Raw genomic sequence first — 72,089 nt, forward strand, 5'->3', positions numbered from 1 at the left:
AGCGTGGGGTGACTCAGGTTGAGTGTGACTCCAGGATCATTGTCATGCTGCGTGGGACCCCAGACCCACTGTTGCACCGTGCGACTGAGACATTGTGGCGTGGGGTGGGGAGTGGCTCTGAGGGCCAGTGTGACCCCCCAGACCCATTGTCACACTGTGTGGGACCCCGACACTCCGTGACATGAGGTGTTGGCGAGGGTTGGGTCACACTGTGTGGGACTGCAGACTCCATAACACACACGGTGGCACCCCCCCATATCCAGCGTCACACAGTGAAGTTGAGACACTGTGGAAGAGCGGGGTGGGGTGACTCTAGGACCTCACAATGTACTGTGCGAAGCTGTGTGATCCCCAGGCCCTGTGTCACACTGACACAGACTCAGTGGACGGTGCTGTGACAGAGACACTGAGAGAGTGAGATGGAGAGAATATGGTGACGCTTTAGCTATGCAAGTATTGACCTTTCAAGGGGCGATCGTGAAACACCGCATGACCTAGTGAGCTGATGTTTAGTGTTAGGAGTCAGATGACAGTCTTTCACCATATGTGAGATTTACATGTCATTGGCACTGGATGGGCACGACGCTGTGGATATCATACTCTGCATGTGAGTGATGCTGAGTAACTGTACAGGCCGCTATATGAATAATGCTTCAGTTCATTAATTCATAGAACACATATTTTTGAGTGCCTACTAAGAACCAGGCAGTGTTCCAGGTAGTGGGGATAAAATGGTGAACAAGAGCCAACTCTGCCCTCAAGGAGTTCGGGTCTGTAGCACCATGACTGTGAATGAGAGGTGTCCACTGCCCTCTATGTCTTCAGTTCTTCCTTCTCCTTACACATGTAGAAGCTCTCTAAATACTAAATAAATGATAACTGAGATGTTATATGTGTGTCAACATATTTGATATCAAAAAAGCACCGTGAAAAAACATACTTGATGCAGAAGATACTAAGTATAGCACACAGCAGCGGATGCTCAGCTGATATTATTTTGATATACAATCAACAAACTCTAGTGCTACACACTGTGGCATAAAAGATTGTTAGACTTGGGATGCTGAGGCACCATAGTCACGGGACTTTGGCAGTGTCCAACTGAGAAAAATGAAAGATAAATGATTGTATATGATACCATCTGTATGAATATGTGCTGCGCCTTCTCTGCTTGGGACATCAAGAAGCCTACAACACTGACAGAGTGGTTTTGACCACGTCACTATTTGGATATATTAATATTGTACTTATATCACGTGACGACCTTCTCATTGAGCTAAGACGGCACAATGCACTGCTTTTAAAACTGCGTGAGTGTATGTGATAGTAATACTGATTCTGGGGTGACATGAGAGTAATACTGATTCTGGGGAGACATGGGGAAGAAGGTATATGGAATGGGGAGTGACTCTGAGGTCCAGTGTGACCCCCAAACCCATTGTCACCCTGTGCAAAACTTTGAGACCCCATGACTGTGAGAGAGAGCTATGTAGAAGAAAAGCATTTTGTGGGTGGAAAGTATTTGTGAGAGATCTGGTTAATAGTGACTGAATGAGCTAATTTGGTGCTTGTCCTTAAGTATGTGGCTTGCATATAAACAGCTTGAAATAGTGTGACAATGTACAATATAAGTATGTATTAATTTTAACAATAAATGAAGATCATTTCAATAATTATTGTCACTTTTTGGTATAGCATAGTTGTCTAGTATTCTATGGGTCCATGCTGACTGAGCCAAATGTTTTCTTTTTGCTCATAGCCCAGAGTCATTGGAGTCCAAGCTTATTGGTGGAAATAGGAAAGACTTTTTTCTGCTTGATTTCAGAGCCCAGCATGCTCCCTGCTACCCATGCTTGTTTTCATACCAGTAATCTCTTTCTTTGGGTAGCTCAGATGGAGACGGGAATGGGGGGTCAGAATCCCTGTGCTGGTCTTTCAGGTTACATTCTCAGAAGAGAGCACTCAAAGCATTTTGGCCAAAGCAGCTGGCCAACCCTACTCCGCCATGCTGGTCTCTTTCACTGTCTTTCCACCGTTATCATTGCCACAGCTTTGTCGCAGCAGGAGGTCTCATACAAACCGTATTTCATTTGATTCTCTCTCACACACAGTGCTTTGAAATAGATTTGTATTACACTGTTAACTGTTGAGAAATCAGTTAAAACCCAGGAAAACTAAAGTCTAATTGCTTATTCAAGATTGTATTAATAAATCTAACAGGTAGCAAATCCAGGACTAGGACACAGTTGTTTTGACTGTTTATCCAACTTTTTTCCTATTATGCTATGTTATCCCTACCACTTCTTTTATCTGTTATACCAAGACATAGACCAAGCCCCTAACTAACTGAGGTTTTGCTAGTGGCCACAGTACATGGTGGTTAATGGTAAATTCAGGAGTTTAACAGACCTCTATTTGAATCGTTGGCTCTGATCTGGGGACAAGTTACTTCACCTCTTTGAGCTTTAGTTTCCTAATCTTTAAAATGATGATAAAAATAGTACCTATCACCATAGGGTTGTTGAAGGATTAAGAGTACCATGTAAAAGTATTTATCATTGTGCCTGGCATGTAACAATTGCTGGACAAATGCTAAGCCTTTATGCTTATTATTTTATTTTATTTTAAGACCAACTAGTGAAACTAGGCCCCACTTTGGGCTCTAAGGATTAACTAGGATTGTGACAGCCTAGATAAAAAACAAATCAGAAAAGTTCCTGATTATTTTCTCAGGTGACTTATGAACATTTAATTTTGTAGTTTAGTTTGATATTTTGAAGACTGGCATTCTATCATTCTCTTCTCTAGTGACTGCTCTAAAACCCACTGAAATGTTTGCTTTTTAAGAGACAGGGTCTTGCTCTGTCACCCAGGCTAGAGTGCAGCAGCTCTATCATAGCTTGCTGTAGCCTCAAACCTGTGGCTCAAGTGATCCTCCTGCCTGAGCCTACCCAGTAACCAGGACTATGGGTGCGCACCACCATGTGCACCATGCCTGGCTAGGGTTTTTTTGTTTTTGTTTTTGTTTGGTTTGGTTTGGTTTGGTAGAGACGGGGTCTTACTTTCTTGCCCAGACTGGTCTTGAATTCCTGGCCTGAAGTGATTGATCCTCCCTCCTCGTACTCCCAAAGTGTTGGGATTGCAAGCATGAGCTACCGCGCCCAGCCTTTATGTTTGCTTTTTAAAACAAGGATTTTGGCAGTTCTTGCTAATTTTTCTATACTCCCAATCTGGTGATTTTATGTAACTTGAGAGGCTGTTTCCAAGGCTCGGTTGAGATAGAAAAATGCAATATTCTTGAGGTTGGAATTACTCCCTACTCCAAGTTAATGAATAAAAATTATACTTGTTATAGTATATACAGTTATATGCCAGTATGGTACATATACTAGTTATGTATATAAAGAGAGTTTACGCTAGCTTTTGTTGTTGCTGTTTTTGTAATTTAAAACACCACCAAGAGTGAAAGAGAAGTGTCAGCAGCAATTTTTTTCTGTGCTAAGGATTAAGCATTAAGAATGTCCCAGAAGAACTGAGGCAAAACCATTTCTGAATTCCAAAGGCAAAACATGTTGAAGTGAAATAGCCCATGTATTGTGGTTGGATAACCTGCCCAGGCTATATTTAATGCAGGGATTGGGTTGCAAATTTTATGTGCAGATTCTTGAAGGAAAGGATCTGATTTTCCATTCTCAGCAGTATTTGTCAAAGCAAAAAGACATTTGGGAAACCCTGAGGTTTGAATTCAGCATCCAGTAACTCAGTTTCCAGACTCTGGAAACCGCTGTGTGCTCAGAGGCTGGGCTAGGGCCAACTTTTGGATTCTAAGCCAACCCCAGTTATCAGTTGAGAGATTTTTTTCTTTGTGTGACAGAAAAGTGGCATATCTCAACACTGGACTGAATTGATGTGCTGCAATAGAGATCAAACCCTGACCTAAACAAATCAACCCCAAAATGCAAGGAGGGGTGCTAAGAAAACAAGGAAGTAGATAGCACATTTGATTTGATGCATGACTTGGGGCAAATATTCGCCTCTCTGCTTTACCATTTTACCTTTGTGCCTCAGTTTCCTCTGATTCCTGTTAAACATTAGTCCTCAAGCTAATGAGGAATCTGTTTATTCAGTTGTGGAAGGGGTGATCAGAAGAAATAACAGAATGTGCATGCTGAAAAGATCCATAGAAATCTTCTAGACTAGACCAGTTCTTTCATTTTATGGATGAGGAAACTGAGTGATAGTTGGAGGCTGGGTCAGAATAAGTCTCGGGTCTTCCCCCAGCTCCTTCCTATCCAGCTGTCTTATAAAATCACTGCCCTCTCAGCCTCAGTTGTTCCTGGACACCTACTCTTTAAGCTGGACTCAAGCCCAAGTCTCCGCTTGTTAAGTTTTTTCATCTAGCAGTGGAATATCTTTCCCTAAGTAGTTCCATGTGGAGCCAAAGCAGGAAACAATGGGTAGTAAAGATCCCACACCCTGGAGGCTGGTTTCATTTCAAAACCCTAGAGCTTCAGCTCAAAGACTGCCTTGTCTTTGGGATCAGAGACACCCTGGGACTTGACAGGCTTCCCATTTCCCACTGGAGACCCAGGTCCAGGTTCTTGTTCCTTAGTTTATGTTGAATTGAACATTCGGCTCCTTGGAAGCCTCAAGACTGTCGTCTTCTATTTCAGGCTTCATTTCATAGTTAAGGACCTCACTCTTTAGAAATCCTCAGATCGGACTCTGCTGCAAGGGGTTGAAATCCTACCACCCTGCCACCTCCTCTATTTTTCACTTTCATCTCTGTCTCCTCGCAGAAGTTCCCCACTCTTGCCAAAGGACTCATAGTCTCCTGTGCGCTTGCACACGTTCATTTTTTTTTCACTTTGCACAAACTCTTTTTTCTTCTACTTCCATTCTTGTTATACTGTTTTTGAAGTTAATAATTTTAAAATGAGGGGGAAAACTCTTGGAGAGCAGGAATAGTACCCTTAATGTGTCCTGTTATAGATAATAAATTTCAGTAATATGAATTCCATTGGTGTTTTAGAAATGGAATTAACCATAGTATACCAGCATCTTTTGCCTATGTGAACACTGTTGAAGGACACTGGAGAAGGGAAATTAACTAGAAAGATGATCACTTCAGGCCCTATCATTTCTGCCCTTTTCTGCAATTGTTGCCAAGCTAGAAAGGTTGAAAGTGTGCTGGACAATCCCACCTCTTATTCCGCTTTACAGTCATCACCACTTCCTAAACTCCTTCCTTGAACCCAGTCTATTCTCCGTCGCTGTCGTGGTTCAGACTCTCCTTGTCTTGTGCTTGCAGTTTTGAAGTGGCCTCCTCCCCACCCTCTCTCGCATTTATATATGTGAACAAGTCATAGTTTTAACAGTACCACTCTCACTTAAAGCCTTCTCTAACCTGCTCTGGCCGAATTAATCATCCCCTCTCTGTCTTCCCCACCAAGCCTTGTTCTTAAATCTGGTATTCCATCTGTAATGTAATTATTTGTGTATTCCTTACTCACTAAACTGTGGATCCTTGAGACCAAGATTATTTCCTTATTCAGAATTTTGTCCTTAGCTCCTAGGAGAGTATTCTTCATTCATTCTTTTATAGAAATATGTATTGAATTTAGGTATAGAGTGATGAGAAAAAAAGTTATTTTCTTATCCATGAAATCCTTGAGTATTGGACCCCATCTTGCCTTTGTATCCTTAGAATCTAGCATGGAGTCTGACATCTAGCAAATAACTAGTGTAGATTGACTTACTACAAATATATCTCAAGCCTCTGTGGCTTTGTACACTAATGGTTCCTGTTGGCTTGAAAAATACTCTTCTTCTCTTCTTTGTTCTAGCTCCTTAAGAAACCATATAGCATAATCAGCTGAGAACTCAGGTTTCGGAGTTAGTCAGACTTAGGTTCCATTCTGGCTTTGCCCTTTACTGACAGTGTGGCTTTGTTTCAGTTTCCTCTCCGTGGAATGGGTAAAATTAAATCTACACTAAGGGTAGGTCCGAAGGTGGGGGGCGATTAAATGAGACAACCTATTTACAGCGTTCAACAGGCCAATACATGGTAGGAGCTCAGTAAGTCATAGCTTTCAGTATTTTAACAAATCCTTTCAGATTCAGATCAAATGCCATCTCTTCTTGGAAGCCTTTCCTTCCCCCTTCTAACTCCCACCTGGGTGAGCTGCCCTGCCTGCACAGCTGCAGCATTATATGCTCACTTCTCTCATAGCAGAGATGTCCCCAACCCCTGGGCCAGGGACCGGTACCAGTCCATGGCCTGTTAGGAGGCAGACCCCCAGCAGGAGGTGAGTGGTGGGCAAGGGAGCATTACTGCTTGAGCTCCGCCTCCTGTCAGATCAGCGGCGGCATTAGATTCTGATAGGAGCGTGAACCTTATTGTGAACTGCACATGCAAGGGATCTAGGTTGCGTGCTCCTTATAAGAATCTAACTGATACCTGATGATCTGAGGTGGAACAGTTTCATCCCAAAACCATCCCCCAATGCCCCTGGTGTGTGGAAAAAATTGTTTTCCATGAAACTCATCCCTGGTGCCAAAAAGGTTGGGGACCACTATATAGCACACATCACAGTGGTTATAATTAATTCAATAGTGTTTTTGAGTTTCTACCAGATACTAAGTATTGCATATACAGTGATGACAGGAGCAAAAGACTTTGTGATCCCTTTGAGAGCTGGACCCTGTCTTGCCTTTATATCTCTAGCATGGTGCCTGATATACAGTAATTGATTAATATAGGCTGACTCATTCAATGAACAAAAGAGCAGACCTACTTTTGTTGTATCTATAGTTTTCCTATTCTTTGTGCTTGCATGGCTTTTTGGTTGGAATATTATGTGAATCTCAAGAGGTTCAGCATGTCAATGTTAGCTACTCTTAATGTACACACACCATGCCAGCCTTCCCCAGGTGTAGTGGTCATATCAGGAGGTGAGATCATTTTACTCCTTTCTTTCAGATTCTATGACAAGGTACTTTCTTTGCATGAGGATTCAACAACCCCTGTGGCTAACCCTCTGCTTGCATTTACTCTCATCAAACGCCTACAGTCTGACTGGAGGAATGTGGTACATAGTCTGGAGGCCAGTGAGAACATCCGAGGTAATGAGGAGGAGGGCTGGAGGGTAAGAGAGAAGATTCTATCTCCTGACTGGGTGGTAAGGAGAGAGATTCTGTTGGGATGTGATTTCAAAGGGTAATGGAGTAGGTGGGTATTACTTAATATCCTTAGCTCTAGCTAGCACAAAGAATTAGCCCCCCTTGCTAATTGGTTTATATGATTATACATTATACAATCCTGTGACGAAGTACAAGATAAATCCTTCCATTTATATATGTATAGAAAATAACCGTCTTCTAGTAGTTTCTGTTTCATTAAATTGTCACTACAGTGTCATCTATAGCAAGATCACTTTCCCAATTTATTCTGCTTTGTGCTTTAAGAAGTTTGTTGACGGCCAGGCACGGTAGCTCACACCTGTAATCCAGCACTTTGGGAGGCTGAGGTGGGCTGATCACTTGGGGGTCAGGAGTTCCAGACCGGCCTAACCAACATGGTGAAACCCCGTCTCTATTAAAAATACAAAAATTACCAGGATGTGGTGGGATTACATGCCTGTAATCCCAGCTACTCAGGAGCTGAGGCAGGAGAATTGCTTGAACCCGGGAGGCAGAGGTTGCAGTGAGCCAAGATCGCACCACTGCACTCCAGCCTGGGGCGACAGAGTGAGACTTTGTCTCAAAAAAAGAAAAAAAAGTGTTGACTTTTGGGCTGGGCGCAGTGGCTCATGCCTGTAATCCCAGCACTTTGGGAGGCTAAGATTGCTTGAGCTCATGAGTTCGAGACTAGTCTGGGCAATATAGCGAAACCTATTAAAAATGCAAAAATTAGCCAGGCATGGTGGCACATGCCTGTAGACTTGGGAAGCTGAGGCACAAGAATCGCTTGAACCCAGAAGGTGGAGGTTGCAGTGAGCTGAGATTGAGATTATACCACTGCACTCTAGCCTGGGTGACTGAGCAAGACCCTGTCTCAAAACAAAACAAAAAAAAAAAAAAAGAAGAAGTCTGTTGATTTTGGGAATGCTAACAGTGAGAAGAGGCTGGGTGCAGTTGCTCGTGCCAATAATCTCAACACTTTAGGAGCCTAAGTTGGAAAGATCACTTGAGGCCAGGAGTTTGAGACCAGCTTGGGCAACATAGCAAGACCCTGTCTCTACAAAAAAATGTATTTAAATTAGATGGATGTGATGGCGTGTGCCTGAAGTCCTGCCTACTCAGAAGGCTGAGGTGAGAGGCTCACTTGAACCCAGGAATTCAAGCATGAGCTATGATCATGCCACTGTGCTCCAGCCTAGGCAGCAGAACAAGATCCTATTTCTATTAAAAGAAAGAAAGAAAAGAGAAGAGAAGAGAAAAAAAAGAAAAGGAAAGAAAAAGAAAAAGAAGAGTTGTTTCCCTAAAGAGCAAGACTTCTGGAAACATACAGGATAGGACAATATAATGAAGCCATGTGCCTTCGTTTTTATTCCTCATTCACTCATTCTGAATGTTCCTCATTCAGAATTGCATTAAGCATCCACCCTGTGCCAGGAACTGTGCTTGCCTCTGGGAACACAAAGACACACAAAGACAAATCCAACTTGATCTCGTTAAATATTTGAACAGGTGGTCACGCCTTGCGTGTGTTAAATGCCCAACTCCTGTTTCTTGAATGGCAGGTTGATGTTTTTACTACTTTTACAGCTCTGAAGGATGGCTATGAGAAGGTGGAGCAAGACCTTCCAGCCTTTGAGGACCTTGAGGGAGCAGCAAGGGCTCTGATGCGGCTGCAGGATGTGTACATGCTCAATGTGAAAGGCCTGGCCCGAGGTGTCTTTCAGAGAGTCACTGGCTCTGCCATCACTGACCTGTACAGCCCCAAACGGCTCTTTTCTCTCACAGGGGATGACTGCTTCCAAGTCGGCAAGGTAACAATGTTCGAGAGAGGGCCAGTTGCTTGGCTCTGGTTTCTTATGGATGAAATAACTGTGTCCTGATTGCTTTTACTTCTTTTTAATATTTACAGTAAACTTGGAAATTTGATATTTCCATTTTCAGAGAAAGAAAACAAGATTCAGAGAGGGTAAATAACTTGCCCTAAGATTATGCAATTTTAAGTGCAGAACTAAAGCTTGAACCCAGTCTTGACTCCAAATCTCAGGCCCTTTCCATAGTAATAAAGGTGTTTATATGCTTAGGACACTCTTGAGATTGAAAGGGGTGTTATTAATTATGCTAGAACAACAGACATGAACTGGGAAAAATGGTCCTTTGGTCACCCTAACTATAGCACCCGGCCAGTGCATGAACCCTTGGGTAGAAAGGGAAATCAGAGGGTCAGGGACACAAGGCTGGGGAAAAGGATAAGAGATGGTGATAGAAAGGTAGGATCATGGAAACAGCCTTCTGAGACTTTCTGGAATCCAATGCAATATTTCCTAAGCATTTAGAAATACAAAATTAAATTAGTGTCCAAAATCTAAAGCCATTCGCTTTAACATTACTTAAGGAAATAGACTTCAGAAACACCACCCCCCATCTGAGGTCTTTAACCGATCTTTGATTATAAGTTGTAATCACACTTGAGATCATTTTGTAATATACTCTTTGCCAGCCTTTGCCATAAAAAGCAATGGAGCAAATCCATTTTAACTTTGAAAGTGTTTATTGCAATAAGGTGTATTTTTCCTGACACCTACAGTATTTGTCAACAGATCTGGGAGTGGGTCTCATGTGTCCTGATTCCAAATTTTGGGAGTCAGTCTTCCAAATTAAGGCAGAGTGGGCTGCTTGAGTCTCTCTACTTACCGTTTTCTCTTTTCTGGGATCCTGAGCGGAATCAGAGCTCAATCATCATGTTCATGGCTGATTTAAATTTAAGCCAGGTAAATAGTTTGATGTATGGTACTAACATATGCTTCATTAGTGAGGCCTTTCTGAAAGTAAAGCTGTATGTTGAAAATTTAGTAAGTCACTTCCTGCAAGTCTTACTGGCAATCTTTCTTTCTATATTTATTTACTTATTTTGAGAGAGAAAACTTTTCAAATATAAGAAAAGGACATAAAATAATATAGCAAGCAATTATATCTATTATTGTAATGAATATATGTTCAAATTTTGCTCTATTTGTTTCATTTTTTAAAATATATATTTAAAAAAAAAACATGTTACATACAGCTAAAACCCCACTCATCCTCCTTATCACTCACCCCACCCCTTCTGCTCCACCCTTGCCCAGGTAGCCGCGATCCTGAACTATATAGTATATGCCCTTCTGAGGCCAGCTTCTTTCACTCAGCACATTGTATCTGTGGAATTCATCCATATTGTATCATTTGTTAGTAGTTGATTTCTTTTTATTGCTGGGTAGTATTCCATTCTATGAATATGCCACAAATTGTTGATCCAGTCTCCTGTTGACAGATTCTTGGATTGCTTCCAGTTTGGGCTACTGTGAATAAAGCTACTGTTAACCTCCTTTTATGTCCTTCTATGGACATTTATTCTCATTTCTCTTGAATAAGCTTCAATAATTATCAACATGTGGCCAAATTTGTTTCATCTATACTTCCCCAATCCCTTCCTCTATGGATTATGAAGTTTCTAGTTTATGAAATTCTTTTTTTTTCTTAGGGTTTCGCTCTGCCATCCAAGTAAGTACAGTGACACAATCATGGCTCGCTGCAGCCTTGATCAAGTGATCCTCCCACTTAGGGGGGCTCAAGTGATCCTCCCACCTCAGCCTCCCAAGTAGCTAGGACTGCAGGTGTGCCCAACCATATCCAGCTACTTTTTAAATAAGAGTCTCACTGTGTTGCCCAGGTTGGTCTGGAACTCCTGACCTCAAGTGATCCTCCTGCCTCAGCCTCTCAAAGTGCTGGGATTACAGGCATAAATCACTGTACCCAGCCTATCTTCTGAAATTCTTAATTGTCTAATTCCATCATCATGCTATTGTGTCTGTTGACTCTTGCTCATGATGGATTATTTCCTGATATAGTTTGTCATGTTTGGGAGCTTATTTTCAGCAGGACATTTTCCCCCTAAGAGAATCCATGTGCCTAGAGTTGTGGGAATATCCCTCCAGAGAGTTTTGGGTGTTCTTCTTCCAGAAACTCTGGTGCTCTCACTGGCCTTAGATCCATTTTTATATTCATTTATTGACATAGGAGTTCCTTAACCATATGAATATTGCAGATTCAAACCCTATACTCACAAGAAGTAGAGGCTCAAAATTGAGAATATTCTTACACAGAGCTAGACAGAAACAAACAAACCTTGTCTCATTAAGGCAGCAGGCAAATTTTTTCTGGTCTACCTTTCTCCTAAGGTGTAGTTTTTTATAGAATCCAATTTCATGCGGGTGTCTTAGTTCCAGTTCCTGGGCTTGGGGCAGGTCTAAGAACAGCTCATCATCTATCCTCATATGGGGATTATAACCCAACGTTACTGAACACCAAGGTTACTATGATTAACACCCACCCCCATCCTAAGGAACGTCAGCATCTGCTCATAAGCTTATGGTTTGGGCTTTTAGTCCTTTTTTGTTTCTGGTACCTGATATTTTCTGTTTTTTTATTTCTTGAAAATATATAATACAACACTTTTTATAGTTTATTCAAAGTGTCTGAATTTGTGTTTGGAAGGATTCCAGTTATTTCAGTCTACCATATTGCTGGGACTTGAAGTTATTCATGGAAATCTTAAGTAAACAAGTTAACTTGTTGTGAAAAGCTCAGTCATTTTTAGCATTTTTTAGCTCAATCTTTTTACAAATAGGACTTGAGGTGCAGAAAAATGAAACAACAGGTTAATGGCAGACTTGAAGGAAAAATGATTTATTATTTAGGCTGCAGAACTGCAATATCTCTAGAATTTTTCTCTGTCAGGAAGTTACACCCTAATTAGATCATTTTGTAAGAGTTCTTCCTAGTCTGTAACTTTACAATTCCATGTTGTCTCCAGTATCAACTTCCAGGAAATTCCACTTGCAGCTCTGGTATTCTAGTTAACTGTAAACTATGAGGAGACAGGAACTATGTCTGGTACATGTTGCCATGTTGCTGGCATTCCAGCATTTAATACAGAACAGATCCATTGAGCTTCCATAGTATTCCATGTCTGCCTTCATTATGGTGTCTAATGCATTGTGTTACAATTATTGGCTTACTCACGGGCCCCCTCTTGATTTAAGCTCTTACAGGACAGGGCCACTAGGCACATAGATAATACTTAGTAAATATTGAATAAATGAATGAATGAATGAATGAATGTAATCCATTCTTCACATTGCTACCAGCAATATCTTCCTAAAAATATGATATTCAAGACTGTAATTTGCTTAGCCCATGCTGCTGTTTCAAGTTTACTTTTTGTTTCTCTTCACCCTAGCTACAGCCACGATGGACTACTTGAACACATTCTTGCTTTAGATTTCTGTTTCTGCCATTCCCTCATCTTAAAATGCTTTTCTTCCCAGTCTCTGCTCACTGAAATCCTTTTCCTTCTTCAAGGAAGGCCTGTCTCAGATGCTACCTCCTGCATGAAGCTTTCTGAGATTCCCAAGTCTCCTTCCTTCTCTGTGCCACCACAAGATAGTATGCATTTTCCTTGGAGCACTCATGACATTCTGTCCCAAATTAAAGTTAGTTGAGGTCATGTTCTCTTCTCCTTCAGATTACAAATTCCTCAAGCATAAGAACCGTTATGTCTCCTCTCCACCTAATACAATGCATTGTATATAGTAGATGCTTAATAAATTGAATTAAAATGAGTTTGAAATTAAAACCTGCCTTCTTGGATTCCAAAGGTCCTCTTATTCTTTGAATTGTCATTTTCTTTTTCTACCTGTGGAATAAGGCTTTAGCGATGGTACTTGTGTTCTGTGTAGGTGGCCTATGACATGGGGGATTATTACCATGCCATTCCATGGCTGGAGGAGGCTGTCAGTCTCTTCCGAGGATCTTATGGAGAGTGGAAGACAGAGGATGAGGCAAGTCTAGAAGATGCCTTGGATCACTTGGCCTTTGCCTATTTCCGGGTAAGGGAATAAGTGAAGCTCACTTGCTTTTATTTTACTACGTGAAATCCTTTATAGCTGCTTTACAATTTCTAAGCATTTTCACATCTTCATCTGTTTCATCTTCCCAATAGGACCAAATGTGAGTCAAGCAAGGAAGTTATTTTATCATTTCCATATATCACATGTGAGGAAACTGAGTCTCCAAAAGACTCTTAACTTGTCACAAAGCTTATAGACCTAGGATTAAACTGTTAGTCCAGTGCTCTTTCCAATGCATTGACTACTTTACAATCATTATTTCCCATGTAGGAGGCAGTTTGGCACCTGTAGCAGCAGCTGCTTTATTCCCAAATGGTTGGTGGGTTCACAGTAAATGTAGATCACTCTTTTGTGCTCTCAGCAACTCATAATTCATCACAGATATTACCCATGATATTGCCATGGACAAAGAAGTTTGATTATGAGCTTTTCCCATCTGCAGTTGAGTCCAGCTGTAATGTGACTCGTGTCTAGTTACAGAGCTGGAATCACTGTTCTGTAGTACCAGCCACAGTGCCTCCTCCAGGTGTTGTTTTTCCATGGCACTGTTGATCTACTTACTCCCTGGTGTGCCTTATGTAGAAGTTCATTTCCCTAAATAAAGCAGCTGCCAATAAACAAAACTAACCAATAACTGGGCAAGGTATAGCTTTTGTATAGCTAACCCCATTTCCCACCTGAGTTGTACAGTCTTCAAGGGTAGGCTGCAAAAATCTCCATGGAACCAGTTCCCTAGAGTTTCCAAAACTAGTAAACCATTTCTGCTCCCTACCTTTTTATTTCTTTCCCCCTTTTCTTGAGAAAAGGGAGAAGGATGCGGGTGGTCCAAACCCATGTGTTGCTGCCCAAACAGATTTACTTTCAGTGCAGCAAACAGTCCTGTTCCTTTCATGGAAGTTCCTGGTGAATGGATCTTTGTTGTAAAACTGTGTCTGTGTTGGCTGGGTGCGGTGGCTCACGCCTGTAATCCCACCACTTTGGGAGGTTGAGGCAGGCGGATCACCTGAGGTCAGGAGTTCGAGACCAGCCTGACCAACATGGAGAAACCCCGTCTCTATGAAAAAAGAAAAAAAAAAAAAATTAGCTGGGTGTGGTGGCACATGCCTGTAATCCCAGCTACTCAGGAGACTGAGGCAGGAGAATCGCTTGAGCTCGAGAGGCGGAGGTTGTGGTGAGCCGAGATTGTGCTATTGCACTCCAGCCTGGGAAGCAAGCGAAACTGCTTCTCAAAAAAAAAAAAAAAAAAAAGAAAGACAGAAAGAAACAAAGAAAAGAAAAAAAAACTGTGTATGTTCTCTTCGTAACTCTCCTGCTAAATTGCTGTGTGTTAAAGCCAAATAGAATAACTGTGATGTAACAAAGGGTGAGAAGTAATTGAGTTTTCCTAGAGGAAGGAAATGGAGAATCAACGTGGAAAGACTCAGAGAAGAGAAACTAAAGCAACTTACCCTGAAAGACAGGGTTTCAAGTGCTGTACCCAATTACTGATTAGTTTTGTTTTGTTTCCCTCTAACTCTGATGGCTTGGATTTCTCTTCTACTCTCTTTCTACATCCTCCTTTGTCTGGTGAAATTCTGTTTATCTTACAAGGCTCAGTTCGAATGTCACCTACTTTGTGAAGTCTTCCTGAGTTCTCACTCCCCAGGCTTTCCTCCTTGGTGCTCTTACAGCATGTTTTTATTCCCCAATAACAGAACACATAAGGCATTATCTTATAGATGGTTTATGTTCCTTCTCACTCCCTAGTAAACTGGAAGTAAATGTCCCCATGGACCTTTCATTATCATATAAAATTTAATGTATTTTATTTCATATATTTTAGTAAAAAAAATTTTAGTAACTGCTAATAATGAGAGACGGTAGAGTACGGTGGTTAAGCCCTGGGCTCTGCAATCAGACAGACCTGGGTTCAAATACTATGAAAACATGGGCAACTTAGTTAGCTTCCCTGGGCCTCAATTTTCTTATTTGTAGGAGAGGAATAATGATACTCACCTCAAATGGGTTGCTGTGAGGATTGAGTGAGCTAATACAGGCAAAGCCTTTAACAGAATGCATGCATGGCACATGCTACTTGCTGGATAAATGTCAGCTCTTATTACATGATACATACATGTATATGTTCTCTTTTCATTTAATGTTACTTAGTGTATCTATTTCCAAAGAAACTTAACTGAGACACCAAAAATAACTGTTTGTTCTTTGTAAAATATAATTTTACTTTATTACAAGGCTTTCAAGTTTTAAAGATATGTGAAATTGTATTTGGTTCTTTTCATCTCACGAAAAGTTTGAAGAGCTATGACCTTAACTTAATATTTGACATTATAAGATATTAATAGATTACTCAAGTATTCCTTGTTAAATGTAGAACAGAGTAATTCATTATATCACATAATTAGAAACAATATATTTGTCCAACAGTACTGGAATGGTTATGTTCTCTGTGGTGTATCTTCTGGATGGAATAAAATGCAGCCTTTAAAAATGCTGTCTGTGAAGACTATGTGATGATATCAAAATACTCCTGATAACAGTGTAGAGTGAAACAATCAGGATGTGAAATGTATAAAAATATGCTTATAACTATGTAAAAAATATATATTATCCAAAGTGCTTCAGTCCCTGGATTTTGGTGTAGTAATTTTTTTCCATTTCTCGTATGTTTCATAGTGTGCTGCTTATTGTTTTTATCATTAAAAGTGAATTGTTAATATGCTAAAGTAAAGTGATTGGAATGAAATACATTTCTATCAGTTAGTCATCATTTGGCAGCACCCAGAAGAGGACTGCTGGATACCCATCCAGGATTTTGTTCCCCAGATTTGTCTGGAAAGCCCTATTTCCTTTTGACTATGTTGAGCCCAAGGTTGAATGGCTGCAGGGAGAGTTAATTCCTGTGCACTGGGCAATGTTTCCATTTTAGTTCTTTCTTTGCCTTCCTCCACTAACTTTGTGGACTCTGGGAAGAACTGAATCTGGAGAACAAATTATATTTTTACTAGGGTTTTTATAGTTCCATATTAGGTTAAATATATTTAACTTTGGTTGTGTTATTAAATATAATATAACAAATAACAACACCCTGCAATTACGTGGTTTTGCACGCTTTAAGATTTGAGGGCACTTTAAGAAGGTTTATTTTCATTTACTTTCCTACCTTGCCTGCTAAGGGTGGTCATAAGTCATTAGTAAATGAGGAGACTGGTGAGACCTCATTTGCAGCGAGGCCATAGATCCTCTGCATTTCTGGTCTGCTGTTCCTTTCAGTGAGCCTTGTTATCTACTTATGGTAAGAATATTTTATAGTTTTTTTTTTTTAAATCCATTTAATGGTTTGTTCAGAGGAGATGTCCTCAATGAAGTTAATGCTTTCTTTTCCTTTTTTTTGAAACAGGCAGGAAATGTTTCATGTGCCCTCAGCCTCTCTCGGGAGTTTCTTCTCTACAGTACGTAATGGATAAAAGATAAGCCAGCCACAGGTCTGACTTATGGGGAACTCCCTTCTGCTCCTGGCTTTTAATTTCTGCAAGAGAAATACAGCTATCTGTCTTTATTATCTTTTTTTTTTTTTTTTTTTGAGATGGCATCTCACTCTGTCACCCAGGCTGGAGTGCAGTGGCGCGATCTCAGCTCACTGCCTCCTGGGTTCAAGCGATTCTCCTGCCTCAGCCTCCCGAGTAGCTGAGATTATAGGCGCCCACCACCACACCTGGCTAATTTTCGTATTTTTAGTAGAGATGGGGTTTCACCATGTTGGCGTGGCTGGTCTCAAACTCCTAACCTCAAGTGGTCCCCCCACCTCGGCCTCCCAAAGTTCTGGGATTACAGGTATGAACCACTGTGCCTGGCCCTATCTTTATTATCTTGATTTAATAATCCAGGTCACATTTCAAATTTTGGTGAAATCTTACCTACTGTTCAATGCATCGGGGGAAATTTTTAAGTTAGTTGGAAAATGCTGAGAAGATATCAACCTGTCCCTTCCTTCCTCCACCCAATCAATGATATATTAGTGTTGCTTCAATGGGAAAAAGCCCAGGAGTGGGAGCTAGTTTCTTCAGAGACATTTTAAAGACCCAGATTTTGGAAGCAGACCCAAGAATGAATGAAATCAGTGTGCACTATGTACACAAGAAGGAAAGTGACTCAGCAGGATTGCTCAGTTCAGCTGCTCACAGAGAGATGCCAGTTTTTCCCTTTAAGTCAGATCTTACTCTGTGATGCGTGCATCCTGCCCAGCCAGTGGGTCACATAATTCAGCATCATCCCCCCTTCAGGGAGTCCCCTGCTAACAACAAAATGAGTTAAACAGGAGGGAGATGCTTCCTAACTCAGCTATCTGCTTGGAAATGTTTGCTTCAAAGTTATATGTGTATATTTGCTTAACATTTTAGTGGTAGATGGCTTCCTAGGTTTCTCTTTAATACAGTATTTGTTTTGTTTTGCTTTTGCTTTTAGGGGTGTGGGTTTTTTTCTTTGTTGTTTGTTTTTTGGTTTTGTTTTTTGAGACAGAGTCTCTTTCTGTCACCCAGGCTGGAGTGCAATGGTGCGATCTTGGCTCACTGCAGTCTCTGCCTCCCAGGTTCAAGTGATTCTTGTGCCTCAGCCTCCCAAATAGCTGGGATTACAGCCATGTGCCACCATGCCCAGCTAATTTTTATATTTTTAGCAGAGAGGAGGTTCTGCCATGTTGGCCAGACTGGTCTCGAACTCCTGGCCTCAAGTGATCCACCTGCCTTGGCCTCCCAAAATGCTGGGATTACAGGCATGAGTATTTAGTATTTAGATACTAAAATGAGATACAAAAATCACTATTTTGTTTTAATATTTATAAAGTATTTCATATAGGACTTTACAATTGCATGTATACAGAACTTTTTAATGAATCAATTTAGTAACATTATTCCCTTCTGATAATTTAGCAAACAGTAGGATAAGGAAGTAGCTGTATATCTAAAAACACATGAGTAGTTAGTGGTACAAACAAAATTATAATCCAAACCTTCTTTATTTCTTTGCACTTGATCTATTAAATTTTTCGCTATCCACCCAAATTGTGTGCTTTTATAGGTGGATAATAGAACATGGCAAGTTGAGATTCCCAGTTTTATTTCTGGCTTTGCAATATTTTCACTGGGGTTTGGGCTTATAATTTCCATTCTCCAAAACTTCATTTCTTCTCTTATTAAAACAGAATGGTAATTTCTGCCCCTTCCTTTCCTCCTTTGCCAGGGTGATGCTTGTGGTTAGAAGCACACTGGGTTCCTGAGAGAAAGATGCTTTGGGAGCCTTAGAACAATTCAGCATCTCCTTCTGAGATGCATTGAGAGTCATGCAAAGAGACCAGCAGGCCATGGGTAGCTCTACCAATGCATGGGGCATCTTGCAGCCGAAGTGGGTACAGACAGGTGGGCATGAACAAGACACAAGATTTATTGGGTTTCCCAAGGGCCCTGTGGGAATCCAGTCTAGAGCCAAAGTCTAGAGTCCCTCTGCCCAATACTTCTTTGCTCTGGGTCTAGGCCAGTTAGGAGATTTGAAAGATCTAGTGGAGCCAGGAATGAATTAGCTTCCGGTTCTCTGGGGAAGAATAGATTGGGTCCTTTTGCAATAGGCTTTGGCTTTCTGGACTTCTCTTTCATTGCACTTATCATATTTTGTTGTAAGTGATAATTTAATGTCCTTTTTCTCCATTAGACTCTAAATTCTGGGAGGTCAGCCTGTAGCACAGTATCTGGTACATAGTAGATGTTCATTGAAGATTTACTGAATGGATGGGTGAAAGAATCAATGAATGAATGAATGAAGCTTCATCTTCCTTCATCTTCCCCATATATACCATCACACTATCCCAGAGCAGCCATCCTCATGATCCCTTGGCCTAAGAGTTTTAAGTTCCACTTTGCTTCCTAAAGCCCTTTGCACCTTTGCATCTTCAAAGGTGCAAAGGGCTTTGGGTACTTTAAAAAAACAAACAAACAAAAAACAAAAAAAAACAGGTACTTTAAAAAAAAAACCAGGTACTCTTCTGGGAGTCAGGGCCTTGTGTCCTCCTGTGCGTTGACATGAGGAGTTATTCAGGAGATCCTGTTGCCCATCTTGTGCGGCAGTGAAGCTGGAGGAAACCTTGGTGGCACTCCCTGCGGCCAGTGTTTGTTAATCCCTATTTTATATTCCCTGCTCTGATTTCTTCCAGGCCCAGATAATAAGAGGATGGCCAGGAATGTCTTGAAATATGAAAGGCTCTTGGCAGAGAGCCCCAACCAGGTGGTAGCTGAGGCTGTCATCCAGAGGCCCAATATACCCCACCTGCAGACCAGAGACACCTACGAGGGGCTATGTCAGACCCTGGGTTCCCAGGTAAGATTCCTCAGGGAAAGAGAAAGGGGGAGAAGCCTGGCTAGAGTGTGAGAAACTAGAATTGGGATAACATGAGGGGATAGAGCTGATGCATTAAAAACAATAAAGCTCACTTGGGCAGCATCAGAGTGACCACATTCTGTATCTCTTGCATTCCAATTTTTTTATGCCATAGTTCCCCTAAGTTGAGTTTTGCTCCTAGACCCTTCTTCTCTTGTGCTTATCCTATTCTTTCTTTCCAGCCCACTCTCTACCAAATCCCTAGCCTCTACTGTTCCTATGAGACCAATTCCAATGCCTACCTGCTGCTCCAGCCCATCCGGAAGGAGGTCATCCACCTGGAGCCCTACATTGCTCTCTACCATGACTTTGTCAGTGACTCAGAGGCTCAGAAAATTAGAGAGTTTGCAGAACCATGGGTGAGTGTCCTGAGAACCCACCAAGAATTTCTCTTTGTGTCTTCACATGCCTGGAGTTCAGGAGTGTTCAGAATAGGCAACCTGAACAACTAGACACCTCAAAGAGCTAAGGAGTTCCGAATGCCAACCATTCCATAAAACTAATCCATGGTGGAAAAAAATCACAATAGTGCTTGCCTCTGGATGGAAAGGATTAACTGGATGATGTGCAAGAGGATTCTCTGGGGTATTGAAAATGTGCTCTCAATATCTTGTTAGGGACATGGTACATGTGGCTGTATGCATTTGTCAAAACTCACCAAATGGTCTACTTGAGACCTGTGCATATCATTGTATGTAAGTTTAACCTAAGAAAATGCAAATAAAAAAGAACACTTCAAAAGTGTCAACCATTCCATATAATCGGTAGAGGTGGGGAAAAGGGTGAAATGACAGCGGCAAGGAGTAAAATCCTAGCACATATTTACAGAGTTAGAGTAGAAAGCTGAACTTCATTATTTGTTAAAAAGGAAACTGAGGCCCAGAGAGGGGAAGGGACTTGTTAAGGTCACACATGTAGCTAGAGCCACAGCTAGAACTTAGAGGTACAGTAGTCCCCCTTATTTGCAATTTTACTTTCTGTGGTTTCAGTTATTCTCAGTTCAGTACAATAAGATATTTTAAGAGAGAGAGGTCATTTTTCCATAACTTTAATACAGTATATTATTATTATTATTCTATTTTATTATTGTTAATCTCTGTGCCTCATTTATGAATTATAAATTATAACATATAATTATAAATTAAACTTTGTATTTCAATTATAATCATGATTATAATTTCGTTTTAAAAAGAACCAAAGGATGCCAGAGTGGTCAGGGCTAGCGGGCCCAACATAGGTGCAGGGCTTCAACTGAGTCTTCAAAGATGGGCAGGATGTGCTGAGAGAGAGAAGTGATGAGTGGGTGTGCTTTGGGAAAGGGACAGTGACTAGGAAGCAGAGATATTCAACACAAGCCACTGAGGCATCTGTCTTCAGTTCCCATGGGGGAGCCACTACCATGTCAGTCCAGGGCTGATTCCTGGGAGAGCCACAGACCAGACAGGCATCAGCAGCCCCAGAAAGACGCTTCTAGGGGAAGGAAGTGTGCCAAGGTCTGTGCATGCCAAATGGACGACATGGCCGTGAATGATTAAATAGACATCTCAGGGTGGGTCACTTCTCCTGTTTCCATGACAACAGGGCTGTTTTAAGGAAAAATTTAGTTATAATTTAGTTATAATGTAAGTATGATTATAATTAAATTACAATCATGATTAAATTAAATTTTGATTAAAGCCATCCCACACCGTCTTCACTCAGAGACCCAGCCAGACAGAGCAGCCTCTATATGGGACATTGCCAGTCTCATGGAAAAGGAAAAAGACAAATGGCAAACATGAGCTGGCTCATAAAGCTTCTGCGTGGAAGTGCCAGATGTTACTTCCACCCGTGTTTCGTTGGTCAGAGCAAAGCATGTGGCCACTACTGCAGTCAACAGCGAGGTTCTAATTCTTCGACAGGGAAAGCACTGCAAGTCACCAAGCCAAGCTGGATATCAATGGGAAGAGGACATTTAATCTTCCATTTGGAAGCATGCTAAATATTAAAAAATAATGCACCTTTATAAGCATGTTGCCTCTTTAAACATATTGTCTCAGAATTATTTCTGTCAAGCCAGACATTGTGCCGTTAACATGTGCAGTTCATCCAGGCAGCCGTTAGTCATTCATCAAGAGAGTAGAGCCCACTGTGTGCCAGACACTGGCCTGAGTGCTGGGCTTTTACAGTGAGATGAAGTATTGGTTCTTTCCTCTTGGGAACTTAGTGCACAATGGGGAAAAACAAATATTTACACTAAACTATGATACATGCTATCATAGAGGTGTGTGCAGGGAGTTGTACTACGCACATAAAAAAGGGAGGCTTCCTCTAAAGAAAAGGCAATTGGGTGGAGAACAGATGGGTAAGGGAGGAAGAATCAGGGAAGTCTTCACTGTAGAGGTGACATCTATCAGAGAAAGAAGGTGGCAAAGGGTATTCCAGAAAGACAAAACAGTATGTGCAAGGGCAACAGTATGTGATATGTGGTATGTTCAGAGACTGGGCAGAAACTTGGTGGCTGAAGTGTGCAAGGGATGGGGGCGAGAGGTAATAGGAGATGAGGCTAGATGTGAGACACCATTAGCAGATGCTATAAATGCCATGCCAGGGAGTTTGGATTTTATCCTTTAGGCAGCAGGAGAGCTGTTGGACAGTTTTAATGGGAGAGTTGCATGATCATGTCTGATTCTTAAGGAAGATTGTGACAGCAGACATGGATTGGAGGGAGAAGAGGAGCAATCATCATTTCATCTAAAAGCCCCTCCAGGACAGTCTAGAATCTTTGCACAGAAGTTTTTTGAGATAATTAAGCCCCACTGGTGAATTGGAGCAAGCAGGTTCAGCTTTGCAGTGAGCCAGCAGTAGTAGCTTTTGGCCAACAGCTACATTTTGCTTAGAACAGCCCTGTTACCATGGTAATGGGAGAAGTGACCCACCCAGAGACGTGGATTTAAATGTTCATGGCCGTGTCGTCCATTTGGCATGCACAGATCTTGGCACACTTCCTTCCCCTAGAAGAGTCTCTCTGGGGCTGCTGATGCCTGTCTGGTCTGTGGCTCTCCCAGGAATCAGCCCTGGACTGACATGGTAGTGGCTCCCGCATGGGAACTGAAGACAGATGCCTCAGTAGCTTGTGTTGAATATCTCTGCTTCCTAGTCACTGTCCCTTTCCCAAAGCACACCCACTCATTACTTCTGTCTCTCGGCACATCCTGCCCATCTTTGAAGACTCAGTTGAAACCCTGCACCTTTGTTGGGCCTGCTAGCCCTGACCACTCTGGCCTCCTTTGGTTCTTTTTTTAGAGCACCTTTTAGAGCCACATACAATTACCTATTCCTCCTCTGAACTCTAAGCTTTTCCTCACCGGTTGTTTGGTACTTAGTTTTTAAATGTATTCTGCCTTTTATGTGTTGTCTGACATCACCGACAGTTTCCTGGGTCAGCATCCTGTTTCCCCAGTCAGATTGTAAACTAGCAGGCATCTTCTTTCTGCAAATGCCTTGCCCATGTTCTTCCCATTGCTGCCAGAGTAATCTTTAAAAGCTCAGGTCTGACCATTCAAGCCCTTGCTGAAACTCTTTAATGGGTCACTTTTGCCCTTGAGTGCTTACAAGTCTCCATGGCCTGGCTGCTGCCAACCCCTTCCACCACATCTCCCCCAGCACTTGATGCTCCAGCTGCACACTCTTCCGTCTGCCTGGAATGAGCTGCCCTTGACTTCTCACCCGTATGATTCCACTGTGTCTCGTGGACATCCTGGAAAGACTTCCTGTCCCTCCTAAGAAGGGGCTATGTGCCCCTCTCTGTATTTCCATGGCATTCTATACTTACCTATTATGGCCCCATTAGATGTCTTAGGGGCAGGGACATTGTCTGGGTTAACATTGTTTTTCCAGGGCCTAGCACAGTGCTTAGCACAGAGAACAACCAATAAATATTTGTTCTAAAAAATGAGTGACTGGTACATGGACAATTAATGATTGTTACAGGAATTAAGTATAAGGTGGCTTCTTAATTTGAAGTGGAGAAAGGATTCCTTAGGTTTTTTTTTCTTCTTCTTTTTTTTTTTTTAACCATTGATTTGGCCCTAAAAGAACGGAAGGGAGCATCTCTCTTCTGTGAGTCTCTCCTCTACAAATGGCTCAGGACAGTACACCAGGGACAATGGATAGAGGCAACATCAATCCCCTTCTGATTTCCTGCTTCATAAGATTGTAGAGCCACATGATGAGAGGAACTCGCAAGCACATGTTGTTCCTGTGCTGCATTTTATAGATGGGGAAACAGGCTCAAGGAAAAGAAGTGGCTTTTCCAAGACTGTCTACCTGGTTTAGCAGGAGGGACAATGACATTATGGAAGCTTCAGAGAAGGGAAAGAGCTTCTGTCTGTGTAGCTCATTGCCCCAGGCTCTGCCTGCCTGTGAAGCACCAGAGCTGGGTCTGAGCCCTGTGAGCACCTTTAAGCACAGTGCCCTGTTTCATTCATTCATTTGTTTATTTAACCAGTACTAAGCACCTACTCCACCACCAGGCGTTGAATGGACCCTGGGGATACAGCACTGAAAAAAGGTCAAGTCCTTGCCCTCATGAGCTGACATTCTGATGACAGAGGCATTTACCCTCATATAAATAAATAATATTTCTCTTTCTGTCCCTGGATTTTGCAATTAGGAGACACTTTATTTAAAAATAATTTAGGCCTGCTATGTTGGCTCATTCCTATAATCCCAGCACTTTGGGAGGCCGAGGCAGGAGGATCCCTTGAGACCAGAAGTTCAAGACCAGCCTGGGCAACAAAACAAGACCCCATATCTACAAAAAACATTTTTTTAAAAAATTAGCCAGGTTTGGTGGCATGTGCTTATGGTCCCAGCTATTTGGGAGGCTGAGGTGGGAGGATTGCTTGAGTCTAGGAGTTGGAGGCTGTAGTGAGCTATGATTGTACTACTGCACTCCAGCCTGGGCAACATAGCAAGACCCTATCTCTAAAGATAATAATAATAATAATTTAAATGCTATATCTAGACATTCAGAACAAAAGAGAGGCATTTAATTAAACTAGTGTTATCAAAACTGTTGTTGTCTTTTCACAATCAAGGCAGTTGCAGCTATGAAAATCTCACAAGTACCCTCAACATTTATGACTATTATATATCAATTTTTTAAAAAAAGTAGTTGTAGCAAAAACAGATTCTGATTCTCCATAAGGAAAGGCTTTCATTAGAATATTCAAAAGGAGCAGGCTGCCTCTGAGTGTAGAGAGTTTCGTGTTGCTGGAGGTGTTCGTTTAATTCGACAAACACTTACGAAGTGCTTACCATAGGCCAGCCCCTGTGCCTGACCCTGGGAAACAAAGATGAATGAGAAATAGTCCCTGTTCTTACCTAACTCACAGTCTTGCAGATACAAAAGGGATTCAAATAACAGTTCAATTCAACTTAGCAAACTTTTATCGGGTGCTTACTGTTAACTAGACACAGTGTTAAAAGTTATTTTCTAAAGACCTATGACAATGCAAAAGACTTCCCATCCAAAATTAAAATTAAAATTAAGCCCTTGAATGCAAAAAAAAAAAAAAAGGGTTATTTTCAACTCTACGATCTTTAGTCCCTTATGGTCTTTTATTTTCAGGATTGATAGCTGTCACTAAATTAGTCCCACATGCAAAATGTCTTCTAATTAGGGAGGAACTGGTGTCTGTTATGTTTATGCTTAAGGGAGGAGCATGTCTGTCGAATGACAAGCCTTTCCTTTTGCATCCTAACCACTTGGACTTTGTCTTACATCCTTCCCACCAGCTACAGAGATCAGTGGTGGCATCAGGGGAGAAGCAGTTACAAGTGGAGTACCGCATCAGCAAAAGGTAAGAAGGGCCCTTCCTTGGTCATACCTGCTGCCCACCCTCAGGCCTGTAGCATAGCTGACTGCCAGTCAGCAACAGGGACCGCCAGAGGTGGAGAACTCCTAGTTCACATTTATAGCGATACATTCTTTTTAAGAGGGAGAAGTTTCCACTCCCGTTTCCCAGATTGTTAGATCATCTGAGGATTTAACTAGAAGGCCATTCGAGAGAGACTTGGAAGAACTCCTCTGGCCTAAACCAAAAAATAAGTCTGTAGTTGTTCTTCTAAACAGGATTGCTTTTCCAGAAGATATAGTCCTGTCTACATTTGTAATTTTAACTTTACAAGATTCTGTTCCCACCTCCTGACTCATATTCAAAGCATGACTTGCCAACAATGAGACCAGAAGGACAAATAGACTCTGTGGCCCTGATGGCTTCTGTAGAGGAGCAGATTCAGCTGTGAGAGCCCAGCTTTATCCCACCCCTCCAGCCCTGCCCACTCCCCACTGCAGCCCTTTACTTGCATCCGCCAAAGACATGTGAGACAGTGATGTCAGCATCCTTGGCAAGAGGCCAGACCTCAGAATGGGGATTTGTTTGTGCTGTCTGGGAAGGGAGGTGAGTGATCAAAGCTGTGATTCAGAATCATTTGGCTTAACTTACTTGGTCTAGTACATTAAGGGCCTTTCATATTAGTAGTTATTCTGTAAGCTATGGCAGGTCCCTATGACCTCAGCTTCATTGCTTTTTCTAACCTTTCTGATATTGTAGTGTCAGAGAGAAAATTCAGCCTTGGGTTAATTGCTTCCAGGGGAGCAGGTGGTATTTTCTTCCCTTTTCAGAACAAGGGACTACTTTCTTTCTCTACTTGCATCACTCTTCAGCTCTTTGACTTTTGATTCTGTCCTCACAACTTCACTGGAGCTGGTCTCCCAAAGGTCACCAGGGAACTTCTAATTACCAAATCGTTTTCCTGCTCGCACACCTTCACTGACTACCCATTATCCATAAAGTAATGTCCAGGTTCCATATCACAGTGTTTTCAGCTTTCTGTGTCATGCCCTGAGGCTGCTTCTCCAGCTGTATCTCCCGTTACTTCTTCCTATCTCCTTATGCATAATTTATTGCCACACGTCCATGTCTGTGCTTATGCTGTTTCTTCAGGCTGGAATACTCCTACATCTTTTCCATCTATTGAAATTTTATGTACCCTTCAAAATTTGGCCTAAATGTCACCATCTTACCTGAGTGCCCCACTGGAATGAACTTCTTCTTCCTCTGTGCTCCCCAGCACTTTAAAGTCTGTTTCTCAATTTTTCACCGTACCTTACTTTGTTCTTAGTTATATTTGTGTTTGTCCTTTCTCCCATAATCCATGAGCTCTTAGAAGGCAATAACCCTGTCTTGGGGATCTCTGTAAACCTAAGAGCATGTGGCATAGCACTCTCTTGCACTCTATTTAAAAGAATGAACACATTAGTTCATCAAAAGCAAAGAGCGAAGAAATGGTCTTCCATATCATGCCAAGGCTCTTCCCTCAGAACCTTATGGTCTCCCCAGGAGGCCCACTGGCTTTAGGGAGCACTTCCTCATTTTCCAGGGACATAAATTCTGATTCCAAAATTGCCACTTTGTCAGAACCTCAACAAGACATTCAGGAAAAGAGACTGAACTCTGCTGTTTGGTCTTTGCCCTATCCTGGCTTGTCTTGCAGTAGAGCAGAGATTTTCCTGTGTTTAAAAGTAACACTAACATATAGCTCACAAAGTGTCTTCATAAGCATTGCCTCTCACAATCTTTTTAAGTCTGTGAAGTAGATATTATTATCATCTCAATTTTATAGACAACACACTGACCCTTAGAGAGGTTAGTGGTTAAATACTTTACTTAGGATCACAGAGGATCGGGGACTCGTCACATTTCTCTAAATCTCAAGCTTTTCCCAGTGTATCCGGGTCCCTCTGTTCAGATGTCTCTACACCATAGTAGCTTTGAAGACCGGGGTTTTGTCTTATTCCTCTTTGTATCTCAATGCCATGAGATTGTTGAGGTAGAGAACAAAGTGAACTGGGCAGACATACCATGAGGAATGAGTAGGTAATTAGGCAGTTATGTCTGTCTTCCCTCCCTCTCTTCCTTCCTTCCTTCCATCCTTCCTTCTGGCAATTAACATAATTTATTTGTTTATTCACTCATTCAGAGACATCATTTAGTCATTTCAGGCATCAGATCATTGATGCTTCAATCTGTGGTGTGTTTTAGTGCCTGGCTGAAGGACACCGTTGACCCAATGCTGGTGACCCTTAACCACCGCATTGCTGCCCTCACAGGCCTTGATGTCCGGCCTCCGTATGCAGAGTATCTGCAGGTGGTGAACTATGGCATCGGAGGGCACTATGAGCCTCACTTTGACCACGCTACGGTAATGGTGGACTCAATGACCAATCCCCTGGGGTAGTAAGCCAGGCCATTATTTATTTCTCTGAGGCAGAGCTCTTGTAGGCTCTCAGGGAATACTAAGTGAAACCTTAGAACAAAGGTTCTTGTTCTAGAAACATCTGAAAGCATTAGTTTCAAGCATATTGTTGCTGACTCATTTTCTTGTCTGCCACCATCTCTCTTCTAAAATTTGCTGGTGAGGGAAGAATGTGGCTTGTCATGGAATCATCTGACTTCTTCACTCAGGGACTTCCTGGTGAGGATTGTCCTTCCTCCAGTAACTCTTCTATCCTCATGATCTCAACTGGCCATCTTTGCTGATAATAGCAAATATATATATTTTTAAATTTTAGATTCATGGGGTATATATGCTTGATTTTATTTACGTATTTATTTATGTATTTATTTTTTTCTTTATAGGCCGGGTCTTGCTCTGTTGCCAAGGCTGCAATGTAGTGGCACCATCATAGCTCACTGCAGCCTTGAACTCCTGGGCTAAGCAATCTTCCCATCTCAGCCTCCCAAGTAGCTCTAGGACTACACCTGGCTAATTAAAAAAATTTTTTTTTGTAGAGACAAGGTCCTGCTATGTTGCCCAGGCTGGTCTTGAACTCCTGGGCTCAAGCAATCCTCCCACCTCAGTCTCCCAAAGTGCTGACATTACAGGAGTGAGCCACTGCACCCAGCTGTGCTTGTTATATGGGCATTACATGTGTAATGGTGGGGACTACACTTCCAGTGTACCCGTCACCCAAATATTGAATGTTGTACCTGATACGTAATTTTTCAACTCTCACTCCCCTTTCACCCTCCCCCATTTTGGAGTTTCCAGTGTCTGTTACCTGCATCTTTATGTGCATGTGTACCCATTGTTTAGCTCCCACTTGTAAGTGAGAACATGCAATATCTTATCTTCTGCTTTTGAGTTAGTTCATTTAGGATAATGGCCTCCAGCTCCATCCACGTTGCTGCAGAGGAAATGATTTCATTCTTTTTATGGCTGGATAGTATTCCGTGTTGTATATATACCATACTTTCTTTATTAAATCAACCATTGGTGGACATTTAGGTTGGTTCCATTACTTTGCTGTTGTGAATAATGCTGCAATAAATATCTGGGTGCAGGTGTTTTTTTCTTTAATATAATACTTTATTTTCCTTTGGGTAGATACCCAGTAGTGATTTTTGAGGATTAAAATGACCTCCCCAAAATTGATCTATAAATTGAACCCCAGCTTTATAAAAATTCCAGGAGGGTTATTTTTATAGAAATTAACAAGCTGATCCTAAAATGTATATGGAAATGCAAAAAACCTAGAGCAGCCAAAACAATTTTGAAAAAGAAGAACACATTGGAGGACACACACTACCTGATCTCAAAACTTAGTATAGAGCTACAGGAATCAAGGCAGTGTGGTACCAGTGTAAGGAGAGACACATAGGTCAATGGAACAGAACAGAGTCCAGAAATAAACCAACACATTTATGATCAATTGATTTTGACAAAGGTGCCAAGGAAATTCAGTGAAGAAGATATAATCTTTTCAATAGATGGTATTGGAACAATTTAATATCTATCTGCAAAATAATAATGACTATACATCCTTATCTCACACCATATAGGAAAATTAACACAAAATGGATCATAGATGTAAATGTAAAACTATAAAACTTCTAGAAGAAAACATAAGAGAAAATTTTTGTGACCACAGGTTAGGCAAAGATTTCTTAGATAGGACACCAAAGTATGATCCATAAAAGAAGAAAAAAACTGATAAATTGGACCTTATCACATTATTCTTCGGTTTTCAAAAAACATCATTAGAAAAGGAAAAGATAAGTCACCAACTAGGAGAAAATATTTGCAAATCATATATTTGGTAAAGAACTTGTATCCAAAATATCTATAGAACCTTTATAACTCAGTAATAAGATAATTCAATTTTTTTAATGGACAAAAAATTATTTGAGTAGGCACCTCTCCAAAGAGGATAAATGAATGGCCAAGAAGCATATGGAAAGAAGCTCAACATCATTAGGGAAATGCAAATTAAAACCACAGTGAGATAGCACTGCACTCTCTTACGATGGCTACAATAAAATAAGATTATACCAAGTGTTGGTGAGGATGTGGAGGAACTGAAGCTCTCATACACTGCTAGTGGGAATACAAAATTATACAGACACTTTGGAAAAAAGTCTGACAGTTTCTTAAAACGTTAAAGGTTCACCTACTTATGATCCAGCCATTTCACGCCTATGTATTTTACCCAAAAGAAAAAGAAAATATGTCTCTACAAACACTTGTACACAAAAGTTTATAGTAGCTTTATTTGCAATAACCAAGAATTGGAAACAGCCCGGATGTCTGTCAACAGGTGAATGGATAAACAAATTTTGATATATCTGCACAATGGAATGCTATAGAGAGAAAGCAGATAAGTGGGTTGCCTGAGGTTGGAGGTGGGAGCAGGGATTGACTGCTAATTGGCATGAAGGAACTTTCCAGCAGATGGAAGTGTTCTGTGTTCTAAACCTCAATCGTGGGAATGATTGGATGACTGTTAAAATTTACTAAAACTTACTGAACAGTAGGCTTACAAGGGGTGAATTTTATGGAATGTAAATCATATCTCAAACTGTTCCATGACAAAAGGAAAAGAGTATGTCTCTTCAGCAAGTAACTGGGACTCTGGCCTTCTGATTTGGTATTCCTACAGAATAATTATCTGTAATATTTTATATATTAATTGCTGTATTTCACAGAAAACTCAGAGGTGCAATTAACCCCTCATGTAGTACTTTCATTACCGACAAGTAGTTCTCTTTGGTTAGTATACAATTTTTTTATATAAGTATCTAATAAATTAGTAAAAAAAAAAATTGTATTAAGTACCTGCCAGCAAAGACGGGCACATACTCCAGTAGGTGTAGCTCAGAACTATATCCCATCTTTGACACCCCCATTTTACTTCTATTTGTATTAATAGTGAAATCCTGTTTGTCCCACTGGTGCCATGTGCGTAAAATAATGATATGTTCTGTTTTTTTCTCAGTCACCAAGCAGCCCCCTCTACAGAATGAAGTCTGGAAACCGAGTTGCAACATTTATGATCTATGTGAGTCTTGCTCTGGGCTTCTTACTTCATGACTGACTATAGCTCCACTTTACTTTATTGTTTTCAAAGCAATTTCATATATTGATTTTATCTGGTACTCAGTGCAAAAATCTCCCAGAATTTTGCAAATTTCAGACAGCATTTTTGATAGGCACTGTAGGAGATGTAAAGAAATACAAGACAAGGTTTCTACCCTTAAAGAGCTGACGGTGTATAAATCTAAATATGACGTTGGTATGGGCAGTGGATTAGGATGGGAAGTGGAGCTCCACTGAAGGCAAGGAGATAGAGGGACTTGAACAACACAGGAGGAGGCTCTGAGAGTCTGTGTCCTTGAGGTCTCATGGACTAATCAGTGTTGAAAAACAACCCATAGATGAGGTTGTGGAGCTGTGGGGAGAGACACGGATGAGGAATGAGGCAGCAGATTTACAAGAGGGAAGAATAGAGACACTGAGAGAAATTCAGCGAGTGCTGCCTCTGATATTTAGTGAAAATTATCTTCCTTACCTCTCTCTATAAAATCTTCAGTAAAATCTCCATGACACCCCTTTCAAAATACAACAATAAATTATACTTCTCTCCTAATTCCTGGCCTGATCAGGAGTCGGCCCCAGTCTGTATCATCTCACCTATCCCCTTTCCTTCAGATCATGTGGGTTTACTTCCTTCTCTGTGGCAAGCCATAATTTCAATCACCTGTCACTGGAAGAGATTATTAGAATTAACCACTTATTAGAAGAGATATCTTACTGTTAACTGAAGGGGCTCTATATAACAACCAAGGATGAAGTCCTTGTTTCAGGCTCATTAGAATAGCAGACATCCTGCACCCCAGCTCTTCCTCTTCTATTAGGACTGTTTCTGGTCTCCACAGGACAGCCAAGAAAGGGCAGTTGGAGGCCAGCATTCTGTGTAGTCTTTAATGCCAGCAATGTCCATGTGTTTCTCTATGTGGCTCGGTTCTGTACTTCCTATGGAACTGGAAGGCTTCCACTTACAATGGTGTCTGGCCTCATTCTGATCATTCTGAGGTCAGGTGTCAGGCAGGGGACACATCTTGGAGCTGCAGCTGGTTGCATCTCTGGTTTAGCACTCCAGCTGTCATGGGAGGTCACAGACAGTGAAAGAATGAACTACTGCCAAAAAATAGGGCATCTAGGGCACAATGTATCTCTGTTCTTTATCCCCTCAATATCTCCTATGGCTGGTTCCCTGGTTACAGGGCCTCAGTTACTATAGCAAAGGTAGCATGGGTATAAAAACCCAGTAATTTTAAATGCCAAATGCATGTGTGTGTGTTTGTGTTTGTGCACGCACTCTCACACACTTTCACATGCATGTGCATTAATGTGCATTTGCGTTTTAAGTATTTGAGACACAGTGGAATGGAATGCACTTTGGGTTTGGAGTCAGTTGACCTAATCCTGATTCTGCCACTTACTATGTGACCTCAGCACAGATTACATCTATTATTTGAGCTCACTTTTTGCCCTGTGCTTCCTCATAGTGTTGTGAGGATCTGATGAGATAAAGTAAGAAGGGATGTCACTCTGGAAAGTTCCATACTGTATGTTTCTGTCATGGTATCCTACAGAGCAATTAAAGGAAAGGGTCTCGTAAAGGGGAATCAGTATCGTGGGACCTGGGAAGTGCTAGATTATGCCTAAGTCTTTTATCTGCAGGTTGGGATTTCTTGAGACAATTTCAAGACAAACATTTCTCAAGACAAATGTTAAGGTTTGTGGGAAACCTAAGACTGATATTGTAGGGAGAAAATAATCTTTAAGAAGTACAGAGGGTTGAGTTGAAATCCAGTTGGTGATTTTCTGCTCAGATTGGACATAGATCAGTCTCAAGCTGGGTGCAGTGTGTGCACCTGTAGTCCCAGCTACTTGGCAGGCTGAGGCAAGAAAATCGCTTGAGCCCAGCAGTTTGAGTCCAGCCTGGGTAACAGAGTGAGACCCTGTCTCTATTAAAAAAAAAAAAAATCAGCCCCAATACAAAACAGTAGAAGGTATACAGAGGGAAGATTTCCCTCCCTTCCCCACTGTTCTCATGGTCCATGCTGTGCTCATGAGCTTCATTGCATGCAGAATCTGATTTTCTTTTTAATGTGTTGGCTATGTCATTCCTTTCCACCATATTGTAAAACCACAGGTAAAAGAATGCAGGAAAGTCCAGGTTGCCCCTTACTGGCAAGGGCTGGAATAGAATAATCTAATTTGTTAGTTACCTAAACACAAGGAACCAATTGTTGTTCTTGTCGGCTTTCCCAGTGTGCTACAGGGGGAGCCAAGGAATGCTGATAGTCAGCACTGCCATTTCCAGGTTCCAAATCACCACGTCAGTTCACTTGCATCTGCCAAGGGCCAGCGTCCTACCTCCTATACCTCTTGCTCTGTAACACAAGTAAATGTGCTGGGATCTGACTGCCATAAGAGTAAAGAGCATGAACCTTCTGGTAGATAGTGCTAGGCAGCGTGAGGTAAAACTGGCACTCTTGTGTGATGCAACTGCTGCAAAAATAATTTAGCAAAATGTATAAGTATAAAATTTATGCATATCCTTTTGACCCCATAATACTAGTGCTAAGACTCTTTCCTAAGAAAACAATCCAAAATGCAAAGTGATTTTTTTTTTCATTAAGTTGTTCAGTGCAGTGTTGTTTATAATAATAAATGTTTGGATATGACCTAAATTTCCAAAGGTGTAGCATGATGGTTATGAGCAGGGACTTTGTAATCACACGGCACTGGCTCAGCTCAAATCCTGGCTCTGTCTTGGAAGAGTCATGTGACCTTTTATAAGGTACCTAAGCTCTCTGAGACTTGGTTTCTTCATCTGTAAAATGAGAAGAGTTAAAAGTAATAACAATTGTAATTCCTAGGATTGTTTTGAGGAATAAATGAGATAATATATTTGTAAGGACATAGTGTAACGTCTAGCATATAGTCAGTGCCCAATAAATGTCAACTATCACTAAGTCAACTGTAACTTTTTTCTGGATGGTACAATGATAAGTATTGGTATTTGAAAATATTCTCCTGTTTTAAAAAAGTTTATAATTATTATATATTTCTGTGACAACCAGAAAAAAAGCTTCACATTAAGAAAACATATGCATAATCCTAGAACAGACCAGTGATGGGTTAGCTTGGGTTTCCTGGAGAGGAGCAGAGTGATCTGGAGAATACACCAAAGGTGTAATGAGTAGTTCCTATGATGCCCAGCTTCCAAGAAGAATCATAGTCTAAACTGGTTTTCAAGCCACAAGTCATGATCCGTTATAGGTTGTGAGATTAGTTTAGTGATTCTAATGATGAGCATTTCAGAGAACTACGCTGGAATAGAATAAAATAAAATAGAGAAGATCAGAAGTTATCTCAGATAGTAAGAATGTTTTATGACAATTATATTTCAGGCTGTGTGTGTGTGTGTATATGTGTGTGTGTGTGTGTTTGTGTGTATGTGTGTGTGTTTGTATGTGTGTGTGTGTGTGTGTGTGCCTTGGGTCATTATTTAAAATGTATTTTTTCCTAAGGGTCTCAGTCAAAAAAGTTTGAATCTACTTATTGTAGCCCTCAATAAGGATGTTAACTGGAAGGGAAAAGAAAGAAGGAATACCAAAACATTATCCTCTTGTGGCCCTGTAGGCAACACCAATGCCATTGAGTAGGCTCCCGAAATTCCTCCTAAGTTGGATCACTGTCTTTCAAGTATTTCTCTCAGAGTTGAATAGAAGACCATGGGAAGGAATCTAGGAATCTATGCAGAAATGACGTCATATGACAGGGTAGGGAAGTCGGTGGCTGTTTTAACTCTGGCTTCTTCCTCTGGTCTTGTAGCTGAGCTCAGTGGAAGCCGGAGGAGCCACAGCCTTCATCTATGCCAACCTCAGTGTGCCTGTGGTTAAGGTGAGTGGGGCCCTGGTCCCAGAAGATGGAGTTGAGGGAGTGCAGCGCTCACCCCCTAACCTTCACGCTCTCTGTGCTTGCAAGCCCGTTCCTGGGAGGAGGGCCAAAAAGAGGTCTTCCCCAATTCTCAGAATCACAGATCATCCAATAGTCTTCTTTACTATCACAAACATGCTTGTCACTTGTGTCTCTATTTGTTATTTTATTTACACTTACCTTGCAGGTAGATGATTACACGTCTGTCTTCCCTGTCACAGTACAGCTCCTCAAGATAAGAGCTCTGTTTTATTTACTTTGGATCCTCTACAGCATCTAGTTCCTTCCATTATTAGTTCAGTCCACATTAAGAGCTAGAGAAACAGAGGGTGCAGAGGGAAATTCATAGCCCTTTGATCCAGGAGTTTACAGAGATGTCAGCAGGCATTATGATGGTACAATAGGAATTTGGAAAGGATAGGCGCTGAGGAGAACCGAGTGTAAGAGATTTGCTTCATGAATGAGTATTTCCTCCAAATTTCAGATCAGTCCAACTCCCTGGCAGCCCTTACCTAATTTAGGAATGAAATGTAGATAACTAAACGAGATCATTCCTGTAAAGCAGGTAGTACGGTCCCTGACGCATTCTAAGCATTTGATAAATCAATGCCAGGTGTCTCTGAATGCTCAGGAACTTGGTGCCTCTTGTAGGCTTGGGAACATAGAGACTGCCAATGCATCCTGGAAAGCTCTTCATGACCTGGGGTTTTGTCTACTTTGAGGGCCAAGGTTAAAGTAATTTGACTATAGGAAGTAGATAGGGCAAAGAAGCAGTGTGTAGGGGAAAAACATACAGGATTTAGCGTCAGAACACCTGGGCTTGTGTCCTCACTTTGCTCCTTCTTTTGTTGCATTATTTAAAGCCCTGGGCCTCCAGTTCTTTGCTAGGAAAATGGGGATTATGATAGTGCCTGCTCCCTGAGGGTGTTAGTCATAAGTGCCTATGGGAGGAAAAGGTTCTGAGTTGGTGATGTGCTTGGCTGTGTAAGGAATATTTTGTTCCACCTTGTGGTTTTGTTGGGTGTTTCTCCTCAGTGACCCGGTGACAAACATGCTCACCTTTCTCCCAGAACTCACCATGCTGTCTTGTTCAGGTCTGTTTTATGTCTATTTCTTGTGAGCTCCTGGAGAGCAGAATTGGACGTGATTTGTCTCTGCAGCCCCAGGACCTGGGGCGCAGTGGACTCCGTCAGTGACCCATGCATGAATGAGTAAATGGCAACTTATGCCATTTTGTGCCATTTTATGCATGCATTGCCCCCAGACTGCATGGAAAGGCTTCTTCAATGACATGTCTGCATTTGTCCTTAGTATGTGCTTCCCGAGGACTGAGGTTCTGGGCTGACCCTCCCTGGGGCTGGACCCTCTTGTTTCAGAATGCAGCACTGTTTTGGTGGAACCTGCATAGGAGTGGTGAAGGGGACAGTGACACACTTCATGCGGGCTGTCCTGTCCTGGTGGGAGATAAGTGGGGTAAGTCCGGCCTTTCTGAGCATGAGAAGGGGGTACGGGGTGCAGAGTAGAGTGAAACAGGGGATGGGTGGGACCTAGCACAGCCATCCCATTCTAAACGCTTCATTACAGTGCCACATTATATTGAGAAGATCAGATTATGAATGAGGTCCCCCCTGGCCGGGCGCGGTGGCTCAAGCCTGTAATCCCAGCACTTTGGGAGGCCGAGACGGGCAGATCACGAGGTCAGGAGATCGAGACCATCCTGGCTAACACGGTGAAACCCCGTCTCTACTAAAAAATACAAAAAACTAGCCGGGTGAGGTGGCGGGCGCCTGTAGTCCCAGCTACTCGGGAGGCTGAGGCAGGAGAATGGCGTGAACCCGGGAGGCAGAGCTTGCAGTGAGCTGAGATCCGGCCACAGCACTCCAGCCCAGGCGACAGAGTGAGACTCCGCCTCAAAAAAAAAAAAAAAAAAAAAAAGAATGAGGTGCCCCCAACAGATTGGGAGCCCATAACAGGCAGGGGTTCCTGTTACAGAGTAACTGTCAGTAAAGATTTATTCACCTGACCAGATAGGCTTTGATTCCTGAGGACCTCCAGAGAGGAATATGTTGTCCCATCCACACTCTACCTGAAGGGAAGATGTGTCAAGCCATTGCCTCTCGCATTTAGTGTTCTCCATGAGGAGGTGGGAAAACAAAGAAGAGATCAGTAAGCAGATGGACGTGTTTATGTCACATATACGTCCAGGAGCACTTAGCTCTGAATACAGAAAAAGAAGTGGAAGGGGGCTCATGAGCTGAGGTGGAGGCTGCCAGGAGATGCCATCCGTTTTTCTCTTAGTACTCTGGAATGGCTTCATGGGAGACATGGGCTTCTAAAATGAAGGGTGAGTGACCTTAGTTCCCAAACATTTGAAAATGAATTTACAGGAGACAGGACCTGTCACGTTTTTCTAGAGGACAATGTCCTCTTTGCTATTTATCTGCTGGAAGAAACAGCTTGTAGTCCATAGTGAGGCCAGAACTAGGATGGGCAAGTGAGTTGCCTAGGATGCAGAATTTACGGGGCACTCACATGCCCCTGTGAGTGCGCACCAGTCTGCAGCACTGCTTCTGTTTGCTCTGCTGAGTCTGCTGTCTCCTTCTTCCCTGTTCTCTCCCAGTGGCCAACAAGTGGATACATGAGTATGGACAGGAGTTCCGCAGACCCTGCAGCTCCAGCCCTGAAGACTGAACTGTTGTCAGAGAGAAGCTGGTGGAGTCCTGTGGCTTTCCAGAGAAGCCAGGAGCCAAAAGCTGGGGTAGGAGAGGAGAAAGCAGAGCAGCCTCCTGGAGGAAGGCTTTGTCAGCTTTGCCTGTGCCTTGCAAATCAGAGGCAAGGGAGAGGTCGTTACCAGGGGACACTGAGAATGTACCTGTGATCTGCTCCAGCCATGGGAGTCAGAGTAGGATGCATAGTACAAAGGAGGGGGGAGTGGAGGCCTGAGAGGGAAGTTTCTGGAGCTCTCTGTTGGGAACAGGACATCTCGACAGTCTCAGGTTCGATCAGTGGGTCTTCTGGCACTTTGAACCTTAACCACAGGGATCAAGAAGTGGCAATGAGGACACCTGCAGGAGGGGCTAGCCTGACTCCCAGAACTTTAAGCCCTTCTCCCTACTGTCTCTGTTGCAGCCCAAGTAGGGAGTGTCCCCCTCCCAGAAGCATATCCCAGACGAGTGGTACATTGTATAAGGATTTTTTTTAAGTTGAAAGCAACTTTCTTTTCTTTTTATATGATGGTTTTTTAATACAGTCATTAAAAATGTTTATAAATGATTTTCCCAACTGAGAATATTCTTACATTATAATGCTGAGTGGAAAAAAAGGCACAGTACAGTTGGCCCTCCACATCCATGTGTTCCCCATCTATGGATTCCACCTCAGATTGAAAATATTTGAAAAAAAACCATGGATGATAACAGACTTTATTCTGTACATGCTCGGTACAGAAAGAATAGATTGTATTGTATTCCCTAAACAACACAGTATAACATCTTCTTACACAGTTTTTAAATTGTGTTAGGTATTATAAGTAATCTAGAGGTGACAAAGTATATGGGAGGATGTGTGCAGGTTGGAGGTTATATGCAAACACTACACCATTTTATACAAGAGACTCGAACATCTGTAGATTTTGGTGTCCTCTTGAAGTCCTGGAACCAACTCCCCATGGATGCTGAGGAATGACTGTACAGCATTTTATTTATGCTGTAATCTCAGTGCAGCTCACCTCCCACCACTGTCCCCAGCTACATTCCAGATACTGGAATTCTTTCTTGTCCCCATCACCGCCGTGTCCATCACCACCACCTTCACTTCCACTTCTCAGCCCTTGACATTTGCCATCCCCTCAGTCTTTCCACTGCTGAGCTCTTTTCATCATTCCACTCAATGCAGTCGCTCAATATTACCTCACAGAGCTTCCATGACCATGCCATCACCCAGCCACTTTCTTTCATATGAACTGACTTTGTTTTCTTCATAACACTTATCAGGATTGAAATGACTTTGTTCATTTGTTTAACTTTGGTCAGTTGCCTTCCTTGCAGTGAAAGTGCTTTGTGGCTGTGCTGTACTTTGTAAATGCCTCTATTCCAGCCCTCAGGTCACTGAATTTCAATGTTTATGTATTTGCCAGGCTGCCCCCTCTAGGCTCTGTGCTCCTCATTCCTCTTGGTAGCCCCAGAAGAAGGTCTGGTTCAACATAAGTAGGCATTCAGCAGTTCTGCAAAGGCATCCTTTGAGCTGTGCTCTGGAGGACAGGTAGACTTTTTATAAGTGGAGTGTTATGAGATGTGTTTCCCAGCAAAAGGCCTAGCAGGGGCTAAGGCTGCATGGATGGGTGATTGTGATATTTGGGCACTTGTGCCAAGAGAACATTTCAGGCCACTTGGCTCAGGATCCTTCACAGGGCTGTGGGCATGTATTGCTCACAAGGAAGCCACACGGTGTAAGGACTAGGTGGCTGGATCCCCGCCGTCTCTGCCCCTTCCCCACAAGCCCGTAGGACCTCAGCTTCCCACAGCTCTGTGGCCCCAAGGGAAAGGCTCTGATGTTCTAATACCCAGCTTCCTCAGAGTCTGAAGTGATCTTGTCACATTCCCAGGATTTCTGCAGAGCACACCAGGATTCTGGAAATCCTCTTACCAAGTTACTGTCACTACTCACAACCTGCCTCCTCCAATTCCAAGAGGAACAGGCCTGAGACGAGACAGAAGGCGACTGTCTGCAGGGGAGGCTGCTCCCTTTTCATCACAGAACCTGGACTTCTCAGAACTACAGGATAGGTCTGAGCTAATCAGAGTATTGGCACCATTCTAAGAGCTTCATGAGTTAAATATTTAATGCTTATTCCAACCCTATGAGGTCAATACAGTTATCCCCATTTTACAGATGAGGAGGTAGATTTATAGAGTTAAGTCACTTGTTGAGAGTACCACAGACTGGCCCCAAATCTTGCGCTTTTAATAATGTCTGAGATGGGGCAGTTATCAAACATCTTGACCAGGCGACTGAGACTCAGGAAAGTCTGGCTGCAAATTAATAACTGCTTAATGAGTAATCCTCAGGGGCAGGCCCTGGGCTCAGTGGGTGCTATGGGGATACAGAGGATGCAGCCCTGGAAGCTGGGCTGGTAGGGGGATAAGACAAAATGCATCCTGAGTTCAGTGTCACTGAAGCACAATGTGAAAATGTTGCATGCAGAAAGAGATGAATGACCACTGAATGCTGCCATCAAGAGGAAGGGGAGCCTTGTGATTTGGGGTAGTTGAGAAAGCCTCATTTGTTTATTCGAGTCACACTGACAAGGTGCCTACTCAGTGTCAGGCCCTTGCTGGCACTAGGGAGGGAAAGGAGAATTACATGCTGACCCTGCCCCTAGAAATGGAGCAGACCCTCAAATCATCACGAGACCATGTGACCATGAGTGGAGACATGAACAGGCTGCATTAAGAGGCTCCCCTCACCCCTGGAAGTTTCATGGGAAGGAGGGACTTGAGCAAGTCTTGAAGATGTGCAGGCCTAGAGGCTGAGGAGAGACCAGGCTGGGTGTATACTAGGGGGCATGCTGTAGGGACAGTGACACCTTGCTTCTGGCCAGCATGTTCATTTTCAAAACACTTTACCACTCCACTTGAACTTCACCTCCCTAGGGAGGAGAGCATGGCAGGTACTGTGGAAAGTGAGGTAGGAATGGTTAGTGGCTTCCTGGGGCTTCCTGGTAGAGCTGGGGCTGGTCTGTCTCCCTTACCAGTGTTCTTTCCACCAGACAGCTTTCAAAACCATGTTGCTCCTAGAGTGGAAAGGCCCAGTTCTTATATTTGCACTAATTATTATATTTGTCTAATTCTATATTTGCACTAGTCTCCATGCCCTCTGAATCTGACTAGTCCTGATAAAGTGGCATGGCCTTGGGTCCCACTTAGTAGATAGATAGACAGCTAATTCTAAGCAGGGTCAACTGTGGCTTGGGGCACTGATATTTTTATAATTTTATTTATTTCTTTCTTTCTCAAACTCCAAGCTCAAGTGATCCTCCCGCCTCAGCCTCCAAAGTGCTAGAATTACAGGCGTGAGCCACTGCACCCAGCCTGTTCCTTTCTTTCTTGCACTGTTCTGTGAGCTGTTTTCCAACAGCCTTGTCCAACCTGGGTTTCTGGCACTGCACTATATATCACTTGCAAGCCTCATTCCGGATAATATTCTTTACATTAAAGTCTATTATCATTATCATTAGTAACCACATCATTTATGATAGGCCAGGCACTGTGCTGAGAACTTAGGTGTATTTGTCTCCTTTAAGCCTCAAAATGAGATGAGTACTATTATGCCCATTTTATAGATGAGGGAAACAGAGGCAGAGAAAGTATAACTTGCCTGAAGTCATCCAAGTATAAAATAGCAGAGGCAGGATTCAAATCCATGTCAGTCTGTCACCAAAGACCTTAACTAGCCCTCCGTTGTCTGTATTCCATGTTATTTTGCTGTCACTTCTGTGCTTCTATTGACAATAATCTTTTGGAGCCAATAATTTTAGGGCAGGGGGGTCTCCAACATTTTCCCAGGTATTGAAAAGGTCTATCCCTTGTGCCACTGATGCCTAATAGTTAAGAACTCTTGTCAGATGTAGATATCTGTTGAATATAGGAATGAATCAGTTCTGCAAATGTATGGTGAACACTTGTTGAGTGACCTGCCCATGCTAGCTGCTTCATGAGAATCCAAGAGAAGAAGACAGCCTGCTCACTGCCCTTAAGGCAGAGCTGGTCCATGCCCAGATGTAAGCGAGAATTGGATAGAATCAAGTGGGAAGCTGTGTGCTGCTCATCCTAAGGATTGTGGGAGCTTGGAGAGAGAGCAGGACCCTATGGCCAGAATATGCTGAGGGTGTCCACGTTGGAGCCCCAGAAACTCATGGAAAGAGGAAGAAAGTGTGCCTGTGCAATGCAAGGTGCAGCGGCCACCCTGCTTGTCCCTCTTTCACACACAACAGGGGAGTAGAGAGCTGTCTGGGAGGAAAAAGCAAGAGAGTGTTGATTCCGGGGACTCTTGTCCAGTAATGCCAACGGCAGCACAAACTGCCTTCTCATGGAACCACTGAAAGAGTCTCCTGTTGGGGGCCTTGGCTGCTCAAGCTGGGAGAAGCCAAAGGAGCCTGTGTGTAGGGGCTGGGGTTGGGACAGAGGGACATTTACCTGCAGATTGCTGTGTACTTCTATGAAATCGGCTAAGGGCTAGGGGGAGGAAACAAACATTTGTGCTTACTCTTTGCCATGGATCATTCTCCTGTATCATAGTCACAACAACTATCATCCCTTTTGGCAAAGGAGGGAAGTGGGGTTTAAAGAAAAGCCATCACTAAGTTCACACAGCCAGGGGCAGAACCAGGATCTGGAGCTTGGGGGGAAGTCTCCCCCTTCTCCTAGCTGCTTCTAACCTCTTTCTGGACTTTTTCTCTCTTCCCCGCTGTGGACCCCCACAATTTTCTCCCCTTTCAGAATCAGAGCCTGCCTCTTTCCCTTCTTCCTCTCTGCCACATCCCTGTTTATATTCACTTCATTGGTCACAGGACCCCTCCCATGAAGTGCTTGATCTGCCCATTCTCCCTAAGGTTTGAGTGACAGTTTCCCTGTCCTTGACAGGGGCATATTTGTGTTAGAAATGGGTAGCCTGGTGAAATCAAAGATTAGCTCAAAGGAATGAGGTGCTAGGAGTGAATTCTAGGCACCAGGATGCCTGCATGGTGACAGTGTTTTTGGTTAAGGGTTCAAGGGCATCGCTCAGATGGAGCCCCATAGATAATGACATCCCCTACCACCTTTAAAGTCCACCACATTTTCAGATGAAGCATAACTATAAAATAATGACCACCATGTCTCCTGTTCACCTGCTTATCACCTTATGGGGCTGGAGGGCAGTAGTTAGTTCCCCTGCCCTAGAAAAGTAAAGCAACTTGCCCATAATTCCACTGTGTGTCAGTGTCAGCTCAAGACTAGAAGCAAGGTTTCCTGGCTCAGAGACACACACTTTTTCCAATGCGCCACAGGTGCTTCTTGGAACAGGTGCACAGTGGGCAAATGAGCACAGACTGCATGTGTGGCCTGTCATTTATTCATTCAGCTAAGCATTCCTGATGTTGCCTCTGGGCCAGGACCTTTGCTGGGGCTGAGGATGCTGGGATGACTGATTGAGTCTCTGACCTTGAAGAGCTCCCAGAAAAGAGAACCCACAATGACTATACTAGTGAAATACTAGTGAAAATACTGACATATGTGAAAATATGGTGAAAATAGTTACAATCCCAGTGAAATACTAGTGAAAGAGGAACATATAAAATGTTATTGATAACAGCAGGAAGCAGACAAATGCCTAGGCAGATAGGGTGGGGTCCCCTGTGAAACCCTACCTTCAAGCCAAAGACAGTTTAAAGTCCAGCTACAAGTCCCAGCTAAATCCATGAACCAGATTGAGAACTTGTTTTCCCATTCAGTGCGCTTTCCTCTGATTGCTCCCACCTTTCACCTATTTTACATATACCTACCCTTTCCTAAATTTTTTTTTATACTGTGAGTGGTGTCTTTGCTTTAACCTTTTTTGCATACTGACAAACCAGTCAGCACACACTCCCCATTCTGAGTCCATAAAAAGCCCCAGACCCAGGCACAGAGAGATAGAGAAACCATCTGACTGCAGGGGTTGGGGACCACCCCTCCTGTCCCCTCTCCACTGAGAGCTTTTCTATCACTCAATAAAATTCTTCTCTGCCCATCCTCACTCTTCAAATTGTCAGCATATTCTCATTCTTCTTGGACACAGGGAAAGAGCTCAAGAACCCCTGAATGTGGGTACAAGCTATAGCACAGGTGGGTCAGTGGGCATGGTACCTCCAGAGGCAGGTCTGTGGCCATGTGAGGCCTGGGCAGGAGGCATCGCTGGCCATGGAGGTCCCCGGTTGGCAAGTAGCAGGGAAGAATCCTGTGTCATTACCAAAGTTGTGAGAGACATGATTATGTCTTTCATGTGATGGGGTCATGTGACTTTTGATTTGGATATTGAAGGATAAGGAGGTCCATATGTGCATATGGAGGTGGGAAGGCTTATCACCCTAACTCACACGTCCTTAGATTAACATTTGTCCAACTGTTATTTAGGTTGATGCAAAAGTAACTGCGATTTTTGCCATTACTTTTAATGGTAAAGAAACACAATTACTTTTGCACCAACCTAATAAAACCATTTATGCTCTTTGATAAACCTAAAACTTTCTTTAGTCTTAAAATTCAGATATATCACTCTAGGAGAAGAGATTTTGTCTAACTTTATGATCTGTAATCTGTTTTGGGAAACCAGATTGCTTTTCCATTTACCAAATAAAAAATTACATTAAATCTTCTTTTAGAAATTGTACATGTAATTTTCTTGTAAAAATTGTGAGAAACTCTCACAATTCTCTCCAGATTCTGGGGTTCTAGAATATCTGTTTTTTACTCTCTGGCAACAAAAAAGGGAACAGGAATTGTCAGCAGGCTCAACCTGAAGGAATGGTTTTATCCTGCTGCCACTGTGTGAGCTGCTAAGCCTTGCGAACCCTCCAGGGTCTGGGGCTAGAGAGACCCTCCCTCCCTGTCCAGCTCCCTGGGTCCCTCTGTCTCTTATGATGTTGGGATGGGACAGGTAGGGCAAGCCCCAAGTCCCTGGGCCAGCCAGCATCAGCCCACATTTCTGACCCTAAAGCTCTCCTTCTCCCTCCATATTTGCGGTCTTGAAATGCAAATAAGGAACCACTTCACACTTCCTAGGATGGCTACAATTAAAAAACAGAAAATAAGTGTCACTACGGATGTGGAGAAACTGGAACTCTCATGCGTTGCTAGTAGGAATGTGAAATGGTGCAGCCACTGTGGAAAACGGATTGGTGATTTCTCAGAAGGATAAACATAGAACTGTCATCTAACCGAGTCATTCCACTCCCAGGTATGTATCTGAAAGAATGGAATGATAGCTGTACACCCATGGTCATAGCAGCTTTATTCACAATCGTCAGAAGGTGGAAGCAGACCCAGGTGTCCATCAAGAGAATGACTAAACAAAATATGGAATATGCATTTAGTAAAATATTCAGCCATAAAGTGGAACAGAATTTTGATACACATTACAACATGGATGGACTTGAAAGCATTATGCTAAATGAAATAAGCCAGACACAAAATAAATATTATAGGATTCCACCTATGAGCTACCTAAAATAGGCAAATTCAGAGACCAAAAGCAGAATAGAGGCTAGGTATGCAGGCGGGAGTCACTGCTTAATGGGTACAGAGTTCTTCCTGGGGATGATGAAAAAGTTGGGGTATAGATAGTGGTGTGGTCCACAGCCTTGTGAATGTCATTAATGCCACTGGACTGTTCGTTTCCACATGGTTAAAATGAGAAATACTGTGTTAGCTATAGTTTACTATTAAAAAAAAATCCTGGTTAAAAGTTTTTCTTTTTTTGAGACGGAGTCTTGCTCTTGTCACCCAGGCTGGAGTGCGATCTCGGCTCACTGCAACCTCTGCCTCCTGGGTTCAAGTGATTCTCCTGCCTCAGCCTCCTGAGTAGCTGGGATTATAGGTGCCTGCCACTACACCTGGCTAATTTTTGTATTTTTAGTAAAGACAGGGTTTCACCATGTTGGCCAGGCCTCGTGATCTGCTCACCTTGGCCTCCCAAAGTGCTGGGATTACAGGCGTGAGCCACTGCACCCGGCCAAAAATTTTTTGAGAAGGACGTCCCCAGGCCAGAGGAGGGTGCAGCCTGGGCCGCTCTCAGGCCCCAGGGGCACACTGGCTTCCACTAATTCTGCCTGAGCAGCCCCACCCAGCAGGAGTAGGGGTAGAATGGCTGTGCCTTGGTCTCCCCGCCCTTTGGGGATTCCCAGTCAGGATGGGAATCCCCTTATCTTCTTAGCGCCATGGCATCTACTGTTTTTCACCTTATCTACTGTAGGCAGCAGCTTTTACTATACTTGGATACTTAGGTCTCATTTACCCTCATAACACCTAGTGAATTAAGGATTATCACCCCATTTTGGGATGCAGAACCTGAAGTTCTGAAGGAAGTGATGTGCCAGAGGTCACCCAGCTAGTAGGAGGCTGAACTGAGCTTGGAGCATTTCTCTCACCATCAGGCCCTAGTCCTCCACGCCCCTGCCCCACCCCTCCTCTCCTTTTGCTATAGTGTGAGACTAAAAAGGCACTGACTGGTCTGGAAGTCAGGTGGCCTGAGTTCTAGTCCAGATTGTGCTGCGGTGTGACCCTGGACAAATCACTTTCCTTGTCAGAGCCTCGAATTCCCCATCTGTAGGAGGTACTGCTGATTTGTCTGCCCTTCCCACTCCAGAGGAGTTTGGAGGCCTCAAAGGTTATAAATGTGCTTTATAGTGATACAGACGGTATCATGTCAGTTATTCTAAGCTTGTTTGATTAGTCATTCTTAAGTCATTATGGAATGGCATCATTGTCATGAATCAGGAAGAAACTTTCTCCCTCGACACTGTTCACTCCTCAGTCACCTACTGCCTGCACCTGGAAGAGGCCAGCCTCTCCGCTACTCTTGGGTTCCGAGGTTTTGCCTGGCTGTGGGCTGGAGTTTTCTAGCAAACTGCTGGGAGAGGAAGCCAGCTCGAGGAATAAGGGAGCCTCTTGAGTTGACATAACTTTCTAAGCCCTGGCCCCAGACTGAGAATGTGTTGATTCTGGCTGCTGATGGGGTGGCCAGCTGGAGCGGCAGAGTTGGCTCCAAGATTGAAAACAAAACAGTGACTGCAGGGAGAAGTGTGACTGCCTTTAGCTTTCTCTGCTGCCAGTGTAAGCTCTCTTCTTGCTTTTCCCTTGGTCAAATCTTGACCTTTCACTTCCAACCCCCACTTTGCATGACAGGCCCCTGCATCCAACTTAAGGGTTCTTGGCCCCTCACTTTTGAAATCTAACTAGTTTCTTTCTTGTTCATTCCACCTCCAAAATATTGACTATCCTATTCTCTCAGCCCGGTGGCCACCGCCCTAGTTAAGTATACCTGTGTCTTTTCCTTGCCCGATTAAAACTGCCTCTTTACTGACCTCTTGGCCTCATGTCTGGCACCCGCCAGTTCATCTACACAGGCTACCAGGGTGACTTTCCTTTATATAAAAGACCTGAGCTTGTCACATCCCTGCCTAGTAACTTCTGGAAACTCCTTATTCTTGACACTTAAGGCCTTTATGCCCTGACTCCTACCTCCTCTCCTGGCTCTTCTCCTGTCTCGGCCCATACTCCAGCCACAGTCTTCTTCCCAGGCTGACTTTCAAGTCTCCAGCGCTTGTCTGTGCTGTTCCTTCTACCTGAAATGTCTTGCCCTTCCTCCTCCATCTCCACTTTGTGATACTTCAAGGCTCAACTCAAATGCTACCTCTTGGCTGGGTTTGGTGGCTCACACCTGTAATCCCAGCGCTTTGGGAGGCCTTGGCGGGCAGATCACTTGAGGTCAGGAGTTTGAGACTAGCCTGACCAACATGGCAAAACTCCATCTCTACTAAAAATACAAAAATTAGCTGGGTGTGGTGGCAGGCACCTGAAACCCCAACTATTTGGGAGGCTGAGGCAGGAGAATTGCTTGAACCTGGGAGGCAGAGGTTGCAGTGAGCCAAGATGGTACCACTGTATTCCAGCCTAGGCGATGGAGGAGACTCTGTCTAAAAAAAAGAAAAAAAAAAAAAATGCTACCTCTTGTGAAACCACTCCTGGCCTGTTTCCAAATAGGTTTAGCTACTGCCCACCCCCAGCCTTCTTACAACGTGGTCACTATTTCTATCACTGTCTCTCTAGGCAATGAGTTCATTTTAAGAATCTCATTATTTACCTCTGTCTACAAAGTCCATTGGATGCCTGGCACATATTGGGTGCTTGGGTTTGCTTAATAAGCAAATGCTCCTAACAGTATGTTAAGAGCGTGGGGCTACAAAGTCATGCCCCATTCCCCTCATGCCTTTGTCTTGAGTCCTCCCAGTCTCAAGATTCTGTCTCTCCCCCATCAGATCTATGTCTGCCTCCAAAATGTGCCTATCCTCCCTTTTTGGGAAGGAGTTTCCCTTGGACATTCACTAGTGTCTATGTGACAGAGGGACTTTGGTTTGTCCCAAACATGCTCCTTCTGGCTTTGTGGCAATCCTTCATTCGAGGATCCTGGGGTGTCCTTCTTTATTCCCTTCCTGAGTTCATACATGCTGATCTGTAGGCTCTGCAAGTACACTGTTATGGCCAACACATAGTAGGTGCTCATTAAAGCCATGTTAAGTGAATACATGAATGGTCCCTTCTCTACTGGGGTGTGATGGAATGCTCAGTAGACTTGGAATCAGAAGACAAAGATGCTGCCACTCAGACTGTGGCTGTGGGCAAGCCATTTCATCTCTGAGCTTTTGCTTTCTTGCCTTTAAATTGGGGATAATGCCTGTACTTCACAAGGATGCAAAGGATGAATGGAGATGAAAGTGCCTAAAACACAAGCAACCACAAAGCTCACGAGCATTTCATTCATTCTCAGCCTCCTCCATCAAGTGTAAAGAGGGTTCATCTCCACGGTCATCCTCCTCCTGTTCTTTTAAGTCAGGTATCTGGGCCAAAATGACTTCTGCCCAGGGTCCCTTGTAGCATCCAGGAGCAGCATGATGTGGAAAGAAGCCAGCTTTGAATTCTGACAGTCACTTCCAAGCTGTAGGAATTTGGACCTGTCTGCCTACCTGTAAAAGGAACGTTAACAGCACTACCTCACAGAGTTGCTGTGAAGATTAAATGAGATGTGTGTCAAGTGAATTAGATGACACTCAAAATTTGGTAACCATTATGAGTTTCCCCTGATGAACCTGGGTGCCCCTGAAAACCACACAGGTAATCATGCTGCCCTCTTGTGGACAAGAGGGCACATAGCCCAGCAAACGCGCCCACCAAGGGTTCCAGTGAGAGAAGTCAAACCACACATAAGGAACTTCTCTCCTCTACTAGGGAGCTCATTAATTACCCTGAAATATTTCATCATCAACTAAATCAGAAATTTTCAGACACTGATGCACTTGTTAAAATGCAGATAAGTTCTGATTCAATAGGTCTGAGATGGGGACACAGTTCTCTAACAAGCTTCCAGGAGATACTGAGGTTACTGGCCCACAGACTGCCCCGAATAAAGTTCCTAACTATAATAATGTAACAATGTCATAACAGGAACTACTTATTAAGTGTCTACCATGTGCCAGTTACTGAGAAAGCCAGTTAACCTAGTTTAACTTGTATAATCCTCAAGACTCTGTGGAGTAGATAATGTTTGTCTCCATTTTTCAGATGAGTAAACTACAGCACAGAGAGGAAGATTGTTGCCACACCACACAGTGTAAGGGGTGGGCCTTGGGTTCTAATTAGCCACCCTGGCCCCAGAGCCTGCTAGGAAGACGCCTCTGACAATGTGTGGAGGACCACCTGGGGAGGAGGAGGGCGGCAAAGGTACTGAAGTGATCGAGGTGAGAGATGAGGAGGCCTAAGCTAGGGCACTGACTATGGGATGGAAAACAGGGGACACGGAAAAGAGAATGAACAGGATTTGGTGGGAGACCTGAGGTGAGTGTAAGAGAAGGCATTCACTGTGGGTATCTGGTTTGGACAACTGGAGAGACAGTGGTACCTATCACTTACTGAGCCAGGAAACACTGGAGGAAGAAGTTTCATGGGGAGCAAGTTTCAGGGGGAAGGTGGATTCAGCTTTAGAAACAGTCAATATGAAGTGGCTTTTGGTCATCTGGGAGGGACAGGAGGAGGTACCTGGGCCTAACTGTTCAGAGTTCAGGAAATGATTTGGGTTGCGGATAAAGTTTCACATAAGTGAAGCTATGGTGACTGAGATCATGTGGATAGTGCACAGATTGCCCTGCTCTGGACCACAGTCGACACAGTCAATAATGAGGACAGATGGGACTGGAATTCCATCCTGGCTGCAGAGGGTGGCGGCTCTGACCATCCCACTGGGCATTCTGGATCTGGGACAGGCAGAACATATTGAAGGGCTATAGGGAGAGGGGTTTCTGGAGTTCCATGACAACTAAATCCGATGAGCTGTCCCCTGCCCCCGTATCAGCAGAAATAAGGACAATTCAGAGAGAAAGACCAGACCAATAAAGGTTGGGAGATATTTATTTTCTTTAAACAAGGTCATAAATAACAAAAAACAAAGTAGGTCCCAGACTCTGGACCATGCAGCAGGACAGGGGTGAGAGATTGTTGAGTGGAAAGATGGAGGGGGCTACACATCACTTAAGACAGTCACAGAAAAGATGGGCTTCAGGACACTGCTCCTTCCTGCCCTTGGAAATGGCGTGCCTGGGCAATAGGGACAGGCCGCAGTGCTGTCGAGGCAGCTGGAAGAAGGCAAAGACTGGGGATGCCAGGCTGTAACGCTTCTATGTGGAGTGACGTGAAATCCACAAATGGCAAAGAGAAGCTGTAGGTTTGAAGAGGCAAGAGGGCACTGCACACCTCCAGGAACCAGCTATGAACATGGTGACATTTGATGATTAAAAACAATTCCACAGGCTTTGGCCTGTGGTTTTGTGCATGGGCTGTATTTAACCTGGGTTGCTCTGTGGCAGGTGAGGGCTCAAGAGGCCCCTGGAGCAGCCTGGCCTCAGCCCAGGGCAGGTGCCCACACATGTGGAGTGGGACAGTAGGCTCTCCCAGATGGGAGGCCATGTGCTTGGACTGGCTGGACCTGATTTTCAGGCTGGTTTCTTGTGATGCTACCCACCACCACCCCTCCCGGTGCCTAAGGATGGGATTTTGGCCTCTCTGGGTCTTCCAAACCTGGAAGAGTATGACTGGGATAAAATGGTACCTGACTAGTGTTTTATTTGAAAGGGAAAAATAAGGACCACCCCATACATTGTCCATCATGAGGCAGGGTTGGACCATGCCAAGACAATCTCAAGGAATGGAGGTCCCTGAGCCTGGGAAGACATTTGGACTCAGGTGTATCGCCTGACGCTAGGAAGAGGGGCTCGGTATGGCAAATCTGGAGGCTTTACCCTAGGCAATGCAGGGAGAGCAGGCAGGAGATACCCCAGTACAGGGAAGGGAAAGGCGCAGAGGAGCCTTGGGCTGGGGAAGCCAAAGTTGGTCAAGGACCCTGGAAAACAATGCTTTTGGCAGAATACATGAAAAGGTTGGTACATCTCGGGGTGCCCGTCTACAGGGAGCCAGTGTCACATGGCCAGGCGGGACGGGGAGGAGGAGACAGTGGCATCACAGTGGCCTCTGGTGTGATGTATTTACAACAGAGCTCGATGTTGAGGAGGGGTGGACAGCAGGTCACTAACAGCCAGGAAACACACTGTGGAAGAATAGAAAGAGAAGGAAAAACAAATGTAACTATCAATAGCTTTCCTTTGCTTATCTGGGTCCTCCAGGAAGCCCTGCCTAATGACCACCAAAGCAAATCTGACCCATCTCATAGCCCTGACCAAAGCTGGACCCAGGGTCTGCTCTCAGTGTGCTGCTCATTTGCCCAAGGCTCCAAATGGTCGAAGGGCCCCAGACAAACACTGTTCAGTAGAGAAAATTTAGGTCTTTATTGTTGGTTCCTGGGATCCATCAATGGTCAGTTGTTAGAGGGATGGCTCAGCACAGGGGTGTCGGTTCTGTGGTTTACTGTCCCAGGGTCTCGCCATCATCTCCAGTGCTTACCCTGCCCTGTTACTCTCATCTCTCAGACCCTGGAATTCAGAGTTCTCTAAGGCAGAAGTCATTTCCTTTTCTTAACATTTCTTCTTCAAACTTTCTGAGAGTGGGGAACAAGTTCCCCCAAACCCTCACCAAAATCAGAGAAGAGACTTTTCAATGGTAGGAATGACTCCTCATCAGGGTTGTGGGCTCTCTGAGGATCAAACGCCTTCTGCAGTACAGACTAGGAGCTGGCTGAGGTGGGTCAAGACCACCTGGTTTGGGGTCAACATGCCTCTCCTTCCTCAACAGAGCCCAACTGTGTTTCCTTAAACAGACGAAGAGCTTCCTAGGATGAGAGGCCTGGCCCTGTTTCTTCCTCTAGACCAATAGAGGGGGAAATTTTGCCTCCCTTGAGGCATCTGGTAAAATCTGGAGACATTTCTGTTTGTCGGAACTGTGTGTGGGAGGGCACCACTGTTGTCGGGTGAGTAACAGCCAGGGATACTGCTAAACATCCTGCAACGCACAGGACAGCCCCCACAATGAAGAATTATCCACCTCAAAATGTCCATAGCGCTGAGGTTGAAAACCCTGCTCTAGAGCTTCCAGGATCACCTCTGCAGAGTGGCTACTATTCTGCCAGCTTCGGAAAGGGAGGGGAAGCAAGCATGGCAGAGGCACCCATTCCATTCCCAGCTTGCTTAGTAGCTGGCCATAGGGAGACACTCTGCAACACTGTAGAAAAGCCTGCTCTGGGCCAGGCGCGGTGGCTTGTGCCTATAACCCTAACACTTTAAGAGGCCGATGCGGGTGGATCACTTGAGGCTAGGAGTTCAAGACCAGCCTAGCCAACATAGAGAAACCCCATCTTTACTAAAACAAAACACAAAAAACAAACAAAACAAAAATTAGCTGGGCATGGTGGCACATGCCTGTGATCCCAGCTACTCGCGAGGCTGAGGCACTAGGATCACTTCAGCCCAGGTGGCGGAGGTTGCAGTGAGCCAAGACTGTACCAAGGAAACAAAAAAAAAAAAAGAAAAAGAAAAAAGAAAGCCCTGCTCCATGGCCTGCCCAGCTTTCCTTGGCAGCAGGGCAGGTGAAGCCAAAGAAAACTTCTCTAGGAGCCTAGAAATGGACTGATTCCTATCCCAGCCTCCTCAAAGGGGCACCTCAAGAAGAAATGCACATCACAGTGGGGGGTGAGACTAGGCACAATTTAATCACAGCCTCAGCATCAACCCACTGGAGCACAGCACAAAGAAACAACCCACCATGGCTTTGCAGAAACAGACACGCCAGGCTCTTCACTGAGGAAGAGGAAGAAAGGCATGGTGACCAAACCAGGCAGGGGTAAGGCAGAGGTATTTATAGTCCTGCAAATATCTGTTTGTCAGAGTTGGCCAGCACTGCTGGGGTTCTTAAACCCTTGTACCCGCCTTACCACTGGAATCCACCGATGGGTTCTGCAAACCTGTGCCGGATCAGGAAAGTGGCAACAGCTTCAGCTACCTGGAAAAGGGAGAGATATTCCAGGCCATATGAAGGTTATTGATGGAGCTTAGCCTTGGGCTGTGGGCTACTGTTAGATGGTTAGGCTCTACAGTGCCCTCATCCCCACCCACAGGTCTGAGTGGCTTGAAATTAAAAGGACCTAGGCCCTCCCTAGCAGAGCTAGGAGACTCCTCCCCACCATCCTTGCCAGGGATAGCTCCAAAGAGCTCAAGAAGGGCTTATTTGTGCCCTTAGAGTTACAAAACAGTGTTTTCCCACAGGAAGAGTCCATATTAATTCCTAACCTTGCCTGTGGTTTAGGGAGCAGTTTCTACCCTAATCATCCCTCTTCCATCTGGCTTTTGCGAGTATTGGAGAAGTAGAGCTTAAGATCTTAACCACAGGGCCCTGGGATGAAGTAGCAGGGTGTCAGTAGCTCCTCAGCACATATACACAAAGCCAATACCATAAGCAGCTGCCAGGGAGAAGTTGGAGAGCTGGTGGAATTGCATCTGCATAGGCTCCACAGCAGCTGCTGCAGGCAATGCAGGCTGAGACTCAGAGACTTGTCTTCTGTGACATCCAGGGTTATTCTCACAGTTGTCCTTTTACAGTCATTGAACACCAGACTCACCTTGTCAGGGGCATCCTCATGGACTGCATGGCCACACTGAGGTAGGACCTGCATCTGGAACTTCCCTGGAAAGGAATCAAAGCAAAGCAACTTCAGGGACTAAAAGAGCCCTGTCTTATGCAGCCTCATAGGTCACTCCAGGAGCCCAGGATCTACCTCCCCATTTCCAACCTCACCTCAACACTCTGGACCCAATTATCAAGTCTTGCTGAGAATGGTAATACAAGTAATTATAACCTTGTGCCAATCATTTCCCTTCACTTTTTCCTTCTGTCCTAGTTAGTGTACATTTACTCTGGGCCAGAGACACATAGAAGAAACAGTTCTTGTCCTCAGGGGATTTACAGTCCAGCAGGGGAGTGAAACACAACCACCACCATTTTAATGCAGCATGTCACTCCTATGATGAAACTGGGCACGCGGGGCTGTAAGAGCATAAGAAAGGGAACTTCACAATCCAAGAGGGACCCAGGCTTGGAATAAAAGAAGCTTGGCATGGTGCTTATGAGAGTGGTTAACACTAAGGCTGGAGAGGTAAGCAGGGGCCAAACCATTAAGGATTTTGTAAGCTATGTTAAGGATTCAAAATGTATTATTACAATAATAAGTTACCATTTGAGCACTTGAGCATGTGCCAGGCATTGTACTAAGCACCTTCTCATATTGTCTTACAGAACACTGTAAGCTCATAAGTAATGCAACAATGATTGAGAATGAACAGTGATGATCGATAAAGAAGATCCCTAAGGAGACCCAGAGCCCCCATAAGTAGAGAGAGCAGATTTTCTCAGCCTCAGATTCTCTATTTATAAAATAAAAGAATGGGATTGAAATTTCTTCTGGTCATTACATCCTGTGGTTCTTACCCCAGTTACAAAGGATTCAAAAAGTTTTCAGTATACTCTTCTATCCATTTTTAAAGTTGATTCTCAAAATCTACCCTATAAAATTATGCACAAAAATACTGAAATTCTTTTTTGAGATGATGAAACTGAGGCCAAGGTTAGTGAAAAGTGACCTGCCCAAGGCCACTTCGTTAATCAGTGGAGGAATAAGATGATCCCATTTAGTAAAGCCCAGCTTGTGCCCCTCCTCCTGCAGTAAGCTGCCTCTCTCTGGGTGCTCAAGCCTAGTCAACTCTCCCTTCTAGCTCCTAAAGTACTATCCTTAATGCACTTGGATCCAAACACAAAGCAGCACATGGCCCTCTTGTAAGTTTCAAGTAAGTTTACATTTTACATGCCACTGGTGCTTGCCTCCCCAGGAGTGTGTTATTTCCATAAGAACAGGGGACGATGGTGTTATTACTTGCTCTATATCCCTAATAAGAACTAACACAGGGTTGGGCACTGAGTAGATGCTTAAAATCTTTAGCGAATGAATGATGAACAAATGACTAGATCCAAAACTTACAACTCCAATCTCCCTGTGGTTTCTGTTAGATCAGCTCTGATGACTAGGGATGCATTTGTCCTTCCTCTTTGGAAGAGTAGGTATAATCAGGGAGAACTTACATACACCAACAACACTGTGCATTGTACTAAGCACCTTCTCATATTGTCTTACAGAACACTGTAAGCTCATAAGTAATGAGCAACATCACACAGTCCCAGTTCATGGTCCTGTTCCAGGCCTCAGGATACAATGTAGTTAAAGGAATGCAAAGCCATGAAGGTCTGGGACCAGAGTTTTATATTCAAGAGGCTTTGAACAACTATTATGAAGGAATACAGCTCCCTTTGCTGTGGAAAGCTTGAAGATAGCTAAAAGAACAGTTTGAGAGGCCCATGAGACATCCAGCAGTTTTGCTACATGGGCTAGGACTGGACCTCAGGAGAGAGAGAGGAGGTGGATGTTTAGCTTTGGGAGTCATCAAGGTACAAATGGAAGCCATGAAATTGTCCAGGGAGAGTAAGTAGGGAAGAAAGGTCTAGAACAGATTCTGCCTGAGCCTGAAACTTTGGTCTTGGAGTTGGCACCTCTTCTTCCCATAACGCAAAAGTTGCATGCCTACTGACTTCACCTTCACTGAGTCTTTTACCTGTACTAAAGCAAGAGCCCCCACAAAATTGGACCCGCTGCCTCCACTGTCGTCTAGCTAACATACATGCATCTGTACACAGTGCTCAGCATGTCACTTTTCTACTCATTATACCTCACGATCTGTTTGAGGCTGCCATCAGTTTTTTCATTTTACAGATTAAGAAGACTAAAGCTGAGGCAAGTCAGAAAACTTGGCCAGAGTCAAAAAATTACTGGAAAAGCAGTATTCAAAATTCAGTTTTCTGAACTTCAGAGACTTTACTTTTACCATCTTACCATGCTGTCTTCTAAACAGGTATTTATACCTTTTTATATCTGGATTATCTTGAGCCTTTCCCTTTCCTAAAAATTCTAACAATAAAAATACTGGCCAGCTGCAGTGGCTCACACCTGTAATCTCAGCACTCTGGGAGGCCAAGGCAGGCAGATCACTTGAAGTCAGGAGCTTGAGACCAGCCTGGCCAACATGGTGAAACTCCATCTCTACTAAAAATACAAAAATTAGCCAGGTCTGGTGGCGCATGCCTGTAATCTCACTACTGGGGTGGCTGAGGCAGCAGAACTGCTTGAACCTGGGAGGCAGAGGTTGCAGTGAGCCGAGATTGGGCCACTGCACTCCGGTCTGGGCAACAGAGTAAGACTCAAAAAAAAAAAAAAACCCCACAAACAAAAAACTCATCAGAAGTCAGAATATCTCTTTTCACAGTATCATACACCTATACAGTACTTTATAATTTGAAAACACATTGCCTCATTTTAACTCTCATATCTGAAACATAGGTAGTATTACAATCTTCATTTTTGGATGGATTTTTTTTTTTTTAAACAAATTAAAGCTCAGGAAAGGGAAATAACTTGCCCATAATCATATAGTGTGTCAGGAGTAGAGGCGGATGTTCAACTTGGATCGGACTCTAAAGTTCAGGCTTTCTCCGTTATACTTCACTATCTCAGGATGTTAATTGCCCTATCACCCTTTCTTCAGAAAAGGGTCCAGGGGCATAATTTCTTGATAACTTACCTTGCATCTGGCCAATGGTTAGATCTTTATCCAATCTATCAACACCTAGAAAACAAGAGAATTCATTGTGAAATAGATTTTGCTGTTCAAGTACTAAGTAAAAAGTGTTACAAAGTTGTAAACATGATAACATTCTCAATTCATGTTTATACCAATCCTAACTCCCAGAGCATATTCTCACCACCAGATGAAACTTTTCAGGTTGAGATTCCCCTAAAATCACTATGTTAAACTGGTTCTGAAAACAGGGTTTTACTATTTTAATTCTCATAATACTCAGAATATCCTTATACCACTGTATCTAGCTCTAGGCTAAGAAGGACTTGAGCTTGACCAAGTAGACAGGCCAGGCCAGAATTAGGTCATCCTAACGCTTAGATGAATGCCTATGCTTAGTTAGGTTTAGAGACTGGGTGTAGGGAGGAGAAAAGGCATAGATGAATGAGGAAGGTACTCTACTTTGGATGTCACTACTCATTTGGTGAGAAGTTTTAATGAGGTCATATTGAGATGACAATATACCAACACTGCTATGGACTGAGTTGTGTCCCCCTAAAACTCATGTTGAAGCCCCAATTCCCAATGTGACTGTATTTGGAACGAGGGCCTATAAGGACGTAACAAAGGTTAAATAAATAAGGTCATGAGGGCAGAGCTCTGACATGATAGGATGAACGTCCCTAATTAACGTCCTTAAGAGAAGACACACCAGAGAGCTCACGTTCACTCTTTCTTGGCCATGTGAGGGCACAGAGAGAAGGCAAGCCAGGAAGAGAGCCCTCACCACAACCTGACCATGCTGGCACCCTGATCTCAGACTTCCAGCCTCCAGAACTGTGAGAAAATAAATTTCTGTTGTTTAAGCCACCCAATCTATGGTATTTGGTTATGGCAGCCTGAGCTGACTAATACATGCACATATACACTTACCAGCCAAGAGCAGCAATTTAGGAATGGGACAACTAAGAAAGAGACTGGATAAGCCTCGGAACCAGCCATCCCAGTATTTTTCTGTTTTTGCCAGTTCAATTCTCCAGGTGTATGGATGGTCTTTCTTGGTCTGGAGGAATAAGAGCAAGTTCTGAGTCTCCGAGGGCAAGCCCTGGAGGAACAGGATTAAAAACTAGATCCCTGGGAAAAGGAAAGGGAAGGAAACTAGCACTTATTAAGGACCTACTGAGTCCCAGACATTTTCATATACATTCAGTCCTTCTAACAGTCTTGTTGTAATCATTTTAAGATAATTACGAGTTTACTTTTTATTGCTATTAGTTTCTGTGAGTTTAGGAAACTTTCTTAAGATCACAAAGCTAGTAAGTGGTAGTGCCAAGATTAAGCCTTTCTCATACTTGGTTGGCAAAAAGGATGTTTTTCATCAAAATAGTAACTACAAAGAACATATTGCAATATGAAAAATGCTTATAATATAAGCAAGAAACAGATTACAACATGTCATCGAAGTTAGGATTAGTACTGGAAAAATGTGGTATACTTATAGTAAAGTACGAAAAAGGAAAACTGAAAATAGGTTGATTTGTTAGTAGAGCATTTTTTCTTGTATTTTATGATAAAGATATAATGTTCCTGCAATAGTAATTTTGAAAGGAAATATGAGACAAATATGACAAAATGTCAACATTTATTAAATCTTTATAGTAGATAAGTACAGAGTATGAAATCAAATATTGGCTGAAAAAATAATTCTCTAGTTTTCTATACCATTGAAATATTTGAAACATTATAATTGAAATAAATATACTGAATCAACCACAATATGAAAATCTAAAAGCGACCACGAGATATTTAACATATTATGTTAAAGATCACTGGATGCTTAAGATGTCCATACTACCCAAGTAATCTACAGATTCAACATAATCTCTATCAAAATTCCAATGGCATTTTCTTTTAGGAAATAGAAAAAAATCATCTTAAAATTCATATGGAATCTCATGAGACACTGACTAGCCAAAAGAATTTTGAAGAACAAAATTGGAGAACTCACACTCCCCAATTACAAAGCTGCAGTAATTGAAACAGCTTGGTACTGGCATAAAGACAAATAGACCAGTGGAATAGAATAGAGAGCCCAAAAATAAACCTTCACATAAATGGTCAGATGATTTTTGACAAGAGTGCCAAGACCACTCAGTGAGGAAAGAATAGTCTCTTCAACAAATAGTACTGGGATAACCAAACAGATATGCATATTCCAAAGAATGAAGCTGGGGCCTTATCCCCCAGCTTCATTAAAGACCTAGTAAGACTAAGATTAAAGATCTAGTAAGTCTAGTAAGACTAAGACATAAAACTCCTAGAAGAAAACATGGAGGAAAAGCTGGACACTAGACTTGGCAATGATTTCTTGGATATGACACCAAAAAGCAGTGAACAAAGGCAAAAATAGACAAATGGTACTATGTGTATGGAATGGGAGAAAATCTTTGCAAATCATGTATCTCATAATGGATTAATATTCAGAATATATAAAGGACGCCTACAATTCAGCAACTAAAAACATCGAGTAACCTGATTAAAAAATGGTCAAAGGGCTTGAATAGACATTTCTCTAGAGGTGATATAGAAGTGGCCAATAAGCATATGAAACGATGCTTAACATTACTAATCAATAAATAAATGCACATCAACACCACAATGAGATACCATCCCACCCCCCATTAGGATGACTACTATCAAAAAAGAGAAAAATAAATGTTGGTGAGGATGTAGAGAATTTGGAACCCTTGTGTACTGAGTTGTAAAATGGTTCAACCAATAAGAAAAACATCAAGGCAGTTCCTCAAAATCTTAAAAATAGAACTACTATGGGTACATATCCAAAGAATTGAATACAGAATCTCAAAGAGGTATCTGCAAACCCATGTTCATAGCAGCACTATGGATAACAGCCAAGAGGTGGAAGCCACTCAAATGGCCACTGATGGACGAATGAATAAACGAAATGTGGTATATACATATATAAGTCAGTCAGAAAAAGGAAAGAAATGCTATCACAAGCCGCATAGGGACTGAACTTTGAGGACATTATGCAAAGTGACATAAGCCAGTCACAAAAAGACATATATGATCCCACTTATACGAGGTATCTAAAATAGTCAAATTCATAGAAATAGAAAGTAGAATGGTGGTAACCGGGGCCTTTGGAAGAGTTTTGGAAAAGGGGAGTTGCTGTTTGTATCTCAGATGTTTCACAACAATGTGAATATTAACTGTACACTGAAAAATTACCGAGATGGCAAATTTTATGTGGAAGGAAGGAAGGAAGGAAGGAAGGAAGGAAGGAAGGAAGGAAGGAAGGAAGGAAGGAAAGATGGCCAAATGGGAAATCAAGAAACTTGAGTCTTCTAGTCCTGTCTTTGCCACTGATTTTCTCAGGTCCCTTCCCTTCTTTGGGCCTTGGTCTTCTGTCAATACAAGGAGACATAAAGGTACCTTATGATTCAAATATTCTCACTAAAGAACTAATTATATTCTCCACTGTTAATATTTACCAGGAGTAGGACACTTTAAAGGAAATACTGCCATTTCAACCTGGAACCTCAGCCTGTCCTATTCCCCACAACACTTTCCTTTAATGAGCCATTTCTAAGAGATCAGCTCCACTGTCAGAGACAAGGCATAATCTCACAAGCCCCTCCTACATGCACACTGAACTTCACAGGGAAATGACAAATTTAACGTAAGAGAACCTCCAAAAAGTAATATTATAATATATATATATAAAACAGTTCATCTCAAATCTTAAAATTTGTAAAACCAAAGGAAAAATTCTGGATAGAATTAGGATTTCTCCTGTATTTAGGTTATTGGAAATAAATCCTTTCTCCCAAGAGCTGGATCATAAAGTTTAGTTTAGATGCCTATTAGATGCTGTGAAAATGGTAATAAAGCGGGTTGATATAATGAGATACACTTGTTGTTGGGTGGGAGAAACAGAAAGTTGGCTAACAATCTGTCTGGGATGTTTACCTGGGCGAGATGCAGTTCTCCACACAAGGGCATCCACCACAGGCCTTGCATTATCTCCCACTGTTTCACTGGAAAAGTGTTTAAAAACATAACGCTTTGTGTCAGTCAGATCTGACTGAATGCAAGTCCCAAAGCCATCATTAACTAATAACTGTGGGTCCCTTGGGAAGTTACTTAATTTCTTCCAGCCTGCTTTTTCTTTCTTTCTTTCTTTTTTTTTTTTTTTTTGAGACAGAGTCTCACTCTGTTGCCTAGGCTGGAGTGCAGTGGCGCAATCTCGGCTCACTGCAACCTCTGCCTCCTGGCTTCAAGCAATTCTCCTGCCTCAGCCTCCCGAGTAGCTGGGACTACAGGTGCACGCCACCACGCCCAGCTAATTTTTGTATTTTTAGTAGAGACAGGGTTTCACCATGTTGGCCAGGATGGTCTCGATATCCTGACCTTGTGATCCACCTGCCTCAGCCTCCCAAAGTTCTGGGATTACAGGCATCAGCTACTGTGCCCAGCTCCAGCCTGTTTTCTTAGCTGTGAAATTGGCAGCACAAGATCTGAAAGAATTGTAAGGATGAGCTAAAGATACTCATGTATGTGAAACAACAGGAGTGTGGTCTGGCACATAAACAAGTATTAAAATTTTTTTTTAATATAAAGGATGTCAATAACCTTGAAAAAGAACAACAAAGTTGGAGGACTTACACACTGTCTGATTTCAAGACATACAACAAAACTACAGTAACGAAGACAGTGTGGTACTTGCATAAGGGCAGACATATAGATCAATAGAATAGAATTCAGAGTCCAGAAATAAAATCTAACATTTATAGTCAACTGATTTTCAGCAAAGATACCAAGACAATTAAATGAGGAAAAAGGAGCCTTTTCAATAAATGGAGCTGGGACAGACTATTTATTGGATATCTACATGCAAAAGAATGAAGTTGGTTCCATTCCTGGTATTATACACAAACATTGACTCAAAATGGCCTAAATGTAAGAGCTAAAACAAGAAAATTCTTAGAAGAAAACATAGGTATAAATCTTCATGACTTTCAGGCAAAGCCTTCTTAGATATAATACCAAAAGTACAAGGGACAAAAGGAAAAACAGATAAATTGAATTTCATCAAATTAAAACTGTCTGTACTTCTAAGAATGCCATCAAGAAAGTAAAAAGACAACCCACTGAATGGGAGAAAGTATTTGCAATTTAGGGATCTGTATCTAGAATATATATAGAACTCTTAAAATTCAGTAATAAAATCAAATAACCCAAGTAAAAAATGGGCAAAGTATCTGAATAAACATTTCTTCAAAGAAAATACATAAGTGGACAATAAGCTTATGAAAAGAAACTCAATATCAAGAGTCATTAGGAAAATGAAAATCAAAACCACAATCAGATACTACTTCATACACACTAGGATGGCCATAATCACAAAGAGAGAAAATAACAAGTGTTGACAAGGATACTGATAAACTGGAACACTCATACACTGCTAGTGGGAATGTAAAAGGGTGCACCTGCTTTGGAAAATGGTCTATCAGTTCCTCAAAAGGTTAAATATACTTACCATATGATCCATCAGTTCCAATCCTAGCTGTGTACCCAAGACAAATAATAAAAGCCTATATCCACACAAAAACTTACACACAAATGTTCAAACTATTATTCATAATAGACAAAAATTGCAAACAACCCAAATGTCCATCAAGCGATGAATGGATTAAAAACTGTGGTATAGCCATACAATGGCACATTATTCAACCATAGAGAGAAATGAGGCATTTGATACGTGCTACAATATGGATGAACCCTGGTAATTTTATTCTAAGGGAAAAGAAGTCAGTCACAAAAGACCACATATTATTAGTTCCATTTATATTTTATGTCCAGATTAGGCAAATCTATAGAGATTAGATTAGTGGTTGCCAAGGCTGGGAGGGTTGGGGAGAAATAGGGAGTGAATACTCATGGACACTCCTTATTAATGTGCCTCAGTTCACCCTTTCAACAGAACTGCTGGAGTTTATGAAACCACATAATTGGGCTTATAAAAAAATACAAAGAAAAAATGAGTTAGAATTAAAAATCGAGGATTTGGGTGTTTTAGCTTTAACTTTTATGTGTGACCATGGGCAAGTATCTGTACCTAAGTTGTAAAATGGTGATAATATCTACAATGCAGAACTAAAATGAGAATTAGAGATGATAAATGTGAAGCATTCAGCATAGTGCTTAGCACATAATGGGTAAAAAGCAATTGATTATATTAAGAGTCTCAAATCTACTAAATGTGTGCTTGATGACCTTGGGCAAGTCTCTTAACTTCTGAGCCTCAGATTCTACACCATAATATGGGAGAAAAGATCTCTCCACACCTCATAAGATGTTGAGAGGACCAAATGGACCATGAGTTATTTATACCTTTGTAAACTCTAAAGAGGTACAAAGTATTATATTTCTGATCACTGATTTTAAAGATGGCAAGAAGATCCTCAAATTTAAAATTCTGTTTAAAAATGTATTCTCCTTCTTGCTAACAGCAGCTTCTCCAAATGCAAAGGAATAGGTCATTACATGTTCATTACCTGCCATTAGTAAGATGTTTATAATCAAATCCATCCCTAGTCTGCTGTTCATGATCACTAAACATTTTCAAGAAAAAAGCACTTGTTACCACTACTTGCCTAGCAAGTACTTATAAAACACTATTTATACAACCCTGAGCTAAATGCAGAGGGAAATTCATGCAGAACATCAGTTTCTGCCACAAAATACACATTTTTTGTTTGTTTGGAATACAATTCTTGCACAGAGGACAACATGAGTCAACAGATGACTAGCAAAGGACCATAGGATTTCTGAGTGTGACTTATAAAATCAGTTATATGACTTAGTATGTACAACTTCAAAAAAAAAAAAAGTGCTAGGGTGTGTCATATAGACTTTCAGTGCTGTGTTGGAAAGAGAGTGATATCAATTAAGGTCAGAAAACTTCCCCAAGGAAGCTGGGTGTGGTGGCACGCACCTGTAGTCCCAGCTACAGATACTGGGGAGGCTGAGCTGGGATGATCACATGAGTCAAGGAATACAGCCTGGGCAACATAGCAAAACCCAGTTTCAAACGAACAAACAGACAAACAAACAAAAAAAAAAAATGAAAGAAAGCTTCCTCAAGGAGATAAACTTTGAAAGACAGATGGACAGGGTAAGATCTGAATGAGCTTAGAATAGACTGGTAGGAAATGGAATTTTTCTCATGGGAGGAAACACAGGAACAGAAGAACAGGTGAGAAAGCAGTCTGTTTTAGGGGAGGGTAAACAGTGTAAGTTTTATGTTCCAATTGGTCAAAGCTATCAACAGCGCTTTACATCTTATAGTTAAGCTAAGTATCTCTTATGATAGTGTCTTTGCGCCCTAAAATACCTAACAGCAAACAAAAAGAACAATGTTATCAGCCCTTCCCCACCCACACAGTTTGAACCATTCCATACCACATCTTTTCAAGAATCAATGTTTTAACCCACCTCCATGTCATCTTCCTTTTTCCTCTTGCTTATTGACTCACTTCCTTCCTCATCTTCTTCTTCTTCCTCTATGATTCCTTCCACTATAGATTTTGAGCCTTCTGGACTTGTAATTCCTTCACACCTAGGTTTTTTTAAAAAAGTGCTATTACACACCTCTTTCCAATATACAAATTATCTCAGAGATACTCATGGCCTTTTAAAATCAAATGTTAGATAAAAACTTAACAATCATCCTGGTAGGAGGATAGAATTGTGCATTTCCAGGGCTGTGGAAATCATGGCAATATATAACTATACTCCAAGGGCTGGTTTCCACTTCTTACACCAATACTGACCCATAGAAAGGAAACAACCATTTCCTCAGGCATGAGTTTTATTGGCATAATCTTACATAATCTTCATAACAATCCTATGAAGTAGCCCTGAAGAGTTAAGAAAACTGTCCAGTATCACCTAACTCATAAGTGGATAAGGCTGGGATGCAAATCCAGGCTCAACTAACTCCAAAACATGGTGCTTTTCTGCTGAACCCTGCTTACAGTAGAACAAGGCTCAAACAGAATGATAAAAGGCCTCACTTTTTAATTAGCTGACAGAAACCATCTGAACCAACCAATTATTGTTGTTTTTCTCTTTCAAATGGCATCTCTAGAACAAGCAAGATAAAAAGAGACTGGGATAAATTCAAAGGTCAGCGGTAGATTTTTAAGAATGATAACTTCTCCCTCTCTGTCTTCTCTGCCAAACCTTCGGTGAAGTGTACATTCATAAATGTTTTGTTAAGTAGGAGTTTTATATGAAACTTGAGGTGCCAAGCTTCGCATGTAGTATACAGTATAGATGTGATTAAAAAAACAGTGTAACAAAGAAACACACGCTTTGAATTTCTACAGCGTGTGGATTAGGAAGTTCAAGGCAATTTCACCTAGATCATAAGGGGCAGGAAAGTTCCAGCTATCTAGGTGACAATTAACACACGTGCACATACACACTCTCCTACACATAGGTTTACATATTAAGAGAAAACATCACTGGAAATAAAATTTTAAAATCACTCAACTATCTGCATATATGCCATATAAAATGCTTTACTACTGATTAGACAAATTTGAGGTCTCAAAATATTTAGGAATTGAAAAGTGGGCAGTCTCACAGCTTATTCAAAGTCTTGCATTTAGACTACCTGATATTTCTACTGAAATTACCCTTTTAGGCATAAAACTCGTAATATAGGCCTTGAAGTCAAATACACAGGAATTTGAATCTCAGCTATGTCATCCACGAGCTATGTGATCTTGGGAAACTACCTCTCTGAACTTCTATTTCCTCATCTATAAAGCAATACTTACCTTAAAGAGGTATTGTAGGGATTAAATGAGATAGTTGCAAATGAATTAATGAATCTAGGTAATAAACACCAACCGTTCCTGACATTAAAAAAAAAAGAGAGAGACAACCGGCTGGGCATGGTGGCTCATGTCTGCAATCCCAGCACTTTGGGAGGCCGAGGTGGGCGGATCACAAGGTCAGGAGATAGAGACCATCCTGGCTAATACGGTGAAACCCTGTCTCCACTAAAAATACAAAAAATTAGCTGGGCATGGTGGCACTTGCCTGTAGTCCCAGCTACTCGGGAGGCTGAGGCAGGAGAATTGCTTGAACCTGGGAGGCAAAGGTTGCAGTGAGCCAAGACCGCACCACTGCACTCCAGCCTGGGCAACCAAGTGAGACTCCGTCTCAAAAAAAAAAAAAGACAATCAGACATTATGTACTTCCTGATGGCAGTACACAACTTCACCTATCAAGTATTCTGGCAAACAAAACACCTGAACCCAATGAAGCTTCTAGATTTAACTATTTACAGAGAATATAAGGAACAAAAGAATATGTTAAATTATGGCCTGAGAATTCAATCAGCAAATCCAGATCACGGGAAATTCTATGGGGCAAACAGGAAGGTTTCCTCAAGAAATAAATTGCAAGGAATCAAAAAAGAAAGCGAGATACAAGTGGAACCTTAGATTAAAAGATGCACGAGAGGTGTATCAACCAACTGCTATCTACTTATTTTGATTTTGACTATAACCATAAAAAATTATTTATGAGACAATCAGAAATGTGAATATTGATTAGATATTTGATGATATTAAAGAATTGCCAATTTTTTACGTGTAATAATGTCATTGTGATGATGTTTAGAGTCTTTATTTTTAGATCATATGAAAATCTTGCAGAGGAAATTATATTTGTTTGGAATTTGCTTCAAAATATTTTGTGACTAGGGGAAATACATAGGGGCACAGATGAAACAAATGAGACAAAGTTATGGGTTAATAACCATTGAAAATGGACAATGGGCACACTAGGGTCCATCCACTATATTACTCTTCTTTTATATGTGTGAAAATTTTCCATAATATAAGGTTTTAAAAATGAGACAGTGCATATAAAATACCTTGCAGAGTGCCTGGCAAATAGTAAACACTCAATGCCGTCATCATTTTCATCTAACTCCTGTCTCTTCTGTTGGGCAACATTTTCTCAATTCATCTAAAGTTTATTTTGTGACTATACAGCAATATCCAGAATGCCATGTAATTCCATCAGGAAAGATCAATTGGGCTAAATAATCTTAGCTTATCCTTAGAATCTAGCTTTCACTCAGGCTATGCCAGAGCTTTTTTATTATAATTCCCTCACCGCCAGGTTTGGCTTAGAAGGACACTGTTACTAGAATGAAACTCAGCTGCCATCACTAAGATGAACATAATTTTTCATGTCTATGCTCTGGGATTCTTTGCTTTTTAACACATACAGTTTTGCTAAGGTAATCCAGTATTAAGTAGAGGAGGAAAGAAAAGAAAGGGAAGGAAAGGAAAGGAAAGGAAGGAGAGAAAGGAAGGAAGGCAAAAGAAAATCTGTAATTCCCTCACCATGTTTCTGCCTCTCATCAGACCAAGGGGGAAAAATAAGACTTACTGTTTGACTTGGCCAACCATTGAGACACGGGCAGACTCCAGATTTCGAATCTGGCCACTCTTCACACTGGAAAAGAAAAGAAGGAAGAGAGAAGGGTATTCAGTATCCATTGTATCAAATCACTGGAATCAAATAAGTAATTCTACAGATTATGTGAGACCTAATAAAAAGTAGTGATCACCAGTGTTTCTTACTATAGAGATTGCCACTACTACTCACCTGGCTATATGGTTATAAGCTAGGTAGTAAAAATTAAGTAAAAATACCATAGCCATTTCAGTTCTGCAGCTATTTATCAAGAGGATACTAGGTGCCAGGCCTATATTCAAGAAGCACATAATTCAGTAGGGAGAAAAAGACACACATAATGTTAATATAATAAGGCAAGGTTCAAAGAAGGCACTTTATCACAAATGAGGAGGTCAGAGAAAGCTCCCCAAAGGTCACAGCTAAACTGAGGAGTATAGACAACAAGTTTAACCAGAAAATAAAAGAGGTTGGTTAGAGCATTCTAGGCAGAGGGCACATTGTGAACAAAGGTGCTGTGATGTGAAAGTCGGCAAGATAATGATTTTAGAGGACTGGGTGCAAGGAGAAGCAGGGAGGAGGCAAAGTGGGAGCGTGACAGAATAGGATTGGTAGGCAGGCGCCAGCTTCTCCAGGGCCTTGTGTGCTGTGCTACAGAGTTTAGGTTATCTGAATAAATTAGGCTTCTCACATTTGTCCACCTAAGTACAACTAAGGGCAAAGCAAAATGACTGCATTTTCAGGGGGAACTGGAAACACTGCCTGAAGCAAGCCACCAGGAGAAAGTGTTTCTTTAAATCTCATTTCTTAGTTTAAAAAATCATTCAAAATTTTAAAGCCCCCCTCCTCAGATAATGACATTATTTCTTACTTTAATGGTAAAACTGAGGCAATCAGAACTAATACCTCATCTTTTAACTACCAACTGAATAAACAAATTCACCAATAATAATATACTCTGCCTTGATGCCTGTTTAATACATGAAATATCTCTATTCCAATGAAGGCCAACCTTGGGCACTAGTTCCCATCCCCTCTTGCTTCTAAAAAGATACTGTTTCCTTCAAGTATCCTGTCTCTCTTTTGTGTCACTTTTTTTCTCTTGTGGATGTCACAACCATACTCCACTATCTAGCCTTTAAAAACATTCCCAATGCCACATTCACTACTACCTATTACTCCATTTCTCTGCTCTCCTACACAGCAAAGCTCCTCAAAAGAGTTATCTTGCTTTCTCTACTTTGTCACCTCTCATCCTTTCCCCAACTTATATCTGATTTTTATCTCCCATTTATTTTCAGATATTTATTTTGTCAAGGTCATCTCTATCATGCCAATTCCAATAGTCATTTCTTGGTCCTCATCTTACTTGATCTCTCTGCAGCATCTGACACAGTTGTTCTCTCCCTCCTTCTACAAACACTTGCTATACTCACCTGGTTTTCCTTTTACCTCATCAACTGTGCCTCTTCAGCTTCTTTGTTGGATCTTCCTCTTCCTCCCAAGCTCTAAATATTGTGGAATATCCCAAGACTCAGTCTGGGATCTTTTTCCTATCAATATCAAGTTCCTAGGTCTTCACATTCAATCTTTCACCTTTAAATATTAACTATGTGATGACGATTCTCCAATTTATCTCTAGTTCAGCCTCTTCTAATCTTCTAACTAGTATATACAATTGCCTGCTTAACATTTCCACTTACATATGTAATAAGCATTTGAGTTTATCCAAACAAAACTGATTATCTGCCCCTTATTTGCTCTCATATCTACTTCTTTCTGTTTCTACCATTCATCCAATTGCTTGGGCTAAAAACCTAGAAGTCATCCTTAAGTCCCTTCCTGCCCTCCCCCGTCTCTCTCCCAACATCCATTCCACAAACCAGTCCTGTCAGCTTTACCTTGAAAATACATTAAAAAATGACTCTCTTTCTTCCTCTGTTGCCATCCTAGTCTATGTTTACCACTCTTACTCTCCTATACTACAACAGTCTCCTAACCAACTTCATACCTCATTCCCCACTTCTTCTTCTATTCGATTTTCCTCAGAACAGCCAGAGTGGTGTAACCAAGATGCAAATTTGTATCTGTCTGACCTCAAAGCCCAGGTTTCCCCTAACTTTTTTGTTTTGTTTCGAGACAAGGTCTCACTTTGTTGTTAAAGCTAAAGTGCAGTGGCATCATCATAGCTCACTGTAACCTTGAACTTCTGGGCTCAAATAATCCTCCCACCTCAGCCTCCTGAGTAGCTGGGACTACAGGCACATGCCACCACACTCGGCTAATTAAAAAAAAAATTTTTTTTTTTTGTAGAGACAGGGTCTCACTATGTGGCCCAGGCTGGTCTCAAACTCCTGGCCTCAAGTGATATTCCTATCTCACCCTCCAAAAGCACTGGGAGTACAAGTGTGAGCCACCACATCTGGCCTAAAGCCCAGGTTCTTAATGACTATACCCCTGCTGCCTCTCATTAGGAAACCTATGAGAGCAAAAGCAGTAATTCACTGGCTTTATATCGCAACATAAAAAAAATCTGGAATAGCCAAAATGGCCATCGGTCATAAACCTGATTCAGATATCCAGCAGAATAAAAAACAAAATTACCAAATACCTCATAGTATAACACTTTTCAGGTTCAGAAAAATCAATGACTCTCATGAAACCCAGTATCTTAACATTTAACAAACAGAACCCTTATGCTATCCTGTATCTGGCAAAAGAAACAAGACTCTACCTTAAGAGAAGGCCTACCATGATACCCAGGCTGCATTAGGTACCCTTCTTCTATATCCCCTGGCTTCCTTTGTTGTGTTGTGTTTATGCATTTCCTTGTTTGCATCCCCAGTTTTTTGATGATAGGAACTGAGCCTGATTCATCCCCCAGTTCTTAGATCAGGTACTGACACATCTTAGGCAGTAGAAAAAAAATTTTACCAAATAAATTTTAAAGTTTGGAAACAGGGCCAGATGCAGTGGCTCATACCTATAACCCCATGACTTTGAGAGGCCGAGGCAGGCGGGCAGACTGCTTGAGCCCGGGAGTTCAAGACCAGCCTGGCCAACATAATAAAACCCTGTTGCTACAAAAAAAAAAAAAAAAAAAAAAAAACCCAAAAAACAAAAATTAGCTGGGCGTCGTGGTGCACATCTGTAGTCCCAGCTACTTGGGTGGCTGAGGCAGGAGGATCGCTTGAGCCCAGAACGTCAAGGCTGCAGTGAGAGCTGTAATCACGCCACTGGACGCCAGCCTGGACAACAGAGTGACACCCCGTCTCAAAAAAAAAAGTATGGATAAAAGATAGATGGGCTTTAGACAACTGAGCCAACTCTAGAATAACTTTCTCACTGGTTGTTACTGTGGAAGCAGGCAGGGCACCTGAGGTACAAGCCAAGCTGGCAGCAGCTACATTCTTGATGCTGTCTGCCCAAGATAGAGAGATCTTTGATATTTCTGCAAGAACAGGAACCCTGCGTCACAGTAGTGAACAGGAAGTGGTAAAAACAACTTCACCAAACACAAACAGCATTCTGACAAGCCATATGCTTGCATAAGACCCTTTGTCCTAGGAAAACTCCTAGGATATATTTACCAAGTTCTATATTTCCACTTGATATCTGATTCAGTTAACAGATATATTCTGCCTGCTAGGGCAGTCTGCCATATGCTATATGAAAGTATAAAAGAAATACAGAATAGCTTCTTCCCTTATGATGCAGGAAGGGCATTAAGACAGACATTAATAAAAATTAATATGAGCCATATCCCTCAAAGGAGGATTGGAAAACTTAAGGGTATACAGTGCAATATAATAGAGACTTAAAGGTCTCTAGTAATTTTGCTGAAAGAGTCATCTGGGTGGTTTGGAGAACTTAAGAGAAAATGTTCTGAAGAAGGGACTGGAGATAGAGTTAGAAGAATAGGAAGGAAGATAGGATGATGAAGACATTTATCCAAAGACTGATCTCCTTGTGGGAAGGAATAGTGTTTTATTCATCTCTGAATCTTCACCTGTTAGCACAAAATAAGTGTTTAATAAATGCTTTATCAAATGATTAACTGAATTAATGAATAAATTCATTCCTTTGCTTAAATGGAATTCTGACACTGTTTTTTATAAAAACTACCTATTGAGTTTATTTACCCAAAATCCAAATAAACGTGAGGGAATAGAACCTATAGCCATCTTCCATTTCCCCACCATTTTATCTGAAACACAGCAAGTAAATCTAAAACCATGGAGCATCAGAGGTGGATGAGGCCTTAGAAACCACCTAGTCTAACCTCTCACCTCAGAGGCAGAAACAGCTAGACCCAGCAGATGATCAATAATTACTAAGATTCCAGGAGGCACTACAGTGTATTGGGAAAAGAATGGGCTTCAGACAACTGAGCCAAATCTAAAATATTTTTAAATCTTCAAAAAAATTCTGCTGTTTATATAATGTTTCCTCATATGTTATTACAATAAAGCATAGCAACTGAAATTCTATTCCTCGAACTTGGTGCTTGACCTAAAAAAGAAGAAAAGCTACAATCTAACATTTAGAATAAAGGCAACAGTGGCTGGGCACTGTGGCTCATGCCTGTAACCCCAACACTTTGGGAGGCTAAAGCAGGAGGACTACTTGAGGCCAGGAATTTGATTACTTGATTACTTGAGGCCAGGCTAAAGCAGGAGGATTACTTGAAGCCAGCCTGGGCAACATAGCAAGATCTCGTTTCTACAAAAAATTTAAAAATTAGCCAGGCTTGGTGGTGTGCA

At 42.3% G+C, this 72,089-nt stretch overlaps 2 protein-coding genes across 3 annotated transcripts in view; one reads left to right on the forward strand and one right to left on the reverse strand.

Annotated features, from left to right (window-relative positions):
- The first annotated feature begins 325 nt into the window (after positions 1-325).
- Positions 326-38,164, forward strand: P4HA3 (prolyl 4-hydroxylase, alpha polypeptide III). The gene is made up of 13 exons (XM_011942077.1): positions 326-414; positions 6,983-7,125; positions 8,770-8,993; positions 12,957-13,106; positions 16,525-16,576; positions 19,327-19,490; positions 19,733-19,909; positions 25,332-25,396; positions 27,641-27,800; positions 30,874-30,936; positions 34,785-34,853; positions 36,266-36,362; positions 37,510-38,164. Exons 1-13 carry the CDS (start codon positions 326-328, stop codon positions 37,578-37,580), a joined length of 1,524 nt encoding a protein of 507 aa, XP_011797467.1. The 3' UTR covers positions 37,581-38,164.
- Positions 38,165-50,065: 11,901 nt separating this feature from the next.
- The window catches only part of PPME1 (protein phosphatase methylesterase 1), an 87,749-nt gene continuing 65,725 nt past the window's right edge, over positions 50,066-72,089 (reverse strand). Inside the window, exons 8-14 of one of the 2 annotated variants that reach the window (XM_011942054.1) lie at positions 67,300-67,365; positions 64,318-64,441; positions 57,730-57,859; positions 56,800-56,844; positions 53,736-53,800; positions 53,052-53,119; positions 50,066-51,275 (exon numbers count right to left, since the gene is read on the reverse strand). In XM_011942054.1, the coding sequence (XP_011797444.1) occupies positions 51,257-51,275; positions 53,052-53,119; positions 53,736-53,800; positions 56,800-56,844; positions 57,730-57,859; positions 64,318-64,441; positions 67,300-67,365 (517 nt within the window). In that variant the 3' untranslated portion in view covers positions 50,066-51,256. Of the gene's footprint in view, positions 51,276-53,051; positions 53,120-53,735; positions 53,801-56,799; positions 56,845-57,729; positions 57,902-64,317; positions 64,442-67,299; positions 67,366-72,089 lie in introns of both variants that reach the window. The other variant, XM_011942053.1, reaches the window with a different exon arrangement.

The sequence above is a fragment of the Colobus angolensis genome, unplaced genomic scaffold, assembly GCF_000951035.1.
Source record: "Colobus angolensis palliatus isolate OR3802 unplaced genomic scaffold, Cang.pa_1.0 Scaffold205, whole genome shotgun sequence".
NCBI lineage: Eukaryota > Metazoa > Chordata > Mammalia > Primates > Cercopithecidae > Colobus > Colobus angolensis.

Coding starts and splice junctions, on each gene's coding strand:
- P4HA3 (XM_011942077.1), top strand. CDS start 326: ATGTACTGTGCGAAGCTGTGTGATCCCCAGGCCCTGTGTCACACTGAC. Junction 19,910..25,331: donor GAGAGTTTGCAGAACCATGG/GTGAGTGTCCTG, acceptor CCTTCCCACCAG/CTACAGAGATCAGTGGTGGC. Junction 27,801..30,873: donor CTCACTTTGACCACGCTACG/GTAATGGTGGAC, acceptor TTTTTTTCTCAG/TCACCAAGCAGCCCCCTCTA.